The following is a 71,845-nucleotide window of genomic DNA, read 5'->3' as shown; positions in this document are numbered from 1 at the left end:
TAAAAGGCTTGAAGCCCAACTCGCGCACGCGGGCTCTCGCCGCGGCACCCAGCCTAGCATACCACGAGTGAATCTCGGCGGTGGTCCCGGAAATCTCAATAAACTAAAAAGAACGAGATAAGAAAATTTAAATACAGTTCCTAAAGCATGCAATTAATGAGAACGCGTTAAGACTAGGTATTCTTTCATTATCTAACCTAGAGACATCCGGTCAGTTAGGACCAACTTGCTGTAAAAATCTCTCCTTTAGGGTCATTCATGTAAGGTTTAGTCAATTCTCTAATCCACTCTCGTCTGCATTGACAAGAAGCATAGATTAGGTTTTACTATTCACGTGCATTAGTTAAGTTTTTACTATTCGTGTTTTTTTACTACTCACGTGCATTAGCTAAGTTTTTACTATTCACGTGCATTAGTTAAGTCTTTACTATCCACGTTTTTACTATTCACGTTTTTACTATTCACGTTTTTACTATTCGCGTGCACTATTCACGTTTTTACTATTCATGCGCACTATTCACGTTTTACTATTCACGTGCATTAGTTAAGTTTTACTATTCACGCGCATTAGTTAAGTTTTTACTATTCACGTTTTTACTATTCACGTGCACTATTCACATTGTTTTTTACTGTTAGCATGCATAAATTCGTAGTGTCACTATTCACATGCATATAGCGCGCATCCTCGCGCAGAAATAAATAGGTGTTACTTGTAAGTCAAGGAATTCATGTTTTCTAGCTAAAGTCCTCTAAGGCAGTCTAAAGGATAGCATGCAAATCATGTTCGGATAGGAATACTAAAGTCTAGAGTTTGAATCAAATGAAAGTGAGAAATTACTTACCTCGTTGCAGCGTGTCCGGCTCAAATGCGTCGTAGGGTCGTGGAAGGGCTCCACTCTATCTAGGTTTACGTAAACCTCGTCCATGCCTCTAGTGCCATCCCATTCATCTAAATCCATCCCGAAAATAATCTAAATCGAAGTCTAGAGAGAGAAAGAAGAGAGAGAAGGTGTGGGGTTGAAATGAAACCCCACCACTTTATATAAGGAGAGGGAATGGCATTCCCGTAGATAGTGAAAAAAGTACGATTTGACATAAAGGTAAAAGGTAAATAATTAATTACTAGGTGCACAGACCTCCGATTTGCAGTCCGTTTCAGCCTGCATTTCTCCCAGACAGCGACCAATATTGTCAAGACATGAACTCCAGACAACAGTCAATTTTTACAGAACAGTGACACCAGTCAAAGTACAGATGACAGTCAACAGAAAAACAATCATTAGTCTATATCATTTCAGACTAAAACACGTTCCTATTGAACCTCCGAGATGATAGCTCCAGTGAGAAAATACAGACAACAGTGTTGTATGAAAATCCGGAAACAATCCCCGCTTTTGAGCCATATGACTCATGGTCGCAGACCTGAATTGCTTTTGAGCCATATTACCCACGGTCGTGGACCAGGATCGCTTTTGAGCCATATTACCCGCGGTCGTGGACCGGGGTCGCTTTTGAGCCATCTGACTCACGGTCGCAGACCGGAGTTGCTTTTGAGCCATCTGACTCGCAGTCGCAGACCGGAGTTGCTTTTGAGCTATATCACCCGCGGTCGTGGACCAGGGTCGCTTTTGAGCCATATTACCCGCGGTCGTGGACCAGGGTTGCTTTTGAGCCATCTTACTCACGGTCGCAGACCAGAGTTGCTTTTGAGCCATCTGACTCATGATCGCAGACCGGAGTTGCTTTTGAGCCATTTTACCCGCGGTCGTGGACTAGGGTCGCTTTTGAGCCATCTTACTCGCGGTCGCAGACCTGAGTTGCTTTTGAGCCATCCCATTAACGGTCGTAGACCGAAATTGCTTTTAAGCCATTCTTACCGATAACCAACGTACGCTAGATTCCGAGAAAAGAACATTCATCGACGGCCACTCCAAAGGTAACGATGGAAGGAATCAGAGAACGACACTGGAGCGCGCAGCGCGAAGGTCAGGTATGCTCCCTCCTACTCTTTACGTGTCTTTTACTTTATATGTTTTACATTGCACGTGTTATGTTAGCAAAAAACGTTTTCAAAACACACACATCACTGTCAAAATAGAAAAGTAGGGGCAACTGTAGACACCGAGTCAGACGACCTGTGACGAAAACCTGAAAACAAGACGGTTGAAGCGATTGATTCCGAAAGTTTTAAAAATAATAAAATTAATAAGTTACAGTCGGTCGCTGTTGTCGATCGGATAGCTCGCGAATGCTTAACGGCACGGTGCGAGTGCTTAGCGGCGGCCGGCGCGCATTCGACGACAGTCGGACGCACGCTCGACGACGCGAAGCACGCGCTCGACGTCTGTCGGACGGACGCACCCAACCATGAATAGTACGCGCTCGGTGTCCCAGCAAGGCACGAGTTTGGTGGCACGGGACGCGCTCGTCGGCCACGGGACATGTGCAACCGGCAGCGCGGAACACGCGTTCGGTGGTCACGATGCGTGAACGCCCGACGATGTGAAACGCGAGTTCGACGGCCGCGGGGCGTGCACGCCCGACGGCGCGAGGCACGCCCCGGCGGCCGTTGAGCGAGTGCCCAATCGCGTTGGGTGGAAGCACAAAGGTAGGGGGGCGCGAGCGCCCAACCGCATCGAGCGGACGCCCAACGGCAGTTGGGCGACCGCCCAACAATTGTTGGGCGATCGCCCAACAATCGTTGGGCGGCCGCCCAACAATGTTGGGCGGTAGCCTAACGTGATGTTGGGCAGCCGCCCAACAAGCCTTGGGCGGCCGCCTAACGTGATGTTGGGCAGCCGCCCAACAAGCCTTGGGCGCCCGCCCAACGGCTTTGGGCGACGCCCAATTTTGCTCGGGTGTCCCCCAAAGCTTCCGGGACCCGTTTCTCTATATAAGGGGCACGGATCCCAATGCAAAGAGGGGGGATTTCTTGGAGCCTTTCTCACTCTAAACATTTTTAGAGAGAGAAAGTGAATTTTTTTGAGAAAAATATTTTTTTTTCTCAAAAATTCCGAGTTTCCTAAAGTTAAACTTTTTACTAAAAAATATAAAAAAGGAAGATCGCGACTCGTGGAATCGATCGGCTTCGACTGTCAGATACCGAATTTAAGTTATTATCCGAGGACTAGACTCTTTTATTTTATTTTATTTATTCTCTTCTTCTATTTATTTTTATGTTATAGTTTCTTTATTTGATTAGTTATTTATTTTATCACGTTTTATTTAATTAGCGTATTTATTTAATTTTCGTTTCGTGTTGAATAAAATTCGGTTTTGTTTTAAAATAGAAAACCTCGTTTTGATATCCCAATACGAACCGTGAGCCGATAAAAAGGTAGTTCGGGTATCGAAAAACGTTGAAATTATAAGTTTCTAATTTAAAAGAAATTTCCAAATAATGTTTTAAAATAAAAACATCCTTTTAGGAACTTCCGTTATTGACTATGATCCATTTTTGGTAGTTCGGAAATCCAAAACGATTGAATTAGATTTAATTTAAAGCTTTTGAATAAATCTGGAAACAATTAGAGTGCTGCTGTAATTTGCCATTTCTGTCACTAATTGCTGTTTACCGCCGGATATTCCGTCGGTAAATCTGCGAAAACGTAAAAAATACCATTTCAGTCCATTTTTCTCAACTTTTAAGCTTTTAATCCTTAATATATATATGTATAGTTATGTAATTTATGTTTCAAACTATTTTAGATGTTTAGTGTATATAATTATTTAGGATGTTTGTATATCATTCTCTATTTAATTTTTAAAACATAAGTATATGTATATATTTGTTCTTTTATTCATTTGAGTTATATTAGATCCTATTTTGAAGATTATTTACTTGGGCATTTTGGGAAATAATCAATAGATATTAGTATATGTTATTTCTTGATATTTAAAACTATAATAGTTATGTATATATGTAGTTTTGGGATATTTGGGTTATTTTATTGGTTATTGAATGAAATTATTTTGGGTAAATGTTATGTTCTTATTTATGAGATTTATTACTATTTTCACATCTTTAAAGTATAAATGTATTTTATCTAATATTTTCATATATGTATTATATAGTTTCCTTTTATTAACTTTTATTTTCATATTCTCGTTTTGATTTAAATGTATATATATATATGCTAGAATTACTTTCTTTATTCTTTTGGATCATTCATGGGTCCATGTTTCAAATGGGCTTTATTTGATTATGAATCTTGCTTTAAATGGGTTTATTATTGTAATTATAATAGGTAGAGAGAGTCCATTAAATAAGAGGGGAAAATAAATCAAAAGAAAGAGAGTTTTCAATTTGATTATTTAAACTAATGAATTTTTAGAGGTTCCTAATGTAAATAAATGGAGTTGTTTTTTTTGTTAATATTTCAAATCGTTTCCAAAACACCACGTTTTAAAACCTTAATCCGTTCCAAAGGCGGATTAAGTGAACATTGTAATTAAAATCGCTTCTTTGTGAATAATAGAGTTTTTGAATCACTTTCTTAAAGGATTTGTACAAAATAAAATTGACTTGTATGTTTAACCACGTTTTCTTAACTAAAGGTTTTTGTCTCAAACGTTTCCAAAGCACTTGAGTCGTTCCAACGGTGACTCGAGTAAACTTCACTAATCGGGGTTTTAAAACGCACCTAAATCGTTCCAACGGTGATTAAGGTGCGAACCATGTAAATAAACTCGTTTTGGGGAAATAAGTTAGTGTAGAATAAACACACGGCATGACATTTAAATAAAGTTGTAAATAAATCACTTCTTTCTTCCCCCTTCTCTGTGTATGTATAATGTAAATGGGTGATTCTTTACTAATATGGCTTTCCAATAATATATGCTCAAAACGGTTTCTGAAAAAAGAAAGAAAAGGTTTCAAATGAATTTTAAACTTAAAGAAGTATACGATTAGTCCGTTATCGCCTAACATGCTGAGTAGGAGGCTGGTGGTTCATAACCGGGCGATGTCGGGGTGCCTAGTAGCCTTTCTCCGGAAAGGAGCTAGCCTTCTCGGCTCGTACCTAAGTTTCCCGAACCCACACCGGTCTCCCGCAAGGGATCGGTGTTCATTTTCCCATTCGTGGGTGGCGACTCTTCCATATCTCCGAGCTCCGGTCCTGCCGAGCAGCTTGATTCCACGATTGGTTGCTTTCGGCGCCAATCACCACTTACATCGCCATGAGGTTGTCCACCCCCCGGTCCGCCCGGGAGATTAGGCCGCGGCACCTCATCTAACACTAGTTTTCCCCAAACTCAAGTTTAATATTGCATGCCTTCAATTCTTAAGTTATCTACCTAAGTAATGATTTTAGCATTTCTTCAAAAGTAGGGTCTAAATGCAAACTGTAGCTCATGCTTTTACAGATACAAGAGTTGTGTCCTACGCCTAAACTAGTTGTCATGCAATTTTAGATTCGGTTCTCAGCCCTCAAAGACAAATAACGAAGTTTAGATTCGAAGGAGGTTCACGGTTTTAGGTCCTAAACATGCAAAAACATAAACAAAACCTAAAAACGCTAAACTAAACTAGACACGACGCAACAAAAATTTAAAATTTATACAATTTTTGTAAGTTTGTCTACCCCTCCTCCTCACACTAAAACATGCAATAAGTTCCAACATTGCATCACAAATCATGAAGTACGATTGTAAAGAGTTAGGGTGGAGAAGACAACTTACTGATCATCTTGAAGACGGGGGATTTGGACACCCGATGTGTCTTTACCAAGATAAAGTTTGAGTCGATGTCCATTTACTTTCTGGGTGGTTCCATCATTCAACATAATCTCAACCATACCGGAGGGATGTGCATCAAGAACTGAGAATGGTCCATACCATCTACTCTTGAGCTTGCCAGGGAAGAATCTCAATCGGGAGTTGTAAAGCAGCACTTGGTCGCCTTTCTGGAAGGTTTTCCGCTGTACTTTTTTTATTGTGCACCCTCTTGGTTCGTTCTTTATACAATTTGGCATTCTCGTAAGAGTTATATCGGAGCTCATCTAGTTCGTGCAGTTGTGTTAACCGTAGGTCACCTGAAAGTTTAGGGTCAAAGTTTAGAAATTTCAGCGCCCAATAAGCTTTGTGCTCTAATTCAATAGGCAAGTGACAAGATTTCCCGAAAACTAAACGGTAGGGGGACATTCCTATGGGAGTCTTGAATGCTGTCCGGTATGCCCAAAGAGCATCGTCCAGTTTAAGACTCTAATCTTTCCTAGCATTCCCTACCGTTTTCTCAAGAATGCGTTTTAGCTCTCTGTTTGACACTTCTACCTGACCACTTGTCTGAGGATGGTAAGGTGTTGCGACCCTATGGGCTACGCCATACTTTTGGAGCAACGTGTCAAACTGCTTATTGCAGAAATGGGATCCCCCATCACTAATGATAGTCCGGGGGGTGCCAAATCTGGTAAAGATATTCTTTTTCAGGAATTTTATCACTACTCGAGCATCGTTTATGGGAAAGGCTTCGGCCTCTACCCATTTAGAGACATAATCAACCGCGACAAGAATGTATTGGTTGGTGTGTGACATAGGGAAAGGTCCTATAAAGTCTATGCCCCAAACATCAAATAGCTCACAGACGAGTATGCCTTGTTGAAGCATCTCATTCCTCCTAGAAATATTCCCTACTCTCTGACATGCATCACAATATCTAATATAACTATTGACATCACTATGCATTTGTGGTCACCAAAGCCCACTTTGGAGGATTTTTGCTACTGTCCTATCTGGCCCAAAGTGGCCGCTTGGTTCCCTAGAGTGGCACATATTAATCACTGACTCTACCTCCTCCTCAGGTATACATCTCCTAATCATGCCATCGGTGCAGAATCGAAATAAATAAGGTTCTTCCCAAAAATATTGTTTGCTTTCAAATAAAAACTTACGTCTTTTGTTTGCATCTAAATCAAGAGGAAGAATGTTACCGACTTTGTAGTTCGCGATGTCTGCAAACCAGGGGAGAGTTTTTACCGAATATAACGTTTCATCCGGGAATACCTCCTTGATTGCCTCGTGCTCTAAGGATTGTTGATCTGACTCTAACCTGGATAGGTGGTCTGATATCACGTTTTCCACCCCTCTCTTGTCTCTGATCTCGATGTCAAATTCTTGGAGTAGTAGGATCAGCCTAGGTTTTGCATCCTGCTTGCTCATCAGATATCTCAAGGCTGTATGGTCAGTAAAAACAATTACCTTAGACAGCACCAAATAAGATCTAAATTTGTCGAAGACAAACACTACGGCTAGCAATTCCTTTTCAGTTATTGAATAATTCTGCTGTGCATCATTTAAGGTTTTGCTAGCATAGAAGATTGGGCGAAAAAATTTATCTACCCTCTGCCCAAGACAGGCTCCTACAGCCAGATCACTGACATCACACATTAACTCAAAGGGAAGGACCAATCTGGACTCACCATAACGGGTGCTTCAATTAATTTCTTTTTCAGTAATTTAAATGCAAGCATACATTCTTCATTGAAATTAAAATCAGCATCTTTCAATAATAATTGAGTGAGGGGTTTAGTAATTTTTGAAAAGTCTTTTATGAATCGTCTATAAAACCCCGCATGTCCTAAAAAGCTCCTGACCAATTTCACATTGGTAGGAGGTGGCAGTTTTTCAATTACCTCAATTTTTGCCGGATCGACCTCGATCCCTTTTCCCGACACCTTGTGTCCTAAAACTATACAATTTTGGACCATGAACTGGCACTTTTCCCAATTAAGTGCCAAGTTCTTGTCTTCACAACGTTCTAAGACTCGGTCCAAGTTTTCAAGACATTGGTCGAAAGTAGGTCCTACAACATTAAAATCATCCATGAAAATTTCTAGGAACTCCTCGACCATGTCAGAAAACATAGCCATCATACAACGTTGGAACGTGGCAGGAGCATTACACAATCCGAAAGGCATCCGCCTATATGCGAAAGTCCCATAGGGGCAAGTGAATGTGGTTTTCTCTTGATCCAAAGGGTCCACAGGAATTTGCATATAGCCGGATAGCTCATCTAAAGTACAGAAAAATTCGTGCCCTACCAACCGTTCCAACATTTGATCAATAAATGGTAAGGGAAAGTGGTCTTTACGGGTGGCCTCGTTTAATTTCCTATAATCTATACATACACGCCAACCCGTAACCTTTCTAGTTGGGATTAATTCTCCTTTTTCATTTTCTATTACCGTTGTTCCCCCTTTTTTGGGCACGCATTGAACCGGGCTTACCCATTGACTATCAGAAATCGGAAAGATGATACCTGCATCGAGGAGTTTTATGACCTCGACTTTTACCACCTCTTTCATGTTAGGGTTGAGCCGTCATTGAGGTTGGGCAGATGGCTTGATCTCTTCCTCAAGGAAAATCCTATGCGTGCAGATTTTGGGGTCGATGCCTTTGATGTCGTGGATTGACCATCCAAAGGCCCCTTTATGTTCCATCAGCACCTCCACCAATTTTTCTTCCTGTTCAACTGTCAACAAAGAAGAAATAATAACGGGTAAATCTGTGGGAGGTTGAAGAAAAACATATTTCAGGTTGTTGGGTAAGGGTTTAAGCTCCAATTTTGGAGGTTCCTCTAACGAGGTTTTAGGCTTAGGTTTGATCTCACGATCAAGGTCCTCTTTTCTACCCTTAACCCAATAACATTTTTCAGGTGGGAGATCTTCAAATGGTTCATTCGAGTTTTCACATTCCTCACCACCTAGACTGAGTTCTAAAGAGGCATTTCTTATGTTAAGGTCAACTTCCTCAATACATTCATCTATTAGTGCATCCACAAAGTTACAACTTTTGGAGCGTTCTTGAGGAAATTTCATAGACTCATAAACGTTAAATGTTACCTCTTCGTCCTGCACCCTTAGGACTAATTTACCTCCATGGACGTCTATCAGTGTCCTACCGGTTGCAAAAAACGGTCTCCCAAGAAGAATGGGGATGGAGTCATCTTCTTCCATGTCGAGGACCACAAAGTCGACCGGGAAGATCAGTTTGTCCACCTTCACCAATACATCTTCAACTATGCCTCTAGGCCATGCGATCGACCTGTCCGCCAGCTGCAGTGTCATGTTTGTCGGTTTAGGCTCTCCGAGTCTCAATTTCCTGAAAATTGATGAAGGCATGAGATTAATACTTGCTCCTAAGTCACATAATGCCCTATCTATGTGCATGTTGCCTATCCTACACCGGTATGGTAAAGCTCCCCTGATCTTTAAGCTTGGGGGGTAATTTATGGGTGATTATGGCCGAGCATTGTTCTGTTAAAGCCACTATCTCATTTTCCCCAAACTTTTTCTTTTTCGACAACATGTCTTTAAGAAATTTTGCATAGTTCGGCATCTCCTCTAGTGCTTCCATTAATGGAATGTTTATTTCTAATCTACTAAGGATTTTCGAGAATCGAGCAAATTTCTTATTTAGGTTGGCCTTTTTCTGCTTCTGAGGGAATGGCAGTTTTGGTGTATAAGGCCTAACTACTTTTTCTACAGCTACTTCAGGAGCTGGAGTTTCAGACGCGGGACCGGGGTTGCTTACCACTTTCGGTTCCCTACTTACCTGAGGTGACGGGTACGTTTGCGATGGAGGTGCCACGAGTGTGTCCACTTCCTTGCCGCTCCTTAGGGCGATGGCGTGAATTGCCTCTCCTTGTAAGAGGAACGCCTCTTGGTATTCCCTTTCTTCTTGTCTGATCGTGGCAAGCTGATTACTCAGGGTCCTGCATGCCTCCTCATTGGCTGCCAATCGGACGGAAGGGTATCCACGGGTGCCATATAGGGCGCCGGTGGATATCGCGTATGCTCCTGATCGTAGTAGTTGTAAGTTGAGGGTTCAAAATTATACCTTTGATGATTACCCAAATAACTTACATTCTCACCTCTAGGTACGTAATAGTTGATGTGGCATACCCTACCGGGGTGATTCTGGCCGCATCTCTCGCAAAATGGTGTCCTTGGTTGGTCATTATGGCTGTATGAAGCCACAAGGAAATCCATTTTTGTGTTAAGATCGTTCATGGACGGATTTGACACTCTGTTATCCATAGTTGCTGGAAGAACGATTTTATAAGTACAAATAATATGATCAACAAGTATTTATGTATACAAGTATAAGTTATAGTCGAATATAAGTAAGTATGATATAAACAAGTATAAATGATATTAACAAAGGATATATTCACAAGGAATGCCTAAACTAACAAGTCGACCTTTGGTTCGATATTGCAGAAGAAATAAATCCCCGGCAACGGTGCCAAAAACTTGATTATTGGCGGTTGTCGGGTATTTATAGAATTAATCTACTATCCCCGGCAACGGCGCCAAAAACTTGATTATTGGCGGTTGTCGGGTATTTATAGAATTAATCTACTATCCTCGGCAACGGCGCCAAAAACTTGATGCGCTCCCACCTAGGTTAGAGATGGGAACTCACTAAGGGATAAGTGTACCCCGTCGTTATCAAGTAATAAATTTCTGGTTTAAGTCCAGGTTATCGTCCACAGGATTTATTTCTGCAAGTATCGAGCTACTCGATCTCGGATGTTATCTAGGCTTAGGGGGTTTTGAGTTTGTTTGATTAAATTAGTCTACTCCTAGGTTGAATTACGCTACTCCTAGCTAAGTTATCCAATTCTAACTAAGTTATTCTACGCCTAATTAAGCTATTCTACCCCTAATTAAGTTAAACTACTCCTAAGTAATCTTTTACCAATGCAATTAACCGAAGGAACATGAAGGGATACGATGATAATGAAAATAGAATGTTTAAACAATTGAATTGAAACCTAAGTCACTTGTGTCCAAGGCGATTAACCCGACCTATCCTCCTAAAGTCCCTAGTTCGTGATTCCCTTGTAAGGCCGAAACTAGCTTTAAGGCTCAATAATTTGGGCTTAATCTTCTATAGGGTCGTCAATCCTATAGGCACTGACTAGGTCAGATTCAGCTCGCAATATGTGCCAACCTAATTTTGGGATTATCGAATGAGTTAAACCAATCAGACAAAGCGTAAGACAAAGATTAAAACATCAAACAATTGAATAAACAAGAACTATAATATATATCAAAGATGGAAACATTGTCACGAAGTTACAATAAACCTAGAATTCATAGCATGTATCAGAGGCTAGACAGAATGTAAAAGAAGAAAAATCCCTTTCAGGGAACCTGTCTACCAATGCAGGCGTCTTTCTAGGATTTAAGGATGAAGCTTGAGCAATCCTCAGTGAATGGAGCTTCGGAGGTGTCTTCAATGGAGGTTTGAAGGATATGGAGGAGGTGGAGAGGATTTCTCAAGGTGAAAAGCTAAAAATTACAAAGGAAAAAGATATCTAATTTACAATGGAAAAATCCTATTTATAGACACGTCTCGGGCCTCGTTTTGACCTATTTTCGTGTCCTTGTTGGTGTAGGAAGACGTGGGGCCGAACATGGCTTTGTGGGGGCGGAATTGGTCTTTTTTGACCAATTCCCGCAGGGCTGTTCGCCGAGCAGGGAAGGCTGCTCGGCGAGCAGGGCTGCTCGCGCCGAGCAGCCCCCTGCTCGCCGAGCAGGCGCCTGGTGGCCTGCTCGCCGAGCAGGCCTCCAGGGGCCTGCTCGGCGAGCAAAAATGGCTCGTAGGGCCCTGCTCGCCGAGCGTTTTCACCCGAAGCGTGCTCGATTCATGCCGAGTGACTTCTATGCCCTTTTTCGTCCGAACTTACACCTGCACACGCATAAAAACTCCAGAAAACATTAGTCCAAAAGCCAAATTGATCCGTCAATCGCCTATTTTGAGCAAACGCTTCGTTTGGTGCGACTTTTGACGGACCAATTAGCTTCAAAAGATAACGGAATTCTACTATGCATGCTATTTCGGCCGTATTTGCCTAAATTGATCATAAAACGAGCCTAAACGACGAAAAGTAAATAGAACGTTTCCAATTCCTAACTAACTCACATAAAAGCATTTAAATGCGAGAATTGCTCGCTTATTAACCAAATAACTCTAAAACCCGTCCTAAAACCGTACCCAAAGATATGGATTTTTGACCCCTATCACTGTCCTTGAGTGGAAGTGTCAGTATGGTCAGCAGCTGGACTTTGATTTTGATTAGTAGCAGGAACTGACTGCTCAATATTCTGCGAAATGTGATGGGAAGGAGGTGGATCTGCAGAGATATTTACCTGCTCAACATGGACTTGAGTTGGTGCAGGAAGAGGCACCTCAGGTGGAGCAGGATTTTCCTTAGCTTGCTTGTCTCCTTGAGCAGCTAGGACTTCGAGCTCTTGCTCGGCTTGGTTTGGATTTTCTGGAGTCTTGGCGTGTTGCTCAGTATGAGTAACAGAGGCTTGTTTTTTCTGTGTAGGGGACTCAGTATGCTTTGAGAAGAACTTAAATTGAGTATCCGTGAGGTCAGTGATTTGATCCCTCAGAGGCGAATCATCCAGGAGGTCAATGACTGGAGATTTGTAGGCCTTCTTCTTAAGCTTTTTCAACTTTTTGGTCTTTGGAGGAGAAGGATCAGCGGCAATTGTCTCAATATCCTCACTTTGCTCAGCCTCTTCAACCTGCTCAGTGTGCCTAACTTGCTCGGCATCACCGATAGGATTAGCATCCCCAACTTGATTAGTGACCTCAACATGATCAGCATCAGCTTTATTAGTTGGCTCAGCATCAACTTCGTTCTCTGCGTCAACATCATCATTAAACTGACCTCCAAGATTTTCAAAGTCATCACCTTGGTCAGTAGATGATTTTTCAACATTATCCTCCTGACTTCTCACAAAGTGTGAGTCTTTAGGTATGACGAAGTCAGTAGGAACGGCTTCGATCAGTTTGGGTTTAGAGGACTTCTTCTTCTTCTTCAGGGGCATCTTAGGAGTATCTTGACTCTCTTCTTCAGGCTCAGCTTGCCTTTTGAGTTTGCCTACTGACTTAGGTGTTTCCCGACCTTCCTCTGCAGCAACTTGCTTTGACCTTTACACAATTCTAAACTTCTTTGGGACAGCAAGTACATCTTTTGAACAGGTTTGCAGAGCTTTCCTTTTTCGGTCAGCATCAGCCTTTTTCACTTGCTTTCCCTTCCTGGTCAGCATACCCTTGTCTTCCTCAGCTTCATCTGCTACCTTCTTTCCCTTTTTCAAATTTGTTGGTTGGTCAAAAGCCAAACCAAACAGGATACCAACAGTGATCTCAGTTCTCCAGACTTCGATCTCTTCAACCAAACTGACTTGATAATCCTTGAGGATTTTGGTGATGAGGGATCCTAACCTAAGCGTACCAGAACTTCGTAGAAATCCACCAATGAGAAAGACTGGCATATTCAGAGTCTGGTAGGTCAGCATGTGCCAGATGAAGCACTGCTCGAAATTCGTTGCTGAGGAGGCGCAGTTGACTTTTGGAAAGATAAAATTGGTTAGGATGTAATGTGCCATCTTTTGGTCTCGACCCATGCAAGTACTAGATACTTCTCCTACGTAACTGGAAGGTCTACAGAATTCAGTTGGGAATTTAATCTTACCATGGTCGTTTATGGTTCGAAGTTCTGTACCTTTGTTCTTCAGCTTCAGCAACTTAGCCAGATAGGGAGGATTGATGAAAATATCCTTTCCTTGGACCTCAGTGACCAAGTAATCCCTATTATCGTTGGCTACTTTCAGGTTGGTGTAGAACTCCTTCACCAATTCAGGATAAGTAGCCTCATGAATGGAGAATAGTCCTTCCCAGCCGTTCTTAGATATCCATTCGCAAAAGGGTTTCTCTGCTTCCACAAACCCTTTTAAGAACCAACGTGAATGATCAATCTTGTCCCCCTTAACATGGTTGTATACTAGTGAGTAGGTTCTGGGTTTCTTGCCTTTCTCCTTTTGAGTCTTTTTCGATGAGCCAGTTTGGTCAGCTTTGGCGTTTTTGGCGACGGTGCTGACCTGAGTTTGGTCAGGCTGACCACCTTCTTGGGATTCTGTTGATGTTTCTTCATACTCCTCCTGAGTAGAGGATGAAGGATTTTCATCGGAGTGAGTTTGATCGTAATCAGCTCCGGAGAGGTTTTGGGAGTTAGACATTTTCTTAAGAGTTTTTGAAGGATCTGGAACTTTTGAGAGATGGAAATAGAATGCCAGAGATTTTTGAGCATAAAGAGTAGGAAATGGGGACTCTTCCACTATTTATATTGTTACCGAGGAGATCTGATTCGTTGAATTGGCCGTTTTTCCTCGAGATGATAAATCGACAATTATTCTGACATTTATGACACATACGGCGTATGTATCTTTCCAATAATTATGCTTACGTCATCCTAGATGGCTATTCAATACGCGTGCTAGCATTAATTACGCAACGAAACTTTACTCAGCATATGGAATATCAAACGTTTTGGAACTTTGAGTAATCAGTTTTGTGTGGATGAATTGTTCAGCGTGCTTAGTAACACAGCATATGAATAATCACTCAGTATGTATGTCTACTCAGCATAGGGTGATTTTGACTCAGCATGCAATGATTACTAATTTAGCATAAATCACTCAGCATGGTAATCACTCAACATTCAATTAAGCACATAGAATTATTGAAGAGGATTAGACATACTGATAGGTTCCCTTAATATGTTAAATTGCTCACGAGCCAAGGGCTTCGAAAAGATATCCGTAAGCTGTTCATTTGTTGATACGTAGGTCAGCTTGATCTCACCCTTGAGTACATGATCTCTGATGAAGTGATGCCTTATGCTGACATGCTTCATCCTGCTGTGTTGGATTTGATTCTTAGATAAGTCAATGGCACTCTTGTTGTCACATTTGACCTCTATTGTTTCTGTTTTGACACCATAATCCTCAAGCTGTTTCTTAATCCATAGGACTTGGGCCACACAGCTTCCAGCAGCAATGTACTCAGCTTCAGTTGTAGACAAGGCCACTGATGACTGCTTCTTACTAAACCACGAAACCAGACAACTTCCTAGGAAATGAATCCTCCTGAAGTGCTTTTTCGTTCTAGCTTATCTCGCCCATAGTCAGCATCAGTATATCCAATCAGTGTGAAGTCACTTGTATTTGGATACCATAAACCTGCATTAACTGAGCTCTGCAAATATCTGCAAATTCTTTTTACAGCTATTAAGTGAGATTCCCTGGGGTCCGCTTGGTATCTTACGCAATAACATACTGAGTACTGAATGTCAGGTCTACTGGCAGTAAGATAAACCTGCTGTCTACTGACTTACCTTTCTCGTCAGCACAAATGACCGTGTCAGTACCCATTGGGGTTGATATGGGCTTGCATTCTTCCATATCGAATTTTTTTAGCATTTTTCTGGCGTACTTAGACTGACTAATGAAGATGCCATTCTTACCTTGCTTGATTTGAAGTCTAAGGAAGAAGTTAAGTTCGCCCATCATAGACATTTCGAACTCAGTTTGCATCTGTTTACTAAACTCTTTGCACATAGAATCATCAGTAGCACCAAAAATTATGTCATCTACGTAAATTTGTGCAAGTATGGTATTTTTACCCTTTTTCTTAATGAACAAGGTTGTGTCAGCTTTGCCTCTGACATAATTCCTGGTCAGCAGGAAGTTGGTCAACCTCTCATACCAAGCTCTTGGAGCTTGCTTTAGGCCATATAGGGCCTTTTTGAGTTTATAAACGTGGTTTGGAAATTTTGGATCTTCAAACCCTGGAGGCTGACTAACATATACCTCTTCGTTTATAAAGCCATTAAGAAATGCACTCTTAACATCCATTTGATATAATTTAAAGTTCATAAAACTAGCATAGGCGCACAGTATACGTATATCTTCTAACCTAGCAATGGGTGCAAAGGTTTCACCGTAGTCAATGCCCTCTTGCTGACTATAGCCTTGGGCCACTAGTCTAGCTTTGTTTCTGACCATATTTCCTTGCTCATCTAGTTTGTTCCTAAAGACCCACTTAGTTCCTATGGTCTTTTGATTCCTAGGTTTAGGTACTAAATCCCATACCTCATTTCTTGTGAATTGATCAAGCTCTTCTTGCATAGCGTTGATCCAATATTCATCGTGCTCAGCATCAGCGAAATTCTTTGGCTCATGCATTGAGATGAAGGCAACATTGCTGAGATACTTCCTAAGCTGATCTCTTGTCATCGGCTTGTTGTCAGCAGCATCAAGAATGGACTTCTCCGAATGTCCTCTTGGAATTTTTATTTCTTTGGGCAATGTTGAGTTGTTTGGAACAGGTGTTTCTACAATCTCTGCAGGAATAGATTGGTCAGCAAAGGTTATTTCAATTTCTTGCTTACCTTTGGTCAGCCCTTGTATTGATGACTCAGAGGCTCCATTTTGATTAGCGGAAGCTGAGTTTGGTTCATCTTCATCGAGCTGAGTTGACTTTCCTGCAGGGTCAGCTTCATCGAACTCAATATGGACAGACTCTTCTACAACCTGAGTTCGTTTATTATACACCCTATATGCTTTGCTGTTAGTTGAGTACCCTAAAAAGATCGCTTCGTCAGCTTTAGCATCAAATTTTGCAAGATTATCTTTTGTGTTGAGTCTAAGACATTTACACCCAAAAGCACGAAAGTAGCCAATGTTGGGCTTTCGTCCTTTCCAAAGTTCATATGGGGTTTTCTTAAGAATATGTCTAACTAAAGCCCTATTGAGAATGTAGCATGCTGTGTGGACAGCTTCACCCCAGAAATACTTTGGAAGCCTATTTTCACTCAGCATTGTCCTAGCAATTTTGACAATTGTTCTGTTCTTCCTTTCAACAACCCTATTTTGTTATGGTGTTCTAGGAGCAGAGAAATTATGGTCAATACCACTGGCTTCACAGAATTCATCTAACTGTTGGTTTTTGAATTCTCCACCATTGTCACTTCTAATATGAGCTACTTTTAGGTCTTTGTCATTTTCAAGTTTCTTAATCAATGTTGTGAACATCTCAAATGTTTCATCCTTGCTACTCAGCAAGATGATCCAAGTGTACCGAGAGAAATCGTCTACAATGACTAAGGAAAATTTATTACCTCCCAAGCTGAGTGGCTGGACAGGTCCGAAAAGATCCAAGTGTAGTAATTCCAATGGTCTCTTGGTTGAGACAATATTTTTACTTTGAAATGACTTCTTAGTTTGTTTACCTTGATGACAAGCATTACACAATTGATCTTTTTCAAATTTAAGTTTGGGCAATCCCTCAACTAGTTGCTTTCTAGCTAATTTGGCAAGAAGGTCCATGCTTACATGACCAAGTCTTCTATGCCATAGCCAGGAGTTATCCTCTTTAGACACTAAGCATATATTTTTAGAAAACTGTTTTTCTAAACTCAGCATGTATACATCGTCTACATGAGGGGCAGTTAAAATCAATTCGTTTGTTTTTCCCTCGAGTATTTGACACTGAGTATCATCAAATACAACCTTTTTACCGCTCTTGCAAAGCTGAGCTACACTCAGCAGATTGTATTTGAGACCTTTAACTAAGGAGACTGACTCAATAGTAGGGTTACCTCCGATAGTACCTGAGCCGACTATCTTACCCTTCTTATTGTCTCCAAAGCTTACACTTCCACCTCGTTTAAGCTCTAGTGTGATGAATTGAGTTTCATCACCAGTCATGTGCCTCGAGCATGCGCTGTCTATATACCACAATTTTGATTTCTCCACGCATCTCAGGCTCACCTGCATTTTAGACTATTCATCTTTAGGTACCCAATTCTTTTTGGGTCCTCGTTTGTTAGCATAAACAGGTGCAAAGTCATATTTTAATTTGTGACGATATACTTTTATAGTGTGGCCACTTTTACCACAGAAGTCACAGTGAATTACCCTTTGAGGGTGATGTTGAGTGTGGTCAGCATTATTGTGTTGAGCATGCAAACATACCTTAGTGGTATGTCCTTTCTTTTCGCAGAAGTCACATTGGACAATCCGCTTATTGTACCAACACACTTCTCTTGTGTGCCCCTTTTTTCCCACAACAGTCACACTGCGTGAGCTGTTTATGCTGACTAGTACTTGAGTACTCAGCATGGGATTTATTTTTATTTGAGCCTCTTATTTGGCTCTATAGGGTAGTGACATCCTTTTTCAGTTTCTTTGAATCTGATTGGACCTCCGAGACAAACTTATGCATAAGTTCTATGTTACTGTGCAAAGCTGAATTGTCTTGGAGAAAATATCGGAGGTCACTGAGCTTGACCTCTTCAATCTCATCACACCGCCTGCTGAGTGCCTTTACTTTCTTATTGCACTTTTTAGTTAGCGCATATAAGTCACTCAGGGCGTTTATCATCTCATTTCTAAGCAAAAGTAAGGATGTTACCTCATTATTGTGTTCCTCCTAGTCAGTTTCATCAGAGAGGTCAGCTTGCTCAGAATAAGTGCGGTCAGCATCATCGGCCATGAAGCATATATTTGCTGTTTCATTTGCACCAGCTTCTGATGAGGTTGACTCATCACTATCACTCCATGTGGCTACCATAGCCTTTCTGCTGCCCTTCTTGTCTTTCTTCAGCATGGGACAACTTGACTTGATGTGCCCAGTTTGGTGGCACTCGAAACATGTGACAAGCTTTGAGCTGTCCTTCTTATGTTTGTTGTCGCCGGGCTCATCTTTGTATTTGTCATTTCTTATGAATGGCCTTTTGCTGTTCCTATCGTTCTTCCTGAACAGCTTCTTCATCTTCCTGGTGAACATTGCCATTTCCTCATCATCAGATGAGTCAGCTTCGGTGGAGTCAGCTTTCATGACAAGTGATTTTTGTTTCTTGTCTTCTGACTTCTCTTTTTCTTCAAAGTTTTTCATTGATATCTCATGAGTCAGCAACGATCCGATCAGCTCATCGTACTTATACGTAGTCAGGTCCTGAGCTTCCTCCACTACAGTCTTTTTGGCCTGCCAGCTTTTGGGAAGACTTCTCAAGATCTTCTTCACCTGTTCTTCCTCGGTGAAGTTCTTTCCAAGTCTTTTCAGCTCATTTATAATGTTGGTAAATCTAGCGTTCATTCCCGAGATGTCCTCATTATCATTCATCTCGAACAACTCGTATAATCTCATATGCTGATTTACTTTTGATTCCTTGACCTTGCTTGTGCCTTCGTAGGTTACTTCAAGCTTTTTCCAAATCTCCTGTGCTGACTCGCAACCTGAAATCTTATTGTATTCTGCAGCATCTAAAGCACAGTGAAGCATATTGATAGCCGAAGCATTGTTTTGAAGTTTTCTAAGGTCATCTTCTGACCACTCAGTTTCACTCTTAACAACTTTCTCATTGTTAACAGTTTTATATGGCACGTATGGGCCTTGAACTATTGCAAGCCATGCACTCATGTTTGTGGCTTGAATAAAGTTCTTCATCCTATTCTTCCAGAATGTATAATTAGATCCAAAGAATAGGGGAGGCCGACTAATTGATAATCCCTCAAGGAGTATCTGTGTTGTTTGGTTCCTGGGAAGGAAACGAGTGCTATTCTCAGCCATTTATCGGGATCAACTCAAGATAGTTATATCTTTGAGTAGTGAGCTTAGGCTCTGATACCACTTGTTGGTCCCGTGTGATTAGTTCTAAGGGGGGGGGGTTAGGAACTAATGTAACTTTTTCGCTAATTAATCTTGCTGACTTGATACTTTTGGTGAGTTTATTAACTCGGCTTTGGTCAGCTTGGCCGATCTTAGTGTAAGACAGCTTTAGTCAGATGTTGACTAAGACTGTTTCACTTGTGAGTTGGGAATTGGCACTTTTGTGGTCAGCTTCCAACTCAGCACTCTAATTTACTCAGTGTCAGCTTTAAACAGTTTATATGCTGAGTAAATATAACAAGCAACACATGCACATATATATATTTTAAGAGAGTTAGAAATTACTCAGTATCACTTATCCTGGTTCGGCCTCTCCGCCTACATCCAGTCCCCAGACTCCTCCAGGCTTTTAGAATCCAATACTGAGCTCTTTAAAGGTAGAGCACAAACCGGTTACAAGGCAGTTGAATATGCAAGAGTACCTTCCTCTATTCTTCTACTCAACTCCTACTAAGTGCTACAACCCAGCACCTAGATTTCTCTACCACTGAGTATTTACAACCAAATACTCAGCACAACACTCTCAATTCACAATTGAAACAATTTGCTCTTTTTTAGCTAAAGAACACTTTAGATGATTACAAAACAATCAATCTAGCATTTACACAAGGAATAGAAAGTTGGTATAAGATCTCTTTCTTGTTTTTTAGTGTTCTGAATTTGTATCTTTCTTACTTGTATTTTCTGTATTGTTTTGCAATAATCCAAGAGGATTGCTTGTCCTTTTATAGTTGTACTTTGAGGATCAAATGATTTGAATTTGATTTGTCCGTTGAATCCAAAACGGCTCTTTTGGGGGACAAACTTCTGGTCAGCTTCAGATGTGCAGGCCAACCATGTTTTCTGATTTCTTCAGATGTCAGGCTTGTCTTCTTCCTACAGGCTTTGTCTTCTTACGACAATTTGTCTTATAGCAACGAACAGTTGACCCATGCATCTCGAAATTTGGCTTTTGCGTAATTCCAAGGCTTCAATTATTGGTGCAGACAGTTGTCAGATTTGTCTTTTAGCTAACGGATCATTCATGAAGTCCTGAAGATCACTCAGCTTCACTTTGATAGTCATTGTCTTTGATTGTCACCAAATCTCATACTGAGTTCTTTTTCACTCAACTTTCATGGTCAACTTCGTTTTGCAAGATCTAGTTCTGAAGCAGACTTCTTTTATGCTGAGCTTCGTTCCACTCAGCTTCTTTGATCAGCTTCATTCTTAAGCTGTTGTTTTGAAGATGACTTATCTTCTCTTGTGCTGAGTTACTCTTCACTCAGCTTGTATTGTGTTCTCATGCTGACTTTGTCCTGTCTTAATTTTATTTCCTTTTGCATTTATATTTATACTCAATATTGAACAAACGGATTAGTACAATTAAATCAAAGCACTTAAATTTAATTGTCTCTTAATCATGGATTAAACTTAAATGATTTTGTCAAATCAAAATCTTGTGGAAAGGTGTTTCAACAAAGGACTGTATGAAAAGGGTTCTCTATGTGAATGTTGTAGGCAATCTAATATACACAATGATGTGTACAAGACCTGATATATGTCACGTCATTGGAATGGTGAGTATATATCAATGCAATCCAGGACAAGCACATTTTTCAGCTGTTAAGAGAATACTGAGATATCTCAAAGCAACTATAAACTATTCTCTATGTTATCAAGGCAAAAGTCTTCAACTAAAAGGATACACTAACGCTGATTGGGTGGGAGACCTAGACGAGAGGAAGTCCATTTCATGCTAAATGTTCTTATTGGGAAATGGGGCAATATCTTGGAGCAGCAAGAAACAAATGTGTGATGTATTCTCCATCAAGGAAGCGGAGTATGTGTCATACTCATCTGCAGCACAAGATGTAGTATGGCTAAATATATTCATGAACCATCTAAACCTTACTACCTCTAATACTCCACTAGTAATAAATAGTGATAGTCAATCTGATATTGCATTTGCCAAAAGATCAAAGGTTCCATGGCAAGACGAAGCATATACAGATCAAATACCATTTTGTTAGAGAATTAATTACACTTAGTGTGAAATATATTTCTACTTGTCACATGGTAGATGACCCCCTCACTAAACCTGTCAAAAGAGATGTTTATGTGAAACATATTAGATCCTAGGGTTTGCGTAGGATTTAAATATATTTCTTTTTTCATGTACTTGTAAAAACATGATTGTCCAATAAAGTTTGTTGGAAACTTTTTTAAATACACGAGTGCAAATGTTATATGTGTTGATATTTACTAGTCCCTCCATTCCTTTATATAAGTCATTCTAGCAAATTATTTTTTTCCCCAAATATAAGTCATTATAGGATTGCAATAACTTTTAATTTAGTTTTTTGGTCCAAATATTAATTTTTTTATTGGTACATGTGTTTTTAATATTCCAATGCTTATTCCCAGATAATTTTTTTAGTTAACCAATATAATTCTTAATTTGTGTGAAATACCCTATAATGACTTATATAAGGGAATATAATGAGTATTATATATTATTATGTATGTCAAATAAAGAAGCAGATCATCCACACGAGCGTTTACCCTTATTTTGTCATAACAGTGATAAAAGGAGTAAAAATGAGGTTTTTTTTAGTGAAACGAGAGCAAGCTCAATAAACGTAAGCCGCCTTGCATAAGGAATGAAATAATTTTCATTTAAACCGCAAGACATAAATATATATGTATAGTATAATGTATAGACCTATAAGGAATAATATGGTAATGAAGATCACAACTTAATAATAATTTGAGATACTCTGTTTTCAAAGCTGGAAGTAGTTTCTGTGTGTTGTAGACTAAAATTAGATGTTTTGAAATATCTGAATTGAAATTTTCGTATGATGTTTCTTGAGAAAACATGCTATCCGTTCAAAATAAAATAATAGACTACTATAACACATGATTTCATACCATATGCAGGGGAGTAGGAGAAGGGTGTACAAGGAGCTTTTCCGCACAGAGCCCCAAATTTAAGAGAGCCCAATATTTTTTTATTATACAAATCTAAATAAACTATTGTTATTAATTATTATGTAAAAAATTAAGTGAATGTTAAAATTAACGATGTAAGAGTATTAAGGGCCCCGATTTTTTTTATTATACAATATCTAATTTAATTATTTTTATTATGTTAAAACAATAACAACAACAACAACAAAGCCTTAGTCCCGAAATGATTCGGGGTCGGCTAATATGAACCATCATATAAAACCGTGAAATCAAGTCGTGTCAGCGACACAAATTCGCTCCCTCCACTCCGTCCTATCCACTACCATATTTTCCTCAATTCCCAGTAAACTCTATTTTTATTAGGTTAAAAATCAAGTTAAAAATATTTTGGTGTTTCATTTTGTAGAAACGTTATTATTATATGAAAGTATTAATTTTTTAACAAATAGGGTCCAATTTTTTTTTTTCCATTTAGCACATGGCCCTAAAATTGTTTAAGACGGCCCTGACCATATGTGCTTAGCGACCACAAGATGGAAAAACATTAAGCATTATGGATTTCAACTTTTGCTAGTGTGAGACTCAAATAATAAAGTCATGGCTTATTGATTATTTTATCATTAGGACCCTTAACTTGTTCTGGAAATATGATCTAATTTTACTTATCTTGGAAGGAAGTTCTGAAGGCCGTGAGATGGTACATGCTGTAAAAGAACTCGTCCATTTAAGCGCATTGGATCATGATGGAAAGAACAAAGTAATATGGAAAAAATTCCATTTGATCACATCTAAATGTTTCTCTTTATCATTATCCCGACACTTATGCACATGCACATATTTGTGAAAATTGAAATTATAATGATCAAAATTTTACATATGATTGTGAGATGGTGTGCCATTTGTCATTATACATGTTCAAATCAAAAGACTATATATTTCCAACGAGTATATAACATTTTCTTTGTGTCTAATAATTAATCAACTAATAACAAACGGCTAACAGTAACAACAACAATTATTAACTAATAGCTGAACTAAACAGACGCTAAATATTTTAGAAATAACTTTTATATTTTAATAATATCGAAAAGATAATCCACATATTTGAAAAAGAACAATGAAATTTTACCGATATTTTACTAGAATTTTCCACAAAAAATTTAAGGACAAGTTAAAAAACCTATATAGTTTTTGGTGTTGACACTTTAAAAATTATCGTATTCTTTTATTACCAAATGATAGTTTTTTATTCAATGTTAGCAATTTTTTTAACACTGTTAAAATCGAAGGAAAATTTTGTCCGATCATTTTTATTTGCTTAGGTATTTTATTTCACTAGTCTTACAGATATACTAAATAATTTCAAATCGTCATTTTTACTAGAAATTTTCATCTATTGAGAACATACAATAAATTTTGTATTATAAATTCCCAGAGTGAAGTTTAAAAGAGCTCGAACTATTATTTTAAAAAATAATATTTATTTTCCGTATGGTAATTTTTTTTCTCTCCAAATAAATTTCATGATAATTTTTTTTTTATTAGATACAAATTCTTTTCTCTATGTTTTTAGCTTCAATAAATATATCAAAAGTTTCCTCCAAGTTTATGTGTTACTAATTATTTTTTCTAACATTTAAAAGCACAATTATCATTTATCTAAGTATCATTTTTTCTTTTAAACTTATCTCAAAAATTTATAATGAAAGAAATAAGTTGGCCAAAGATATTATATGGGCTTTTAAAAAAAAGGGATATTATATGGGCCAATCTAACTGTATTAGCCCAATTCCGAGTACATTATTCACCGTTGATCTTTTCGTATGTAACCCTGATTCTTTAGATTTCGTTTGACGGCTCAAGTGATAACCAAACCCTAATACTTGTATTCCTTCTGCCTATATAAAGCTTGAGTTAGGCCTTCCAGTAGCATCATCGGCGGCTTTTCAAAACCCTACCTTTGGTGAGTATGCTTTCTGTTCTTTCATAGGTTTTCAGATCTCTTATGGCGTGTAACACCATACATAGCTAATAAGTTGTGTCTTTTTTCATTTTTCTATAGGAGGTAAGTAAAAATGGCGGTGCCATTGTTGACTAAGAAGATCGTGAAGAAGCGGTCGAAGAAGTTCAAGAGGCCACAGAGCGACCGCAAGATCTGTGTCAAGGTATATGGAAAAGATAATTTTTCCTTTGATTTGTTCTTTTTTTCTTTTGGTTGGTTTCTTTAATACTGTTTTTCAAAGGAAATGATGATATTGATTGTCGCCCCAGTCTTACTTGCATACAATGGTGCAAGATGGTGATTGACTTCTTATCTGATTCCTTATGGTTACTGTTATTCTCCACATTCATTGTTTTTGTTTGCTTTTTCTTTTTCGTATTTGTAAATGAGCTGGTTTAGAAACCCTAATTAGAAATGAATTTCATTTGAATGTCAAGGATATGATGATACAATTCTAATCCCAGCTCTCTTACTTCCGTCAATAGATGGAATGTGGTGAGAAAATGTAACACTTTTATCTGATCCTTTCGATTTATTGGAAAGACTATTTTTAAATATGCTTAATATCGAACATTTTTATATTAATTGTAAAGTTTGCATTTATTTTTCAATTTTGTTTGTATATTGTGGGATATGAAGAAGCAATGTTTGACACCCAGTCTTATTTCCCTTTGGGAAGCTGGTGAGAAACACATTTTGTCTGATCCCCTTTACAAAAAAGCATTTCGATTTTTTTTTGCATCTCTCTTCTAATTGTATTTGAAATGGAAAAAAATTCAAATGTGCAACGAGGCGTGATGATATGTATCCACCTTTTCTGCTATTGGATGATGAACATTATACATGCACTACCATCTGATCTCTGTTGCACATATTTATTTAGTTTTCTTTCTTGAATATTTTCACTAAATGTTGTTTTGTTGATTTTTCAATTACATTGCAATCATTGATGCAATTACTTTTGTTTTTACTGATTTACCATGATGATTACAACTCAAATCACGTCTTTTAATTCTTTTGTATCTGAAATAAAAAACTCAATGTGCAACGAGGTGTGATGATATGTATCCACCTTTTCTGCTATTGGATGATGAACTTCATACATGCACTACCATCTGATCTATGTTGCATATATCGTTTTTTTTGGTTTTATTTCTTAATAATTCAATAAATGTTGTTAATTTTTCAATTACATTGCAATCAATGATGCAACTAATGTTATTTTTACTGATTTCCAGTGATGATCATAACTTAATCACCATCTTTCGGCTGAGATTGCAAATTTTAAATGTTTTTACTAGAGTTGACAATAGTTAACTCTTTCATATTTGAGATTTTTAAACAACTTTGCCCGTGGTATCTAATGTCAAGTCTTAGATACAATAGCTTGACATCTCGTTAGAAGGGCATAAATAAATTCTAAACAGGCCTTTGCGACACAGTTAGCTTCTCTCTTTATAAGCTTCCTGTTACTTTTTACCTGCTTACATTTTTTTCAATTGACTGATACAATTTACCACCAAATATGCGTATCAACTCTTTTGCCCTGATTTAGCAATCAGTGAACTTATTTATTACTAACTTATCAATCCATGACAGGATAGCTGGCGCAGACCTAAAGGTATTGATTCCAGAGTGCGCAGAAAGTTCAAAGGATGTACTTTGATGCCTAATATTGGATACGGTTCAGACAAAAAGACACGTCATTATCTTCCTAATGGTTTCAAGAAATTTGTTGTCCACAATGTCCAAGAACTTGAAGTGTTGATGATGCATAACAGGACTTACTGTGCTGAAATTGCACATGATGTGTCAACAAGGAAAAGAAAGGATATTGTGGAGCGAGCTGCCCAGCTTGATGTTGTTGTTACGAACAAGCTTGCTAGGTTGCGGAGCCAAGAAGATGAATAAGCTCTTGAAAATTTTGAGTTGTAAGGTTAAAGTGCACATTAGGTTGATTCGCCAATTTAGGATTTGGTTGATAACGATCAATGTAAACTAGCAAAATTTATACCATATGTTGGATAATCTTGTTATATCTGGATGACATTTTCAATCCTAACTAAATTCAGATTTCCTGTTGAGGACAGATCTAGAGTGTTTGAAACAACGTTCGGATTATGTGTTGTGCGTTGGGTCATTTCATAGCACCAAACGAGGCATTAACTATAATAGTGTACATCTCTTGTGTAACCATAAGTTATAATATTGATGCTTGGCACAGCCGTGATTGGTAATTGGTATCTCTCAAGTATCTCTCAAGTATTTTTATTGGTTAATTTTCTCTCTATGGAAAAATTGAATCATTAAACCAGCCAAATATTTATAATTTTAGTTTAATTGATTAGTTGTTTTTGACTAATAGATTGATCATCTTTTTCCACCAAGATATCTTCCAAGGCATCTTTTATTTTTATTGAAACAATATGTACAATTTATGCATAATATTAGAATCCAGATTTGTAATTGTTAATTTGTTGATAATTTTATGATAAGTAATCGTGAAATGTTCGGAAAATACTTCAGTGTAAGAAAAAAAAGGAAATATAATTGCAGCTACAGATAAACTATCTAACTGAAAAGTAATAAAAGACCACAGCACAACCCAAGTGACATTCAGCAGAACTTTCACACATACACTTGACATTTTACATGAATGAAAGGATCCTAACGAAGTGATGAGCGATAACCAGACCACACTAGTAAGCGATAACCAGACCACACTAGTAGAAAAAGGCAGCCAAAAAACGCTCAGGGGCCTAATCTGAAAAAAAAAATCAGGAGAGATTCTGCACCAAATGCCATTGATGATACAGCCTAGCTTCTGCTTCTGCTTCATATTAAACAAATTAAGCCACACTATGAAACACATTGGAGGCATACAAGGAGCTACCTCTCCAAATAATATCCTTTCACACAACTTCAACATTCTTCTGCTGCCTCGATCCCAAACAGGTTGTCTTCGTTCAAGCCTCCAACCATTATCACTAAAGCATATAAACTCACATCATTATCGGGGACATGCAAACCCGGAAACAGATAAGCATTTTTATACTGTATCCTTTGAACCCAAAAAAGAAAAAAGATTAGTATATAAATCTCTGACATTTTTTCACTTCTAAAATGCGTATCCAGAGCAAATTACTTGGCTTCTAGCTGATGTTTATTTCAGTCCGTATTTCAAAGAAAAATGTTAGTCCATTCCTTCTCCAGTTTCTTGATTTGGCAGATTAATCTTCGCCATTCCTTCATTTCTAACTTCACTCCCATTAATGTCTTCTAGTTGGTACATCACACAGCTATGAGAATTATTGACCAAATGATCATCACATTTCACAATTCCATAATGGCTCAAGATCGTTGGCGCCATAAGCAGCTGTAACTTATGCATAAGAGCAATGGCTGATTCTGGATTTACTGATAGGAGTGTCGTGTTCAATTGAATTTTTTTTTAACTTTATCCTAAAAAACTAAAAAAAATTCAATTGAAAACTCATATGATGTCAGTGGCGGAAATGCATGTGTTGCGATGGATGTGTGGTGAGTTAGAAGGATTGAAGAGTGTCAAAGGGATGCAATGGTGAGTGGTAGGGGAAGGCCTAAGCAAACTTGGAAGAGGGTGATTGAGAGTGACACTGTTAGATTTGCAGAGATATACGATTGATTTTTGATATGGAAGGGAAGAGCATATTAATTTATTGAAATATGATGTGCAGTTTTATACTGCTAAAACACAGTTACAGGAGAGTAAAAAAGGCCTAAAAAGTAGCATAAAAATCTTCCTAAAAATCAGCAAGAAAATCAGAACTAATAAACAAGAGAATCAAAACTGATATATGACTATTTCAAATTAAAAATAATCTGCAGCAATAAGTCACAAAAATCAACACTCCTCCTTGACTTGATAGCTGCATATTCCAAGCTTCTGCCTGAGATATTCAAATCTTGCTTTAGGAAGTGGTTTTGTTAGAAAATCAGCAAGCTGATTCTCTGTCTTGCAATGAATCAACTTTACCTCTCCTTGTTCTTGCATCTCTCTTAGAAAGTACAACTTTATCATGAAATGCTTTGTCTTCCCATGAAACACTGGATTTTTAGCAATCGAAATTGCAGCTTGATTATCAACAAGTATCAGTGTGCTATCTTTCTGCTCCATATTCAAGTCAATCATGAGTTTTCTGAGCCAAAGAGCTTGATTTGCTGCTGAAACAGCTGCCACATATTCTGCTTCCGCTGTTGACTGTGCTATGACTTCTTGCTTCTTTGAACGCCATGAAAAAATTCCAGAACCAAAACTGAAACAGTATCCTGAAGTGCTTCTCATGTCATCAACACTTCCAGCCCAATCACTATCAGAATAGCCATAGAGACTAAAGTTTCCATGAAGACTGAAATTGTTTACATGTAGAAACTTAACACCATAGCCAACTGTGCCATTGACATATCTGAGGATCCTTTTGGCAGCTTTAAAATGAATTTCACTAGCACAATGCATATATCTTGACAACAAACTTACTGCATATGTAATGTCGGGCCTGGTTGCCGTCAAATACATCAGACATCCAATTAAGCTTCTGTACAATTTTTCATCAACTTTGTCAGCTCCATCTTCTCTGCTGAATTTTTCATTGTGATTCATTGGAGTTGCAGTTGGCTTGCAATTCTCCATCTTGAATTTCCTCAGAATTTCCTTTGCATACTTTTCTTGGCATACAAAGGTTTCACCATTATTTTGATGCACCTGCATACCTAGGAAAAATGTCATTTTTCCTAGATCAGTCATTTCAAAAGCATCTTTCATTCTTTCTTTAAATTCCTCAATCAGCTCCTTTGATCCTCTTAGACTCTTTTCAAAGCCTAAGCTGATCAAGTGTGCATCAATTCTACTGTACCAAGACCTTGGGGCTTGTTTTAAGCCATACAAGGCTTTCTTCAAGTGATAAACTTTCTCCTCTTGTCCTTGAACAACGAATCCCTCTGGTTGCTCCACAAATATTTCTTCTTCCAAGTATCCATTTAAAAAAGCCGATTTTACATCCATTTGATGTACAACCCAGCCCTTTTGTGCAGCAAGAGCTAATAACATCCTTATAGTATCCAGCCTAGCGACTGGAGCAAAAGTTTCAGAGAAGTCTACCCCGAACATCTGAGCGTAACCCTTCACAACGAGCCTCGCTTTATATTTGTTGATAGAACCATCAGCATTAAGCTTGGTTCTATACACCCACTTGACCCACTTGACTCCTATTGCTTTCTTATCTTTTGGTTTCTCCACTAACTCCCAGGTCTGGTTTTTTTCAATCATATTCAGCTCCTCCTTCATTGCAATCAACCATTTCGAGTCAGTAGCAGCTTCTTTGTAATTTGCAGGTTCCATAACAGCAACACTACATCTTTCATAAATATCTGAGAGTGATCTGGTTCCTCTTACTGGCTGGTCATCAATATCATCTTCACTCTCCTCCTCAAACTCAATTGGCTTCTGTTCTTTGCTCCAATTTTCTGTCTCAAAGAAATGCACATCTCTGCTGATAATAACTTTATTGCTTTGTGGCAAAAAAACTCTATAGGCTTTTGATGTTAAACTGTAGCCTACAAAGATTCCTGGTTCCGCCTTTTTATCAAGTTTGTCTCTCTTAACCTGAGGAATGTAACAGAAACACAAACAACCAAAAACTTTCAAGTGCAACATCTTTGGCTTGAAACCATACCAAGCCTCAAATGGAGTTTTTTCTGAAATGGCTTTAGATGGCAATCTGTTCAGCAAAAAAACTGCAGTGCTTGCTGCCTCTGCCCAGAATTTCTTTGGAAGATCTTTGTCATGAAGCAAGCATCTCGTCATCTCCAAGATTGTTCTATTTTTGCGCTCCACAATCCCGTTTTGCTGTGGGGTGTAAGGAGCTGTAAATTGATGTTCTACACCTGCATCTTCACAAAATTTGCTGAACTTTTTTGATGTATATTCCGTTCCATTATCAGAACGTAATATCTGCAATTTTATGCCACTTTGAGTTTCCACCCAAGTTTTGAACTTGAAAAAGATGTCAGCAACCTCAGCTTTAACTTTCATAAAATAAATCCAGCACATCCTTGTATAATCATCAATGAAAGCAATATAATACTTACTGCCATTCAAAGATGGTGTTGGTAGAGGTCCTCCAACATCCGTATGCACCAATTGCAGCTTACTCGATGCTCTCCAAGACTTGCCTACTGGGAAAGGCAACCTTATTTGTTTGCCGTATTGACAAGCAGCACATTCAGATAATTCTTCTTCTAATTTAGGTAGCCCTTGTACAAGATTATGTCTTTTCAAATAAAGCAGAGCATTATGGTGGAAATGCCCCAACCTTTTATGCCAAAGCATTGTATTGTCTTCAACCTTGTGCACAGCAATTTGTTCTTCTCCAATCAAATTCAAAGCAAAACTTTTGCCTTTCATTTGAATTCTGAACAGCTCTACTCCATTTGAATCTTTAATCAAGCAACTTTTGTCTTCAAAGAGAACTTTACAGCCTCTTTCCAATAACTGACCAACACTCAATAAGTTTTGATCAATTTCAGGAACATAAAGAACATCTGAAATTAGTTTCAAACCTGTGCAGCCTTTGATTGCTACGGTTCCCTTTCCTGCTACAGATATTTTCTCTCCATTTCCGATTCTGACTTTGGTAGTGTAGTTTGTATCAAGTTCTCTGAACAAATCTCGATCATAAGTCATGTGGTTCGTACAACCACTATCAATCAGCCAACTTTCTGCTAAGCTTGAAGTAGTAAGACACGATACTACGAAAAGCTCTTCTTCATCAATTTGTTCAATAGCAGCTTTTGCTTTCCCTTGTTGTTGTGAAGACTTACAGATTTTCTCCACATGTCCTAATTGTCCACACTTGTTGCATGTTACATCTGGCCTCCACCAACAGTACTTCTGCAGATGATTTGTTTTCTTACAATTAGGACATGGTGGAAAATTCTGAAAGTTTTTGTTACCACTGCTGGTATTGTTGCTGCTCGAGTTTCCTGCCTTGAAGTTCCTGTTCTTCTTGTTCTTGCCACCATAATTGTTTTGAGTTTTGGCCAGCAAAGCTCCTTCTACAGAACCTTCTTTCCTTATAAGCCTTCTCAGTTCTTGTGCCTGGAGTGCACTCAATAATTCCGTCAATGTGATGTTTGTTAGATCTCTTAAGTTTTCAAGAGAACTGATAGTTGCTTCAAATTTCTCTGGAATGGTAACAAGAATTTTTTGAATAATTCTTGAATCAGAGAAATCAGTACCGAGGAGTTTCACTTTATTGGCAATGCCAAGAAGCTTATCTGCATACTCCTGGATGGTCTCCGTCTCCTTCATCCTTTGTAATTCGAATTCCCGAATCAGGTTGATAGCTTGCATCCCTTTGATCTTCTCACTTCCTTCATATTCTTTCTTCAAAAAATCCCAAATCTCCTTCGCAGTTTTTAACGTCATTATCCTGTTAAAAATAACAGATGAGACAGCAGTGAACAAAATCGATCTGGACTTCGATTTTCTGAGCTTCTTCTCTTTATGAGCTTTTATTTGAGCCATTGTTGGATTTTCAGATAAATCAGGAACTTCATAAACATTCTCCACAGCTTCCCATAAATCATGGGCATCGAGGTAGGCTTCCATCTTCACAGCCCACATTTGATAATTGGTTCCGTCAAATAACGGAGGTGACATCGAAGAAGAGAAAGAAAAATCTGAATCCATCTTTTGTGTTTGTGTTTGTGGTTGTGGTTGTGTTTTTGGTTGTATTTTGTTTTCTAGGGTTTTTGAATTTTCACAGATCCCTTTAAATCAATAAAGCTCTGATACCAATTTGTTAGAATTGCAGAGATATACGATTGATTTTTGATATGGAAGGGAAGAGCATATTAATTTATTGAAATATGATGTGCAGTTTTATACTGCTAAAACACAGTTACAGGAGAGTAAAAAAGGCCTAAAAAGTAGCATAAAAATCTTCCTAAAAATCAGCAAGAAAATCAGAACTAATAAACAAGAGAATCAAAACTGATATATGACTATTTCAAATTAAAATAATCTGCAGCAATAAGTCACAAAAATCAACAGATACGACGGAGTGGAGAGAGCGAATTTATGTCGCTGATAAGACTTGATTTTACGGTTTCGTATGATGGTTCATGTTAGCCGATCCCGAATCATTTCGGGACCAAGGCTTTGTTTTTGTTGTTGTTGTATCCTAAAAAATTAAAACTCCATACACGGGTTCAATAGAGTTTCCTCATGACCAGCGGGTACTCAAACCTCCCCCCGACTCCCCATCCCTACATAAGAGCCAACTTCGATTGATATCTGAACTTCCACACGAGGAACTCCGCAACAAGCCATTATAGATCCCAACTCCAATTCAAACAGCAACTAATGTGCTTATATTGCCTCAAAGTTCATCCTGAAGTTGCAGGAAATTGATATGAACAAACCCAAAATATGCTACCAATAATCCCCACAAGAACAAATACCACTCCGGAAGTGGTGAAAGCGAGCAGAATCTCTGACAACAATCTCACGGCCTACAATAGTTGAAATAAGCTTAATCACAGAGTGACAATCTCCACAGACTCTAAGATTCTTCATCACTGTTATTGTACTTCCCTCCACACTGCTAATCAATGCAAATGCAACTGCCAGCCTTTCACTATGATAGGACAGTATCTCTTCCTTCTGCTCATCCTCAACATCATGTAGAGCATATCTGTGATCAGGAACATAACCCAATTCTTTTAATTTTCCTCCCAACCAGTCTAACTTTTCGTATATTTTCTCCCTGAGCGAGTGGGATCTATCCCCAGACAGAAATTCATGTCTTCTACCCTTTAAAACTACCCAACTGGACCCTTGTTGTTTCACAACTCCTCCTTGCTTCATCTTCACTCTCATTCTGGAAACATCAGACCATCTACTAGCTGAAGCATATAAATTAGACAACAAAACATAGGCAGCACTACACTGCGGTTCTAGTTCAAAAATTCTCTCTGCAGCTCTTTCAGCAACCTCTAAATTACAATGCATCTTACAAGCGCTTAATAGGGATAGCCACATGGTACAATTTGCTTTCATAGGCATGTTTTTTATTAAATTCTCTGCTTCTTCCAACTTCCCAGATCTGCCTAGGATATCCACCATACAAGCATAGTGCTGAAGCTTCAGTTGTATGGGTTTATGTTGACTAATGTACTTAAAAAAGCACCTTCCTTTTTGTAACATCCCAGAATGGCTACAAGCAGAAAGCAATCCGGTGAACGTGATTTCATCCGGATCTACAGATGCACGTATCATTTGATTAAAGAAAACCAGTGCCCACATTCCTCGTCCATGTTGCGAGCTTCCTACAATAACTGAGTTCCATGATACAACATTTTTTGCATTAATTACTTTGAATGCAGCTACAGCATCCTTTATATTCCCGCATTCGTTATACATGACTACGACAGAATTACCAACGAAAGTGTCAGTTTCGAAACCCAGTTTAACGACAATCGCGTGAATCTCTTTGCCTTTATCAAGAGCCTCTAATCCGCGGCATGAATTGAAGGCACTGCTGAATGTAGATTGGTTAGGAAGAACACCAATCTTTCTCATGTCACAGAAAACCCTCAATGCAACTTCATGCTGACAATTCATATCATATCCTGTTAAAAGAGCTGTCCATATAACCACATTTTTCGACATTAATGTCTCATTAAACACTCGATGAGCATTATTGATTTCCTTGCAGTTTGAATAAAACGAAATCAATGAAGCTGAAATAAATTCATCACAGGAGTATCCTAATTTAACAACATAACCATGAATCTGAACACCTAAATTGAAGTCTCTTGTATTTGCACATGCTGTCAACAAACAAGTGAATGTGCTTGAAGTAGGCTTTACACCTGATTCCATCATCTTCTCAAAAAGAAACAAAGCTTCTTCAACCTTCCCATTCTGCTCAAGTCCACCTATCACCGAAGTCCATGAAATCACGTTCCTACAAGGCATTTTCTCAAACAACTTCAAACCCTCCTCAATTTTCCCGTTCTCAAAATAGCCATGAATCATCGCATTCCATGCCGCAACATCCTTGTCTGGCATATCCCAAAACAACCCTTCAGCCACATCAACGTTCCCAATCTTCAAGTAGCCATTTACCATCGTTGTCCAAGACACAACATTCTTTTCAGGCATTTCATCGAACAATTTCCTAGCCAGAGTAATGTCTCCACAATCTAAACAACCTTTCATCATTGAATTCCAAGAAACAACGTCTCTAACAGGCATTCTATCAAACAGGGCTAATGCATCATTTAGCCTATAATTTCTGGCATAAGCAGCAATCATCATGGTATATAATTGCACATCAGGAGATTGAATGTTGTCAAAAACAATGCGAGCTTCATCTATCCTCTGGCTCTTGATGTGATAAGAGAGTAAATTTCTGTAAGACGGAGCAATCATTTTGGTGCAGTAATGAACAGCTAAGAGGCATGATGAGAGCTGTGTGAGAAAAGCTGGAAGCTTTAGGTGCCAAGCTGAAGATGGGGGAGTTTTTGGTGGAGATATGAACCTTCGAAATATGGCGCGAATTTTCAACATCGTCTCTTTTCATTTGCGTGATTGTCTCAAAGTAAAAGAGGGATCGAAGCTAGAGCCGAGTATATGCAGAACGGAGCGTTTTGTTATCCGGGTAATTTTGATGATTTTATACTGTGTCCAAGTCCGAAGACTAAAACGCACCGTTTTAAGCAGTTCTACTTTCTATTTGCAGCACAAAGGTATAATTATTGGGTTAGTGTACGTGTAACTGTTGACTTACTTCGTAGGAATGGCGAGTTGGATGCTAGCAGATAATGTCATACTCATATCTTTATTTTTTATATTTAAACTATTCATCTCGTTATTCCATTACACTAATAAGTACATAATTCTAATATCATTTTTGTTCCATCGTAAATATATAAATTAAATCGCATGGGTGTTAAAAAGCTCTCGGTGGAATCTGATAATCTGGAGGCTATTAACAGGATTTCAGATAGCCAGGCTGTTTGTCTGAAGAGCCAGAATCTCATCAAAGCTATTTTGAGGCTTCGTCCTGCCTTTGAGTATCTTAATTTCTCCCATATTTTTAGGGAGCAAAACCGCGTGGCGGATCGCTTAGCAGCTGCTGGGCATGAGAGAATGTTAGGTGTTTCTACCCTATCTGTTCCTCCTTCTTTTCTTTTGCCTTCTCTCCTAGAGGATAGGATTGGAGTCAGCCTTCCTAGACTGATCCCGGTGTAGGTTTTTTGTTGGTTTTGTTTTTTTTCCTTTCCTTTCTTACCAAAAAAAAAAAAAATATATAAATTAAATAATAAAAAACCATAAATTAATAAAATATAGGAAAAAGTACAAAAATATTAACGGTGTTCAATTATTTAACAACACTTAACGAGCTAATATCATATTGAATTCGTATAATATTTTAACAAGTCACCTGTTATTTTATTATCTTTATCAAGAATAACATGGATAAATATGAGAGATTTTAATTTGTTCATACGAAATAATTGTAATTTAATTATCTTTATTAATTAAGTTTACAATAAAAACATGAAAAATATAATAATACTTTTATATATTTGATTAAACTCAAAATTTAGGCCTAGTACATCTCTAGCCACTGTACTTATTCAAAAAAGTCAAATGTTCCCTTATACTTTAAAACGTTCTATTTATCACTTTGAACTTGCTGAAAGTGACATATTAGCCCTCTAAAATCCACGTGACAGAATAAGAGAAGATTTTGGACAAATTCATATGTTTACACTTTGAGAAGTTCAGAGAACCAATAGATTATTATAAACAAGTTTAAAAGATAAATAAGTTATCTAAGAAAATTGGAAAGTTTAATAGGTCAATTTAAGCATTTCAAAGCGTTTTCAAATTATAAAGGAGCTGATGACTTTTTTTGGACAAGTAAGCTAAAGATATATTAAATTCAAAATTTACCTAAACACTAACTTACTAGATTCGTGTTGAGTTTGTATCGTGTACAGAATTGCAGCCTCCAAACATTCCATTCCTTGCCAACGTAACACATCAGAGTTTTCCAGGCAGGACAAGGGTCCACATAAATGGGGAAGTCGGCAGCACCTATTAGGCTGGCGCCAAAGAATAACTAAGAAATGAAACTAGCTAAAGAATGTTCGAATCTGAGCTCCTATGGCTTTGCCTTGAGAATGAAGTATTAACCTTTACAACCCTACGAAACCCTTTTGGAACAGAAGCAGCCTTAACAAGCAAAGAACCTGCATTTCCATTTATAAAAAAACCCCTCTTCCTCTTTCTCTACCACAATTAACACCTTTTGCATTCTTTCTTCTTCCTACAGCTTTTTCATTACATAAAAATGGCCAATACTCGGATGAAACCTGTTGCAACTCTGCTTTTGGCATTGAATTTCTGTATGTATGTCATTGTTTTGGGAATCGGTGGTTGGGCTGTCAATAGAGCTATTGATCATGGCTTCATTATAGGTACATCTTTTCCCCTCCTTTCTATATATCTGCGACGGTTATTCCCGTCCCAGGTGCCCTAAATCCGTTCCTGAGTCCATGTTTTGATGTTATAATATATGATGAAAATGCAGGACCTGGGTTTGACCTTCCAGCACATTTCTCGCCCATATACTTCCCAATGGGAAATGCTGCTACTGGTTTCTTTGTCACATTTGCTATGATTGCTGGAGTTGTCGGTGCTGCTTCTGCAATTGCTGGTCTAAACCACATCCGCTCCTGGAATTCTGATAGCTTGCCTTCAGCAGCATCTGTAGCTGTCATTGCTTGGTCTCTCACTCTTCTCGCCATGGGGTAAGCCATTGCTACACGCCGATTATCGATTCGAGATAATCTTTGATTACACTAACGATCATTATTGTCTTTACAGCTTTGGCTGCAAAGAGATTGAGCTGCACATCAGGAACGCTCGTCTGGTACGAATTAAGTAGATTTTTGTTTTGATTCCTATGTTATTGCAGACTATGCTCTTTATGCATTGAAAGAGGACTTAAAATTTCTGTTATCTTTCTGCAGAGAACCATGGAAGCTTTTCTGATCATTCTTTCAGCTACACAGCTTTTATACATAGCAGCCATTCATGGTGCCTCAACAATCAGGAGATGAACTTGAAAGTTCAGTTGCTTGATAAAAATGTCTTGTGTCTCAGAATTTTTCATTTTTTTGTTGCCTTGTGTATGCTAAAGTGATTGTTTATGATTTGATTGGATTTGTATTTAATCATCTAATAAAAAGAAGAAATTGGTGTGCAACTGCATGATTTCTGGGTAGCTAATTACCCAATGCCCCAATTTTTATAACTCACTCAAAACGACCATGAGACAAGTATGAAATTGCATCTAATGTTCATCCATCAATCACAAATTCAATCAATGAAACCAAAACCAGGCAATAACAGTAGCAATACTAGAACATGTATCATACTAAAACTATAAGTATTAAGGTCATGCATCCGTCTGAACTCCGAACTAATGAAGAATAAAAAAGATATCAAGCACTGTCTATAAACACACACACAGCCAAAACAATCTAAACGAGAATGTGGAGATAGCACGGTAAACTCAGACCAATGTGATACTATCACTATTTGCAAAGTGTATATAATCTTTCATCTATCAGGATTTCTTGCCCATTATTCTCATGGAAAACTTTCTGACAAAATTATAATACGAGCTATCACAAACTTCTATGAAGCAAAACCTTCTGTAGTTTTGTACTCTTCTGGGTCCATGTAATGTAAACACCATCTTGCTCTATGTTCTGCAATCTGCATCAACAAGAAATTGATAAAGGGTGTTAAGACTTTATTCAATTTAGGTTCCGTTTCAGCAATAGGATTAATGATGAAAGGCTCAGCAATAGGATTAATGATGAAAGGTTCATAACACGTTAAGATAGCTAGTAATTGCACAGGAAAACAACATATCAGAAGATAACACCAAAATCCGAAGGCTCCTATCATATTTCACCAAAGCTTTCTGCAAATAATGAAAAACTAAACCATATTGATAAGCTTTAGGTTTGTTCCGAAAGTACAGTCTCTCCAACGCTCTACTCTAGCCCTTTCAAGGGTAAAATATTACTTAAATGTTAAATATGAAATGGTTAAAGGATTTCGAAAGCTAACTGTATCTGTATCCTTAGATAACAAAATATTAGGCTGATAAGAAAACTAAGGAAAAAAAGATACTCCACATCAGCTAAAAGTAAAAAAAAAAAAGTTTCTTTTGAAATTAGAAAATACAAATGGACATGTTAAAAAAAGTGAACTTTTGCTATAAAGAAAGAGAGTCCATGTCTTCATTACAAGTTCGGAAACTAAACAGGCAGCCTATCAGATGGTCGTGAAGGAAGTGACAATAAGGATTAACAGGGAAGGTAGGCAGAAGGCAAAACCACCTATATAAAACTAGAGTAATTTGCATTATGGTGTTTCCATTTGTACTTGAAAGAGAAAAAACTAGCAAGTGAGGAATATCAAGATAAAATTATGAATATTTAATAGAATATGCATTAAAAGGAACAAATAAAAAACATCTGCAAATCCACAACAAAGTACACAAACTTTGTGCTGCAGAACAAGATCCAAAGTCCTGAACAACCACATCCTTATATATGATCTTAATACTAGAACAAATTCAAGTACAGATAAAAGGGTAATATCTAAAAATTACCATACAACTTGGAGGAATATATTAACCTGAAATTATCTGTTGGATCCAGTAAAGGCATCGAGTAATCCACAGCAACTGAAAAATGAGGTTCTCTGTGCTATTCGTGGTGCTGGAGGAACAAGAGGCTTAAAAAGAAAAGGCACTTATCAATGAAACAAACAAGATACAGAAAAATGTTCATTAACACATTATAAAAAAACGTCAGGGGCAATACCTGGGTTTCAATATTCTCAGAGGCCTCAAAATCTTTGGCCTTGTTTATGTCTTTATTAACATCAGAAGTATGAGCCACAGATGATGGCAATGTCTCAACTTCATTTTTAATTGCAGTACCACCTGAAGCCTCAGAATCTTTAATATTTTCTTCATAACTAGTCTGAGAAATTGATGATTTCGGCAAACTATCCTCATTTCCATTTACATCGGAAGCACTAACAATGGTTGATGCCTCGGCATTCTGATACAATATGGGGATAACTTTTTCTTCATTTTCCTCTGGAACTAGGGGAGCTACAACATCAGATTTAGATAACAAATTATCCTCACTTACCTTAAATCCTGATTCAACCACATCCAAAACCTCTGCATTCTCAGAGTTAGCACCTTGTGTAACATGTTTGGCCACCTCAGACATGGGCACCACATGAGTTACCCAATCCATAGCAGGGCTAGCTTCCGTAACTGAATTGCCATTAGCTTCAAGTGGTTTTTCAATTGTAGGATCCTCCTTCACCTCTTCTACATTCTCATCAAAAGCTTGAGATTCGTCATCTGAACTACTACTGCTAGAGCTCTTATCATCTCCATTATGTGATGCCTCTGAAAACTCAACATGCTCCACACCAACATCTATGCTCTCAGTGTTGTTCTCCAATTTAACCTCTCTCTGAATTTCAACAGTGCTTTCAACTCTAGTGTTTTCGCTTTCTTCCACATCCCCTTCAACTCGAACAATAGGATTGTCCTCAGCGACAAAAGATGATTGCACTGACTTCTCGGATTCCTCATTCTCCTCGTTGAATGAGCGGTGTTGGTTCTGATGGTCTTGTGATGCCGGTGAACCTAACTCACCACCATCACTATCCCTCTCATCCTGGCTTTTTGGATCATCATTTCCTAATTCCATTTGATTAGAACAGAAAAACCAAAGTCAAATTTTGTGAAAGAAAAGACTCAATACAATCTGCAGAAACGAATTAAGAGATGAGTTTTATAATGAAAGTGCAGAGAACTAGAGAAGGGAAACAAACAAATACCCATTACTCATTCATACCCTACCCAACGGAAAAAGGAAAACAAAATAAGTAACTAGACCCCAGCAAGATTGGAAGGTTTGAGAACACAGATATGAGAACGGTGGTTGCTTGTTAAAGTTCAGTAGTCACAATCAAAGCCAACAAAAAATGGAGGGGTGATTCACTAGCGAATACCTAATATAGTTATATTGTAATTAAGCAAAAGATGGGGCAAAGAAATTGCAATTAACTCAGAAATCCCAAAACACAAAAAGAACCCAAAAAAACCCCAATCAAACCACCAAGGAAAATCGAAGTACAAAATACAAAATCAAGAGTAAAACCAAACAGACCATTAATCCTGACTGCTAAAAGCAGCAATACAGCCAAAAATTACTTTATGAAATCAACCAAAGCAAGGATAATCGGAAAATACCCATAGAAGTGAATTAACTAAAATTATCAATTCAATCGAATCAAAAGAGTCTCAATTAAAGACAATCAGAAAGAACAGGACCCGCCAACAAACACATATCACCTCAGATTCACAAAACACTCAAGAACAGACATGTGAAGGGGAGGTTAGGAGAGAGAGAAATTAGCGAGTTAGTGCTTGGCATGATGGGGTCTCATGTCTAAAAAAGATAAGCTATTAAAAAACTACCTTGAGAATGAGTATCACTGATTGAAGAGGAATTGTTGCCATTAGTGTGAGCTAGTTGTTCCTTCTTTTTCTTAGCTTGCTTTCTCTTCTTTGCACCTGATGGCATGATTGATCGCTTCAAAACCCCCAAAAAGAAAGATTCCCAGATCGTGGAGTGTTCCCCTCCACACACATACACTCTCTCTAAGACCTCAGTTGAAAACCTAAAGAAAAAAACAAGCAAATACAGGTAGAGAGCAAAGGCAGACTATTTTATTTTATGGCGTCTAGATTCGTTTCTCTTCGCTGTCTGAGTTCCTGGATTCTAATTACCTCTGTTCCTGAATTTGTTTTTAGTGGGATATTGGGAGATAATATGGAAAGTAGGAGCCTTTTTTTTCATGGGTAAAGTGTCATTTTGTGAATGATTCTGTCTGCAACTGCATTTATTCAAATTCAAATCTATATTTCATAAGGGAAAAAAAAAAAATTAAACCTTTGGGTTTTTTTTTTTTTTTTTTGGGAAAAATTAAGCCTTTGGGATTATCATCAGAGGGATAGGGTGGGGCATAAATAAATACATGTATCCATCAAAATTTCTATCAATTTGATAGGGGAAGTTTGGTGGGTGGTCTAGAATTTCCCAAATAAAAAATTTAATTTTGGTTTTTTGGGGATTAATGTTTTTAATTAGTAAAAAGGAAACAAATAATTAATTTTGGGCAGGGTGTCACAAAGTCACATGTTTGGTACTTTTGTTCTCACTTTTATTTTTACGTTGTAAAATAATTAATTATGTAATAAAAGTTGAGAACTTTAAGAACTGAAAGTGGGTTTCGGATGGGATCTAAGTTATGAGTTTATTTTTTTCAGTGAAATAAATAAAATGTAACAGTGTTTTAAAAGGGGATAATAATGGTTTATTTATGAGGTTATAGATTAAAACATAAATAGGGTATGTGGGCAGGTGAGAGAAAACGTGTTGACTGTTGAGTGATGAATCATAATTTTTTTTTTTTTTTTTTTGATAGAGTGATGAATCATAAATTGAAATTAATAGTACTATACTAGTAATAATTAAATAAAATAACGACTCCTTGTTTTCTTATAAATAGAAACTTTTCTACTTTTAAATTTAGTTGCAATTGTACAATTGATTGAACTTAAATAAGAAAAGTTCTAGTTATGATCAATGAAGCCTCTAGGGGTGTGCAAACATCCGGTCAAACCAGTCACTAAATTGGAAACTAGAAAGATGAGCCAAAAAAAGCTAATTAACCGAATCGATGGTTTCAATTTCGATTTATAAAAATTGATTTTTCTTGATATTGGTTTTCGATTTCAATTTCAATTTCGTTTTTTAATGTAAATAATAGGCTGTTTTGGTTAATCAATCCGTTTATATATAATATATTATTGATGATCATTAAGTTCTTTGTCATTCTTTATTGGGGTAAATTACATACGTGATGTACAATTTTTAGCTGCTTCCACATCTTGGTGTACAATCAAAAAAATTTCACACTAAAGCATACAACCTTTTGGTGACCTCCTATTAAAGTGTACAGTCGATAAAAATGACCGGTCAACGCAAGTCAACGTTGCCACATCATCATTTTGACCACTTTAAAAGTAAAAAAATCTCACCCCTAATATGAAATTACTAAAATACCCTCGTCTCTTCCAAATTGAAAAAAAAAATAGAACACCCTCTCTTTCTTCCTTCATTTTCTGTATCTCATCTCTCTCTCTAAAAGCTTTCAATCCCTCTATCTTTTCCTTTCTCTCTCTCTAAGTTGAAGGGGCTATTATAAGAAATTGAATTTGATTCTGGAGGAGTGTAATGGCATTGGAAGGAGATGATGTTAGTAGAAATTGTAAGGCTACAAATGATGGTGTGCAGGGCCGTCCCTGGGTATGGGCAGGAGGGGCGCCTGCCCAGGGCTCAAGGGATGGAAGGGCCCCAAAAATAATATTTTTTCTACAAAAAAATATTAAAATGAAATCTTAAAAGATGTAACTGTTGCAGAAATACTTGTAGGCCTAAACAATTAGCAGTGCACATTTAAGTACAAGAGAGGAAATGGTCCAAAGATAATTTTTTTTATAAAAAAATATAGATATTAAAATCTCAAAAATGCAATGGGAAAAAATATAATTCATAGGCTTAAACAATCACAAGATACAAATTAATGATTAATTTTTCTTATAACATTTTTCCGCATGTTGATACACATGATGGTTATTCAAAAATGAAAATGTTCAAATTTTTTGGTCAAAATTATTGATGTTAGCATTTGAAAAATTTTAATTTGTCAAAGCAAAATATTATTATCTAAATATTTCAATTGCGTTTCGAATCCTCTTATGTCAATGACTGTTGTATCGGCTGAAACAATATTTTCGGAGATAAAATTATTGAAAATTTATTTAAGATCATCAACATCTTAAGAAAGATAAAATGTTGAGAGAATATTGATGAAACACTATTTTTTGTGATTTTGCATCTAGAATGCTCGTAGATTATATTTTGTATGAGCAACTGATATTTAATTTGAAATAAAATAACTTATTTAGTTTAGTTGAAATTTGATGTTTTTTATTAGATCCATTGTTACGTGTAATAAAAATATGTTATTTTTAAGTAATTTTTGTTTTACATTATTGATTTTTTTACATTATTTTTTACTTGCACTTATTTATTAGGGCCCTCATTCGGTACTTCGCCCCTAAGCCTCTAGAATCTCAAGATCGACCCTGATGGTGTGTAGGCTATGAAGGATTCGGTATTGGGAGATGGAGGGATGGTTTCAAGCGAAGCAAGTATTGGTAACAAGTGTGTTGTTGCTATTAATTATTTAACAAATAATGATGTAACAATTGGAAGTAAAAGTGGGGTAATTGCTGATGCGAGTTTACATGTTCAACACTTCAATTCAAAAAATCATTGGGTACAAATGATAGTGTTCGGCAGATGCGAGTTTACATGAAAGAGATGAGTTAGAAGAAGAGGGGTAGAGATCCTCTAGAGTTGGTGGAGTTATATGCATCTCAACCATTAATTACAAAATGAATAGATGAGATTTGATTGATCAATAAATGATTAATTAAATATTAAAATTTATCAATCAAATCTCATCCATTAATGTTGCAGTTAATGGTTAAGATTACAACTCCACCAACTCTAGAGGCTTTTCAACTCTAGAAGATCCCTACCCGAGGAAGAGAGGATTTAAAGAGAGAAAAGAAAAGAGTTAGAGAGAGGAGTTTAAGGAATGGGATGGGGTATTTTAATAATTTTATAATAAAGGGTCAATTTTTTTGACTTTTTAAAGTGGTCAACTTGTTGACATGGCAACAGTGACTTGCGTTGACCGGTCACAAAAGCCGTACACTTTAGTAGGAGGTCACATGAAAGGTTGTACTATTTAGTGTGAAAATAGGTAAAGGTTGTACATCGCATACGTAATTTACCCTTGTTTATTGTATTAAATTGTTATTTTAACATTTATAGTTATAATTTTAAGGTTTGTAGCAGGAATATTACAAACGCTTATGAACGTTGATTCACACATGAATATCCGTTAATCAGCCTTCAAATTTTAGAGAATTCTGGTATTGAATATCAAAAGCTACTTAATACATCCGTAAATATTTATTTAATAGTAAAAATGAAATCTTAAACTCTTTCCTAAAGAATATAAAAAGATTTCTGAAATATGAAAAGATATAGAAGGAAAAATTATATAAAAAATCCAAAAAATAGTAAATTGCAATTAATACTAAATTAATTCTAAATTAATTGGAATTATTTGTAAATTTTTGAATTTGACCGAAACATCTAAAACTCTACAAGTTGCTCGAAATTACAAAGCGCAACTGTATCACAAGTGCTTGTCTGTTTGTGTGAGGTGGCTATATTCTTTGCCTTTTGTGTTAATTTGTTGTGTTATAGACTTTGGTTTGTCACGTTTAAGGAATAAGAACGAAAGATTATTGAGTTCAAATTTCTATCATCCTCTTCTTCTTTTCTGATATTCCTTTATGTTATTCCTAGAGATTTGCTCATTATGGTATTTGACATGTCCATGGGTCAGGCTAGACCGGGTTCATGTCTGGCTTAACAAGCTTTTATCTAAGAATACAAAGTCCAAGTCTAGTCCTAATTTAGGCGGGCTCATGCTAAAAAACTAAATCCCAAACTCAGTCCATATAAACTCATTTAAAAAAGATACATAATTTTGAATTATAAAAAATAAAGTTTATATTTTAAAATAAATATTTTGTATATAAATTCACTAATCTATACTATATATAATTACGGAAGCAGAGAGAAATGAAAAGAAGTGTTTTAGAGGTCTTTTTGATGAGTTGTCAACGTAGTAAAAAATCAGATTAAAAATATTTAATTAATTAAAAATAACAAATTTATATTTATAATATATTAAATAATTACTAGCCTATTAATTAAAATAATAAAAAAAAAAGCAAGAGTTACGGGAAGATGAAAAAACACAAAGCAAAGGAAATCCAAAAGTCACAAATAAACTTCTATATAAAGCATGATAGATAATATTCCACCATTATATTCATTGGTCACGATAGATAGTATTATATTTATGAAGGTAAATATTCGATATTTTTTCATATGTTGTAGTTATTTTGTTCTCAATTATGTTGTTGTTTTATTTGTATTATAGTTGTTATAGTTTCATCTTTCAGATTCATTTCTGTTGTTACCCAGGTTTTATACCTCTCGCTATCTTATCCATGTTTTCTTTTTTTATTTGTCTTTTCTTTTTCCAAACTGATAGTTTCAATTGAAGAAATCCGACAGAAATAGAAGATGCATGAACAACTAAAATCGAAAAACACAAAAGTGTCAAAAATTACAAGAAATTCTTATGTTTCTCAAGGTAATTATTCAATTTTTTTTTTCATATGTTGTAGTTAGTCTTGTTCTCAATTGTGTTGTTGTTTTCTTTTTATTAAACAATAGTTGTTATAGTTTCATTTTTCAGAGATGAAATTCCATTTCTGTCGTTACTCAGGTTCCATACCTCTCGCTACCTTATTTATGTTTTCTTTTTTATTTGTTTTTTTTTCAAAATGACTAAAATAAAAATTTTGTAAATTTGTATTCTTTTTTAGTATATGTTGCTAGGTGTTATCGTTTCGATTGCTAACTCTTAACTAAAATTTAGATTTTTGGCTTTATATGAACTCAATTTTTGGCTTTCTCAATTGTGCTGTTGTTTTATTTTTATTAAACAATTGTTGTTATAGTTTCATCTTTCAGAGATGAAATTTCATTTCTGTCGTTATCCAAATTCCATACCTCTCGCTACCTTATCCATGTTTTCTTTTTTATTTATTTATTTATTTTTCAAAATGACTAAAATAAAGATTTTGTATATTTGCATTCTTTTTTAGTATATGTTACTATGTGTTATCGTTTTGATTGTTAACTCTATTTAAAATTTAGATTTTCGGCTTTTTATGAACTCAATTTTTAGTTTTAATTGAAGTTAGATTAATTTTTCTAATTCGGAACATGTTGAAATCCACTCATTTTTTTAGTTTGAGTTTAGCTAATTGATATGGATTGTATTTTTTATTTTTATTCATTTTGGTACAAATAGATATAAAGTTTCACACGATAGTTGTTCATTGAAGTTTGAAACATATTAAATAAAATATTAAAGAGATATTGGAATATTATACTTACAATGAAGTTTATTTCAATATAAATTATGTTATATTATTATTATTATTATTATTATTATCAAGAAGTTATTTTTTCCCAATTTTCTAGACAAGGAGATTGTAAGCGTCTAATACGCTTGATAAGATGTTTATTCTTGAAGAATGTGGATTATGCTAGATACGAATTCAAAATCAAGGTAAATAAAAATAAATTTTGATGCTCAAAATCCTAAAAATGTACATTAATTATGGATATTGAGATAATTGCTTTTGCAACAGTGGCTTATATAATTTTTAACTATTATATTATGGTTCGTACAAAATTGTTAGTATTTCAAGAGTTTTTAACAGATGAAAATGAAATATGATCATAGGACAAATTATTGAAAAATATTAAATAAGAAAATATTATTATTTGAATCTCTTCAAATTCTCAAATGTTGAACATAATGATTCTAATTAATATAATTAATTTCACATATTAATTATAAAACGTTTTTTTTTTGTACTGAGTGGCTACAATTGCGATTTAATTCTATTTAACTAAAATTAATTTATGGACTTAATACTTCATTAAGAAAAAATAAAATGTTTAATTAATAGGTAAAAAATATTTTCACTCCTCTTTATACGCTTATGTCTCGACATTCTCTCCTAATTATCTTTTCGTCCCTGCATTTTTTTTTTCAATTCTTTTGTTTGTTTTTCTTACTTACAAAATTCAATAATATATAATTATTAGAAAATATTAATGAAGTCAAATAAGTGATATCTGCGAGTTTGGCTGATATTCTATATAGTGAAAAAATGAAGAACAAATTGATCGAATGTCTTGATGAGATATTACGAAATGAAAATAGGAGAAATCATCATCTTAAACTGATTCAATTAGATATATTGGGTTATTGTAGCAGAATAAATAATTGAATTCGAATACTTGGTGATCATGAAATTCCATCAACCAAAATAATTATCATCAAGATGAATTTGTGACTAATTCTTACGAATTTTATTTTTTTATATGTAACATATTGAATTGATAAAGTTTCTTCATATGCAACATTAGAAAAGTATTGATTGTAATAGTTTATAGAATAATATATTGATGTTGCTTCCATTTTAACATAGATTGTAATTCTTTCGTATCGTAGATATAATATTTAATTTTAATTGTAGTTTAACTCAATTTTTGTTTAACCTATATTGTAATTCTTTTGTATCGTAAACATAATATTTAATTTTAATTATAGTTTAATTCAATTTTTGGTTTTTTTATTATATTCTAATATATTTCTTAATTAATCTGCTATTTTATTATTATTGTTTCACAGAATATTTGGAATATGAAAATGTATTAAAATTCCTAAAAAGTACAAATCATTGAATTTTGTAAAAATAAATAAATCATTCATCTTTAGTTAAAATTCTATAAAAAAAAGTAGTCAATTATTATATTCTAATATATTTCTTAATTAATCTCCTACTTTATTATTATTGTTTCATAGAATTCCAGTTATAAGAAAATATGAAAATATATTAAAATTACTAAAAAGTATAAATCATTGAATTTTGTAAAAATAAATAAATCATTCACCTTTAGTTAAAATTCTATAAAAAAAACATTAATCCATTATTTTCAAAATTAATTTGATTTTATTTGAATTATCAATAAAAAATATATATTAATATCAAATATACATAATATACAAATTTCTCATAGCATGATATAAAATTACTTAAAAATAAATATGTTAATTTATTTATTTATCAAAATTATATAAAAGTTTTGTATCCCGTGCAACGCATGGGTTTCGACTAGTTAATATTAATGGGACAGATCGATCTGTGATATTTTTATCAACCTCAATTCCATCCAAAAAATAGATGGGCTCTTAACGGGCCTGGACCGGATGGGTACTCGGCATGGACATGTCTAATGGTATCAGAGCTTAGGAAAACACCAAAAAGAAATAAGAGAACTAATTTCTTATTCCTGAGTTTGTTGATTTTCTGTTTAGAATAAAAAAACATCTTTCTTCTATATTTCTTCTACCATCTCTTTCCTTTCTATTTCTCCTTCTCTCCTTCTAAAGTCTCTACAATGGCGAACAACAAGATAACCTACCAAAATATGCCCAGTCCCTTATTCTTACACTCATCAGATGGTGCAAACTCTATCATTGTTTATAAGTTGTGATAAGTCCTTAATTTACGTATTTATGCATGCATATTCGTATTTATATTAATGCATATAGCTTAGTTTAGGATAGGTTTTGGAAAGATTTCACTTGTTTGTTCATGATTCCTCCAGAGATAGGTTTGAAACACTTAAAAGCTCAATATGAAGGAATATCAGCAAAGAACAGATCAAAGACAGAAGAAAAGAGCCAAATTAGGGAAAAAGTACTAGTCCCGATCGTGACGCCCCAGTCCCGTTCGTGATCATGTCCAAAAGTTCACAAAAGACAAAAGACCATCTGTCGCGATCGTGACCTATGTCGCGATCGTGACAGACAGATCCGTCAACTTTGCATGGCAAAGCAAAGTCACGAATGTGACACCCCTGTCTCATTTGTGCCGACGTCTTCACTGTAAAAGGACATGATTCTTCAGTCTAAATACATCTCTTTCATCTTGAATCATCATCTTTCTTCACCACGGGTTATGACTTTCCATGACAACACTTGAGGAGTTATCATCTTGAAGAGACATGATTCTTCATCCACTATAAAAAAAGGACACTCTTATACAGAGATATATAGAGAGAAAGAAAGAAGAAAAATACAGAAAAAAATATAGAAAGAATAACAAGGAAGATTCTACAGTTTCTAAGCTTCTATTTCCTACATTGAAAGAAGCAAGATCGAGAGATACACTTGATACAAGTTACAAGATACAAAAAAAGAAGACGCCCAAAGGCCTGACAAACCTTATAGAGACAGTAAAAGGATTCACAACCCTTATACTCTCATCTGTTACAGTCCTTATTCTATGTATTCTTTACTTTTGACAAATCATTAACTCTGTCAAACACTTGTTTATCAAAATTACAATTCAATCAAAGTGCAAATTATTCTATGTTCATCATCTGATTCTATTACTACTTCTATGAATATTTTAAGCAAGACATAGGAATAGTTATCATTTTATGAAGTTAGAAGAGATTCAGTTCACAAAAGGATAATTGTATTATATGATCCACTTGTTTCGTTTTTAATTCTTAATTCTAATTCACTACGATAGGTCGAGGAATTGGAATTATCTATCTAAAAGCATCCAAGTTATTTAATCATGGATGGAGAGATTGGATTAAATACTTCTATCTGATACAACTGCAGTAAGTTTGGAAAGTTTTTTTGGGTTTAAACTTCCATCTTATATGCAGAAACTTAGAAAATATAATTTAAATATTGTTATCATTCTCTCTAAACAAAACTATTTTAGAAATCAAATTTATTCTCTGTAAACCAAGAGAAAATGAATTTATAAATTAAATCTGTTATAGTAGTTAATCAACGTTCTCTATGGATTGATATATTTTATTGCTACAAACAAAACCGTGCACTTGCGGAATTCGCCTAACAAGTTGCAAGGTTCCTCTAATTATAGAGCTTGTCGTAGAACGACAGAGATAAATCTGTATTCAAAATGCAAACTTATGTTTGTTATTGGCACTGTGAACAAATCAAGTGATGATGATACCAAGGCAGAGATGTGGGAGACCTGCAACAATATGGTAATCGCTTAAGTAACTCATAACTTATCTCCTAATATAAAAAAATCTATGATGTTCATGACATCTACTAAATAAATCTAGTTAAATCTAGAAAAAAGGTTTTCTCTTACAAAAGGATCTAGAAAGTATAAGTTGAATGCAAAGATATTTGAATAAAAATAGAATCAAATGAGTATTAATGAATAATGAGAAGTTGGGAACGAGAGGCCTCTTACTAGGCTTCTTCTTGAACTGGCCCATGGCACATGCACCAAGAGCGGTCCCCTAAGATACACTTTGACGATCAATTTAGTGGCTAGCAAGAGTAAGGTGATTATATGTAGAGAGAGAAATATTTGGTCCTTTACCATAGGATGATATCCCTCTACTTATAAGTTTGGCTTGTGAGACGGCTAAACTCTTTAATACCTTTAGTACGATAGAAAGATGCTTTAAAGCTCTTGTTCGTATGTGGATGCGACATGTATGGAGTGTTGGAGAATGCCCTAGTCTCGAGACATTATATCTGACAGAAATGTTAAGTCAATTTGTTATGCAAATTTATTATGAGAGTACCATGATTAACCATGACTAGTGATATGCTCACATTTGGCGGGTTGAGGACCTGATCAAGTGAAGCCATAAGGCATTAAGATACTAATCTAAATATTTTTGGTCTGTTAATATCATAGGAATAATAAATAACTAAAGACTAGTATGTGCATTGATTGTAATGGTGTTTCACTGGTTACAGACGTTAGGGTCAAATCAAGAGCATTAAGGTTTATGAAACAGTAAACTTTGGATGATCCGCTATAAGAACACCAGATGGTTAAAAGGTTCATAGGTGGTTCTCATGTAATACTCAGTACTATTTTTAGACCAATGTTCACTGTAGGGACTAGATGGCTTGCAGTTAACTTTGATTAATCGCTTAATGGGCCTGTAAAAATGTGCCAAGTATGGTTTTAGTTAGGTGTGTTTTATGTCATGCTTAGAAGCCAAGGGTGAAACAAGGGATTGCTAAATCTCATATCGAGATCAGATATCACTGCCCACTTTATTAGTCTTTTTATCCCGTTTTAGGCTAATTCAATATGTGAGAATTGCTACCCGGATTTAATGTCCGGAAACATAAATTAGATGACATACGGGTTCACACTATGTCATATCTTCATAGTTAGGTTCGTGAATTAAACAATCAAAAGGTCACAAAAGTTTAATTTGTCTTTAAAAAGTCACTTAAGTTTGTTTTTATCTCAATAAAATTACTTTAAGGGAGCGTTTGTTTTGGGGGTTTTAGAAAAGGGCAAGAGAAATGAGAGATTTCATTCCATTGGGCAGTGTTTGTTTTATTAATTCAATTATTTCATTTACTCCCTTTTAGTTCTGAGTTTACCCTAACTCCTCTAATCGCATTCTCCAACAACCACCTCTAAGGTTTTTTATTTCATTTCCCTCTCTTACTAACTTGAACTTCTACCCTCCTTGTAAAATTCTATTTTACTCTCTTTTACTTTCTAATTTTTATTTTGGTCCATATATTTATTTATTTTTACTTTTTTTTTATGATTAGATTAATTTTACTTTTGATTATTGTGTTTATATATTTTTAATTTTTTTCTCAAAAAATATTTTTGATTAAATTTAATTTTTTGATTTTTGTTTTGATTATTTTACTTGTTTATTTATATTTTTTATCTCTAAACTAATTTCACTTTTGATCTCTGTATTTATTTATTTTTACTTTTTTACCCTGAAAAATAATTTTGACCATATTTTTTTCTTTTATCATATTATTCAGTTTTAGTATTTATTTTTAATTATTTTAAAATAATTATTTTCTTTTTAAAACAAAATGTTTATGTATTTTCTTTGATTAATTTTATACATTTCCTTTGTTTCATTATCTTTTTATTTTAATGGTTAAATCAATTGATTTTATTTCTTATATTTTATTAATACAGGTACATGTATATATAGAAATTATTCTTAGAAAAATAACTCTGGTTTATTACCCAATTTGAACCAAACAGTCACATAAAGAATCAGAGGTATATCATTACCTTTGTAGAACGAAAACAAACAGACGAGGGAATTCAGGGTCATTTCATTCCTTTCTCATTGTTTTCTTTTCTTAATTCCATCATGTTACCCATACATCAAATGCCCTCTAAATCTTTTCAGACCATCTTCTCATCAGAGTTGCTTTAGATAATACTTATAATTATGAAGATAATGGCTACTAGGATTTACATTTTATTTTAAAATATTGTTCATATATTAGTTCCTAAAATGAAAGTTGAACATTCAAATATTTCTGTCTAAAGTTTCAACTCCTTGTCATTTTACATCATTCTTTCGAATAGAATTTTTTTTTTATAAATATTGTTTTTTAATGGTAAAATATGGTTCTATTTTCAGAGTAGTTAATGATTAAATTCTACATCAACAACTCTAGTAAGAAGATAATTGAAAGACGTCCAAAATAAATTTATCGAAATAAAAATGAGACTTAAATAATTTAATCGAAATAAATTATTTTTTTAAAGATATTTCCAGCTTCTATGAACCACTGCTAATTACCCATCATAAAACTAATAAAATAATATTATATATGATAGGCAAAACTATGAATAGTTATACAGATAAATCTCTCATTTATAAATTTTTTTGTGGATTAATATAAATTAGATAATATATTTGTAGAATATTTTTGGAAAAAGATCTGAATGTTACTATACTGTTTTTTGGATTCTCTGTTACACAAGAAACGACTTTCTTTGGCACTAATTTTTTTTTTTTGTATATTCGTCTTAATTGGTCCACCAATTATATATTGTTTTTAATTAATTTAATTTTGCAGAAAAATGAGTTGGCATAGCACTATTGGCTGCAGGCAAGTCGGGATTGAATTTTGAGAATAATATCGAACCTTTACCAACACTTAGGCCTTGTTTGATAAGCCACTTAATGACTTAAATTAAAATATTAAGCACTTATTTAATTTAAGTGCGTTTGATAACAATTATTTATCCACCACTTAAATTAATAAATTAAGTTAAAAATCACTTATTTTGGTAAGTCAAAATATTTAACTTAACATTTTAAGTTAAATATTATCAACTAATATTTTTATAATAATTATATCACTCAATATTTTCAGCACTTATAATATTCAACACTTAAAATTCAGTACTTATTTTTTCAGCATTTAATTTTCAGTTTTATCAAACAGCACCTTACTAGTAGTTACTACTGTACTGGATCATTAATTGAATTCATTTATTTTCATTAAGAAAATATATATTTCATTTATAAGGAAAAGGTTACAAGAAGTCGTCCTGCCTTTGAGTATCTTAATTTCTCCCATATTTTTAGGGAGCAAAACCGCGTGGCGGATCGCTTAGCAGCTGCTGGGCATGGGAGAATGTTAGGTGTTTCTACCCTCTCTGTTCCTCCTTCTTTTCTTTTGCCTTCTCTCCTAGAGGATAGGATTGGGGTCAGCCTTCCTAGACTGATCCCGGTGTAGGTTTTTTGTTGGTTTTGTTTTTTTTCCTTTCCTTTCTTACCAAAAAAAAAAAAAGTTACAAGAAGAAAAACCGGGCCCCTATTTTATATATTCATGAATTATTGTCGTCAGCAGTTTATAAAAGAAAATCAAAATAAAAATGTTGTCGGCAACTTGTGTGTGTAAACATAGACACCCTACTACTCAATTTTCTACTAATAATGAAAACCTAAGGTGTTAGATTGGTAAACTTAAGAATTAAGTGTTATAATTAATGAATTTTTGGTGTCCATTATTATAAGTGTTGAATGTATTAAATGATATAAATATTTGATTAACATTAAGAATAAATACTGAATATAAAAAAATAAAGGAAAAATTATAAAATTGGGTCAAATGGGAAACTCATTTACATATTTAGACCCATTTGGAACCAACTTATATGTTTAAACTATACACGAGCCAATTTTCTAAAATGCCCTTCATGTATATATAACAACTTATGCATTTGGAACCCGCCTTACTATCACGTGAACAATCTGTGAAGACGAGACTCTCAATTCCAGCGAACTCGAACCACTAAATCTTTGTATTTCTTCTTCCAGGTTCTTTCAAATCGATTTCAATGGTAAGAACCGGCAAGAAGGTATGTTTTTTTTTTGCGATTTTGGATTAGGTTTTAATGCTTTTCTGTCCATCCTATCGTATATTACTTCTTCTGTGATTTTGGAGTAGGGTTTATACTTTTTCTACATTTTTTCGTTAGTTTATAGCTCCATTTTGCAAGAATGAAACTTAGAAATAGTTAAAAACAGTTATGTAGACTTCATTTTGCAGAAACGACCACTTCACGAAGATGATTTTGTTTCGCATATATCGCAATCTGCGAAGCAAATTCATCTTCAGAAAGAGGAAGAGGTGTGTTTATGTAAGATTGTCTAACTTGATATTCACTTGGTGATGAAAGATACATCTATATGAGAATGATAAGGTAGAAAGTAACGATAATATACATATTAAGGTTACATTTAAGGACCAGTGTATATTCAGATTTGAATAAGAATTATTGCACCACCTTGTTATGTGGAAATTGGTTTCTATTTTCAACAAATTCAAATATGTTTCTTAAGAATAAAAAAATTAAATATTTTTCAAAATTTAATTATGATAAGCACTGATTATTTATTTGTATTTAGTAATCTTTATATGCTTAAGTAACATAATGAAATATTGCAAACAAGTGCACATCTAGAGATAATTAACCAAAGAGAATTTTGAAGCTTATATGAGATGAAATTCTCAAGTTCTTAGATTTTAAAATCTGTGTTAATTTTAATAAGGGAGTACAAACAAATGTAAGAAGAAAAGCTATCAATAGATGTATGATCATTCCTTAAAATATACAATTGACATGAATATTGCAGCTTATATCCTGATTAACATACTAATAAAAGCAACAAATTGGACTCTAGAATAGTTAGTTGTTATTTTGTTGGCTACACTAAAAAGTCAATTGGTTGTTTTATGATCCTATTGCTAAGGTATTTTTTAAGATGGACAATGCGGAGGGAGGGGGGGGGGGGGGATTTGGTTACAAATATTATCTTTGAGGAGGAACAAATAATTATCCCTCTAATTTCTTTTAACAATGATCATGCTATAAATATTGTTCCTAACATTGTTGCAGAAGCGGATCAAAACAATATCATTTATCATCTACAAGAAAAACAACCTCAATAACCTTCAGAACATATACTTTTAAGGAGATCCACTAGAGAAAGGAGAAGTGAAATTCCAGATGATTTTATGGTAAGAATATGAGGAAAACATTGACTTGATGGAAGAAGATCGAATCAATTTCCAACAAACAATGCAAAGTTCTAATTTTCATAGTGTATTGATGCCATGAATGAGGAAATGAAGCTATGCGAGAATGAGGTTTGGATCTTGTACCATTGTTAGATGGTGCGAAATCCATTGGTTGCAAATGGATATTTAATACCAAAAGGGATTCAAAGGGAAATATGGAAAGATATATGACATGATTTGTTGCTAAAAGCTTCACTCAAAAGGAAAGAATTGATATTAAAGAGACTTTATTTCCAGTTTCTTTGAAAGACCCTTTTAGAATCGTAATGGAATTACCAACATATTTTGATCTTGAGCTTCATCAAATGGATGTTAAGACGACATTTCTCAATGGTGAAACCATTTATATGGTGCAACTAATTTTTTTTTTTTTTGTTTTTGGTGATCTAAAGCAAAAATGTCTACAAATTAAAGAAATCTATTTATGGGCTCAAATGGACATTTCGTCAATGGTATCACAAATTTCACTAAGTTATTGTATCATTTTTAAAGATAAACTTGGTTGATAAGTGTGTACATTCTAGATTCAGCGGGAGTAAATATGTTTTCTGGTTGAGAGACTCCAATCTTAGGGTGGCTAAACACACATGGTATGAAGTCTTATGTTGTGGTGTTCCATCCTTTCTTTTTGAAAGAAGCACATGTCTCATTAGCACTATATGGAAGCATCAGTTCAAATGTGTCCAAACACCTAACCTTAGTCCACTATAGTTTAAAGACTACTTTCGCCTATAAAGACAGAAGGCCATACATTACTTTTAACTTTATCATTCAGATTATCCTTAAGACCCTTAATTTATTTGTAGAAGAATGATATAATGTGGCTACCTTGAAAGGATACTTTAAAAGGCCACGAGATAATTTAACATGTAGGATACTAACCAGACAAGCAAGTTAGATTACGACAGAAGGAATATAGTAAGTGAGAAAGATTTTCATGTGTACACATATTCAAGTTTCTATTTTTTTTACCAGGCGAGTAATTATGCACACGTGCGTAATTGTGATAATAGAAAACTGTAAAGATCCGAAGAACTACAATGAATGTGATATAGAATCTAGGATAAAGCATACCATACGTTATGATCTATGTTTCACCAAAATGACTATATACCTCCAACGAGTGTATATTAATGAGTTTGTTACATGTCTATCAAGACAATATATATCTCTAATGAGTGTATAACACTAGAGCTCTCATTTATACATTGGCCACACAAACTATTTGTGAGTATGAATGAGAATGAGAGAAATGCAGAGGAATATGTTCTATCATATGCCAGTGAGAGATGTTGGACATATTGGCTTGGGCCAAATAGTATGTCTATGACGGATACGAACCAGATCAAGGTTATATGAGTAACTAAGGTTAAGATCCAATTATCAGTTATAAATAAATAGCTATAACCATAACCCATTACACTAATCACGTAATGTTAAAGAGAAATATAGCTCTCTCATTCCTCTCCCAAACGATGGACGCCACCTATGAAGCACCGATATGGGTACGCGTACATCAAATGACATTTCTAAAAAAATATGAGATACGAGTATGAAGGGGAGACGACAAATTTTATATATAATTAATAATAGGGATAAGGTGCAAAAATATCCTAACTTTTATAGCCATGAGCAATTTTACCCCTAACGTCTAAAATGGTACAATTTTACTCCTAACGTTGACAGCTAAGAGCAATTTTACTCTTAACGTTGATAAATCGTGTCAATTTGAAAAATAATGTATCAAACTGTCTTCTCGATCATGAATCTTATCATCTACACTTCATATATACGTTATTTTTATCAATAATTAGTAACAGATCACGAACATATGATTAGATGTTGAAAAAAATTCAAAAGAAACTTAAAAAAATATACTGTATTTTTTACAAGTTGGACAAAAAATTTCAAATATTTCACCGAATTTAAAAATATTAATACTTAATTCAATTATTAAATCTGAAAAATTATGATTTTTTTTGAAACAATGGATATGAAATTGGTGTAATATAATGAACGAAATGTGTGTTGTTAGGGCTAAAATTGCCCATGGCTGCCAATGTTAGGGGTAAAATTATATCATTTTAGACGTTAGGGGTAAAATTGCTCCTGGATGTAAACGTTAGAGCTATTTTTGAATCTTTTCCCTTAATAATATATATCATTTATAATGAAAAATTTAAAAGATACATAAATATATAAATCACAAATCACATTCATAAAGTCGTTATAAAACCACAAATAATACTCATAAGTCATTATAAAACCACAAATAACATCTATATTATTAACTAATAAGTCATTAATTCATAAAAAGCAAACATTTAATACTTAAAATTACTTGAACTATCAAATTAAAAAAACCATTCTAATATAGTGTTAGTAGCTAGTTTAGTCAGATAGTCATTTTTCATAAAATATGGCGAAGGAGCGTGTTGAGAGGACTAGGGCGATTTATGGGGGATCCGGCGGCAGGTCGAAGGAGGCGATGGATCGGGATGCGCCGAGTGGCCAGGCCAGGGATCTGGATCCGGGCGGGGGTTTGGCGGAGGAGTTGAGGGGTTCGGTGTCGGGTTCTCCGCGAAGGAGACGGTCGAGTGCAGACAGGGTCCGTGATAGGTCGAGGGAGCGGATCTCGATCCAGGCGGATTGTGGGCAGGAGATGGTGATCTCATCTGTGGCGCCAACTCTAGTCGGTTTCGATGGAGATCCTACGGGAACCAAGGGATCGCCGTCTTGTGCTGAAGGTGGGCAGAAGCAGGGGGTGGGATCTTGCCTTCTCCTGGTTGGCGAGATGCCTTGTCCCGCCCCAGCATATGATGGAGGTAGGCGCGAGCATGGCATGGCGGCTGGGGCTGGCGTCAATATGGCTGGTGAAGAAGGTAGGCCAGCCCCTGCCGCTATGGCTGTTACAGGAAGAGAGGCGGGGATGCCGGTAGGAAAGGAGGGCCGGAGCGTGGGCCCGATATCAGTTTTGGATGCTAGGGCGGTTAGAAATTTTATCTCTTCCCCATTGAGTGGGGTTTTGGCATAGGAGATGGCTTGCCAGAATGACTCTGTTCCTAATTCTAATTATGCTGTTGATGTTAACCCTGGTTCTGGGTTGGGAAATCCATCCTGGAGAGACAAGGTGTTGGGGGTGGTTGAGGAAGAACCTATGGTTGAGGATGATACTATCGAAGAGGATTATGAGGGAGCTTTTTCTGACTCAGACATTGAGGATGGTGAGCAAGAGGACCCGTTGTGTCCTATTATCCGGCTTTCTTCGGAAGATAAGCGGATCCTTAGATCCAAATGGAAACTCTCCTTAATTGTCACTGTCTTGGGAAAAGGATAAGCTTCAATTATTTTGCCCAGAGGATTCAGGCCCAATGGGCAAATAAAGGGAAGGTTACTATTACGGATCTGGAAAATGACTACTATGTCATAAAGTTTACAAGGGCAGAAGATTATAACGCAGTCATCAGTGGTGGTCCTTATATTATTTCCAACCATGTTTTAGCTCTGAGGCCTTGGGTTCCAAACTTTAACCCTCATGATTGCTCTATGAATAGGATCCTTACTTGGGTTAGATTCCCAGGTCTACCCATTGAATACTATAATGAAAGATTTCTAAATAAGATTGGTGGCCTGGTTGGGAAAGTTCACCATGTTGACAAAACTACCATTGGGGAAGTAAGAGGCAAGTTTGCCAGGGTTTGTATTGATATTGATCTTGCTAAGCCTCTTCTGTCTAAATTCTTCGTTCAGAATAAGGTCTTTCACATAGAATACGAGGGTATCCACAATATCTGCTATGAATGTGGTATGTTTGGCCATACCTATGATGGTTGCCCCAAAAGAAGGAATGTAGTTGAGGAGGTGGTGGTGCCAATCATAGGCAGAGATGAAGTAAGCCAAGGTGAAGAGAAGCACTTTGGGCCATGGATGCTGGCCAAAAGGCCGACCCGAAGGAAGCCACGTGCTAATGCTACTCGGATTCTAGCTCCAGATATCAGTAAGAAGATGACCTCCCTCCAAATTGCTCTTGAGATCAAGGCAAGGCCTCCTGAGACTAAGAGTGGTGCTGATGTTGTCTCAGCTTCCGGTTCAGGTTCTAGGTTCGGAGCCCTGTCTATTGAGGATGGTCAGGGTTTGGATTTACCTAATGAACATATGGAGGTAAATATGCCATGCCTTGAGCTTGCTGAGCCAGCTACCATCCTTGGTGACTCTATTAATCCTCTCTTCGATCCCAAAGCTTATGCTAAGGGGAAGTCCCAGATCACTGATGCGTCAGGGAAAGTAAATATCAATGAGGTTAGTGTCCGGCAACCCCTTGTAGAACCCCTAATTGGAAAGTGGTTCTAAAGCAGATGAGGTGGTTAAAAAGTTTAAGAATTGGAAGTGTGTCAGGTCGGAGGCGACTGGTCGAGCAGGGGGGATTTGGCTTTTCTGGAATCTAGGTCTTGTTAATATTGATATTATCACTGTAGATAATCAATTCATTCATAGTAAGGTGCGTTATCCTGGCAACAACCCTTTCTTTATTTCCTTTGTCTATGCCGATCTGATCCTGACTAACAGGAAGAGGCTTTGGGAGATCCTGTTCTCTATTAGTACGAAGATGATGGATCATTGGTTGGTTGCTGGTGACTTTAATGATATTGCCTGGATGAGTGATCAGAAAGGGGGGTAATCATTATATCAACCGGTGCCTTAACCATAAGCAGAATATGGATCTTTGCGGGCTTTCTGACCTTGGTGCGGCTGGCCACAAGTTCATCTGGAAAAGGAATAACGTGTTTGTTCGGTTGGACAAGGTGTATGCGAATGTGGCGGCGATATATATATTTCCTGAGGTAAACGTGCTTAACCTCCCTTTTCGCCACTCTGACCATTGTCCCATCCTCGTTAAGCTGGTTAAAAGTCCTCGGCCCAAAGGAAATAGACCGTTTAGGTACCTTGTTGCTTGGGACACCCATCCTGAGTTCAGGAACTTCGTTAAGGATAATTTGAAACCCTATTCTAATGTTCTCCTTGCTGCTGAGGAGTTTAGAAGGAATGTGGTGGGATGGAATAAAAACATCTTTGGCCATATTATCCGAAGGAAAAATAAACTCTTGAGGAGAATGGAAGGCATTCAGCGCTGTTTGGAAATCCGTTTTGACCACAGCATGAATTGCCATCTTAGATCTCTCCAGAACGAGTTGGAAGCGATCCTTAGACAGGAAGAGCTCCTTTGGTTCCAGAAATCTAGGAAGGCTTGGATTAAGGATGGTGACCGGAACACCAGATTCTTCCACCTTTCTACTATTATTAGAAGGCAAAGGAACCAGATCGATGCTATTAAAGACTCTAATGGTGACTGGATTTATGAGGAAGAAGATATTCATCGCCTTGCTCTTGAGTTCTATAAACACCTCTTTAAAGAGGAGGTTGTGGATCTAGACAAAGCCCTCTCTAGGGTCACTTTTCCTAGGCTGGAGGAGGAGGTTATTGTTGATGCTTTTCATCCTATCGACCGGAAATAAATTGATCTTGCCTTTACCAGTATTGGAGCTACTAAAGCTCCAGGGATCGATGGTATCCCTGCTAGTTTCTACCATAAACACTGGGACTCGGTGAAGGAAGGTGTCTATAATTTTATCTTTGGAGTCTTCCGCAGTTCTAATGAGATTAGCCTGGTGAATAAAACCCTCCTGGTTCTGATCCCTAAGGTTGAAAAGCCCTCCTCCTTTTTACAAATGAGGTCGATCAGCCTTTGTAATGTGTTATACAAAGCTATCACTAAGATTGTGGCTAATAGGATTCGGCGGATCCTTCCTGAGATTATTAGCCAAAATCAAGGTAGCTTTGTTCCTAACAGGCAAATGATGGACAATGTGGTCATTGCCCAGGAAATGGTCCATTCCATGAAAATGAGGAAGGGTAAAAAAGGGATCGTGGCTCTCAAGCTTGATCTGGAGAAAGCTTATGATCGTTTAAACTGGGGTTTTCTTATGGATAGCTTAAGAAAAGCTGGTATCCCTGAGAGCTGGAGGAGTTTGATTGAAGGGTGCGTGTCTTCTCCTGTTTTCCAGGTTCTGATAAATGGAGATATGTCTGATGAGTTTTCTCCTTCTAGGGGTATCCGTCAAGGAGATCCTATGAGCCCTTCCTTTTTGTGATAGCTATGGAAAGGCTGGCTCACCTGATTCAAGAAGCTGTGAATCAGGGGAGTCTCCATCCCGTGTCCATTAACAGATTTTGCCCTCCTATTTCTCACTTGTTCTTCGGTAATGATGTGATGATCTTTGTGGAAGGAAATGAGGAGCAAATAGGTGTGGTCATAAATATCCTAGAGTGCTTTTGCGCTGCTTCTGGCCAGAAGATCAATGTCCACAAGTCCCGAATGCTTTGCTCTAAGAACATGGATAGAAGCCTTTGTAAAAAGCTTAGCGATCTTTCGGGTATTCCTCTTACCCAATCCTTGGGAAAGTATCTTGGGATTCCCCTTCATAGTAACAGAGTTTCTAAAGCCTCCTTTAAGGATACTCTGGATAAATCTAATGGGTTGTGTGCTAGTTAGAAGGCCAATTCTCTTTCCTTGGCTGGCCATCTAACTTTAATTCAGTCTGTCAACTGTGCGGCTCCCAATCATATCATGCAAGCCTGTAAGTTGCCTGAGCCGGTTCTCAATGAGCTTGATAAAATCAACCGGCGTTTCCTTTGGGGTGAGTCTGGAGAGGGTAGGAAGATTCACCCAGTCCCTTGGAAGGAGGTCTGCCAGCCTAAAAGCAGGGGGTCTTAGCATTAGACAAGCTAAAGACAACAAGAAGGTCTTGTTGATGAAGCTCCTCTGGAGGATGTGGCAGAACCCTTTCTACCCTTTTGGTTCGGTTGCTTTGTGGCAAGTATCGAAAGGACAAAATCTTTGGGGGGCCCAAAGAGAGAATTGGCAATTGTTCTTTCCTTTGGAAAGGGCTCAGTGCTGTGTTTGCTGAGTTCTGTACGGGGGTTGGCCTGGAGGTGGGTAATGGTAGGTCCATAAGCTTCTGGTATGACACCTGGATCGGAGATAAACCGCTTATAGAGGTTTGTTGCTCTCCCCCGCCGAGCAATATCCACAACTGGAGGATTGCTGATATGGTAGACTCTGATGGGGACTGGATTTGGCCTATGTTTGATACCTTCTTGAGCCTTGACTCTCTCCTCAGAATCAAGGTAGTTAAGATTAGTAACCTGGAGGAGGACAAGGATAGGCATTGTTGGGCCCTGACAAACAATGGTGCTTACTCTTGCAAGTCTGCCTTTGAAGCCTTTACTCTTGACAGATCCGACCCTCTTCCGGACACTTGGAAATCCATTTGGGCTCTGAAAATCCCTTATCGAATGAGAAGCTTCCTGTGGCTTAGGGTCAAGGACATGTTGCTGACTAATTCAGATAGACATAAACGTCATTTGGCGGCTTCAGGTGCTTGCAGTAGATGCAGAGGCCAAGTTGAATCGTTGTGCCACACACTTAGGGACTGTTCTAAGAGTAAGGAGGTTTGGCAGGAAGTTCTGCCGCACCACATCCTCCCCTCCTTCTTTGCCTCTCTTGAGAATGATTGGTTCTCCAATGGGGTTAAAGGTAGGTTACTGGCTAGCATGGAACAAGGAGACATTTTATTTGCTATTATTTGCCACCACCTTTGGAAGTGGAGGAACGAGGAGATCTTTGGTGAGAAGACTGTTTTTATTCAGAACTTACCCGAGTTCTTCTCTAAAAAGCTCATTACCCTTACGGGGAGCTTCAAAGGGGAACCCCTTGCAAATTTTTCCCAGAATAAAGAGGTTCACCTTGTTGGTTGGTGTAGGCTGAAGGATGGGTTGGTGAAGTTGCACACGGATGGCTCCTGCCTCAACAATGGTAAGATCGCGACTGGAGGCATGCTCAGGGACGCGGACGGTGCCTGGTTATCTGGATTCACCCATAACCTGGGTTTGGGCTCATCATTTTCAGCGGAGCTTTAGGGTATTCTTTCTGGAGTCAAGCTTGCCAGAAATCTGGGTATTAAAAGACTTGTTGTGGAGTCTGATAATAAGGAGGCTATTAGTATGATCTCTAATAATCATGTTATTTGTCTTAGTAGCCAGAACCTTATAAAAGCAATAAGAAGTCTTGGCTCCTCCTTTGAGTCCTTAGAGTTCAGCCACATCTATAGAGAACAAAATCGAATTGCGGATCGCTTGGCGGCGGCTGGGCACGAGGGGATGTTAGGTGTTACCACCCTTTCTGAACCTCCTATCTATCTTTCTTCTCTCCTGTTAGAGGACAGAGTTGGGGTTAGCTTTTCTAGGCTGATCCCAGGTTAGCTTTTGTTTCATTGTTTGTTTGTTTTTTTCTTGTTTCTACCAAACAAAAACATTCTAATATATCTTCATGTTCTTCATTTATTTCTCCTTTATCTTCAAACACTAATGCCTCAAATTCTGACTCATCAAAAGATAAACTGGCAATCTCAAGGATCCATGCACCATATGGCGACTCAAACTCATCTCCACCAACATCCCACATTTTTATCTCTCATATCTCATACTGTGGTGTCCTCCTAGAAAGAAGATGCAAGTTGGTATGAAGAAACACTAGATCCTCTGCACGTTTAGGAGTGATCTTGTTCCTCCTCATTGAATTGATAAAAGAGTATGTGCTCCAATTTCTTTCACAGCAATAGGAGGAGGTTGGTTGGCCAAGGAGTTTGATTGCTATAGTTTAAGCATTGGAGTAACCCCTTCATAGACAAGCCACCAATAAGATGGTTCCATTTCACTCCTATCATTAATTGAATCAAAATCACCAAACTCCTCACGCAAATATGAAAACTTAACATATTCAATTAAAACTTTTCTACGATCATCCGCATTTGGGAAAATAGCGTCTAAAATACTTGTTCCTTTCACTAGAAATCTCCAAATCATTGTGTGGAGCTAGACGTCCAACACCATTCTTAAGCCAAAAACTAGTGTAGTACCTATAAAACTAAATTAAACTATTAACTACAACAAGTCTACAACTAAAATTATTTGTGTTGATTATATAATAAATAAGAAAGAAAGTTACATAGGATTTAAGGAGTGTGCCAAGTAATAAAGTGGAGTGTTGCTTTTATTCCAATGATACACCAAGATTTCATGAACCACAATGTAGAACCGTCGGTATCTTCTTTGTTCTCATGCTTATAAATAATAGCCTTCACCCATTCGATCAGTGTGCCCCACATATCATAAATCAAATGAAGACATGGCTTGTCGGTATCGGCAAACCTTAACATCTCAAAATAGATGCTGTAAACTCAACAATATATTTAACTTTTCCACACTAAGCATCTTCTAATATGTTTTTCTTGATAATTGTAGCTTTTTCCATATCTTCATCATTAAAACTATCCCATTTCTCACTAATAACTATCAGTGTAAGCCCACGCTTGACATCTAGTATTCTTCGAAGCCTCACTATTACTGAAGCAAAACGTGTAGGTGCAATTGTTAACATCTTTAAAGACACAAATTCATTGTAAATGGTATTACTCATGCTATGATTAGTAATAAAAAAATTCATTGCAAATGCATCATTAGCAACTTCAGTAATCCACTTACATTCAACATTTTCTTGGTTGCACAAATTGCTTTTAATGCCAAGTTCAGGGTGTGAACTACACAAGGTGTCCAATAAATGGTTGGAAAATCATTTTCCACCAACAACCCCGCAGCTCTACAAACGGGTGCATTGTCTATGATAATTTGAACAACATTTTGTTCTTCTACCACCCTAATTTGTTCCTTAATCAAATTAGCAATAAAAAACTTATCTTTGAACTTGCCTTCACAGTTGAAGGCTTTCAAAAACATTGGTCCGCTCTCTGATGTAGCCATGAAGTTGATAATCAGACTCCTTTGAGGGTTTGTCCACCCATCACTATCGAAACTCAATCCATGATCCTTTCATTTCATTTTAGTTGGCTACAATAATCTTTCAATATTTGCTCTTTCTTTTTGAAATATAGTAGTCCGTAACATATTGTATTCGGAAGGCAAATAACCAATTAAATTTTGATTGGCTGCATTTGTGTAAGAACTCAAATAGTATGGGTTCCTAATTAGATGAAATGGCAGCCTACGAAGTAGAACATTCGTTCAATTTCACTGTGTAATTTTTGCACTCGTTCATCATTCGCCAACTTCTCCAAAGGACCTGAACCAGATGCTTTTCTTTTTCTTGAATCAAATACTTTAACCCCCCCTACACTCTAAAATGACCAGTTCCTGCTATCCCACCTAAAAGGTCAGAAAAAGAAGCACTACTTCTTGTTTGAGAGGTAGAAGATGCAAAAGGAACTTGTTTAGGCTGATTTGCGTTAGCCTTTTCTTCAGATTCATTTGCCTCCCTTTGCAATTGAGAAAGAGTTTCCATGCTCACTTTGGAACATACCTGAATCCCACATCTTGGAATTTTCAACAAATGTGCTTTAATTCTATAAAGAGAACCACTGGATGTTGGTCCCTTATAACATTGAAAGTATAGTTCCAAGGGGGGGGGGTTAGGAACTATTTAAACTTTTTGTAAACTTTGGGCAAACTTCTTTTCTTAAGAGAAAAGGTTTTAACAGCGGCGCTGAGTAATCAGTAAGATACTGGCTTAGTCAACTAGTGACTAGGTCAGTTTCTTGACTTGAGTCAGGAGATAGCACTTTAAGTCTATTCCTGAGCTCAGAAGTTCGATGCGCACCACTCAGCTTGACCTCTTTACTTGGTCAGTTTTTGGTTATTTAAGCAAGCAATATATATAAGGAGTTTAAGGTAAGAAATACGTTACTCAGCAGATTTATCCAGGTTCGGCTTCTTCTAAGCCTACGTCCTGTCCCCGGAACACGTTCCGAGATTTCGAATCCTCTACTGAGCTCTTTAAAGGTAGAGCCTCAAACCTTTTACAATCTTAGCAACTGAGTATAACAAGAGTACCTTCCTCTATACCTCTACTCAATTCTAATCTCTCGCTGAGTACTATAACCGAGTACTCAGCCTCTCCTTTCTATCTCTAGAAATGATAAGTGTTTGTCCTAAACAATGATTTGCTAAGACACCTTAGATGATTGAATAATCACTCCAGACTTTTACACAAAAGATATTGAATGTAGTGTAAGGTTGCTTTGCTTTTTGCTTGCAGAACTTTGCGTAGAGATTTGGTCAGCGTGATGGCTTGATCAAGTTCTGTAAGTGTTGAAGCTTCTGATGACACTCTATTTATAGAGACGTCTGGGCATCGGTCATTTCGAATTTCAAAATAACCGTTGGAGGGAAACGGTTTCCTATCGTTGTCATCCTGACTTGCTCAGAGCTCTCGGCCAATCAGATTTGAGTATCTTCTGTCCTTGGTCAGCTTTTAGTCATCTCAGCAGAATGTCTCTCCTTTTATGGTAAAGTCAACTGGACAGCATACTGTATCGTCTGAACTTTACTCGAAGTGGAAATACTTTGTCTGGAATTTTTTCCTTGTCAGCTGCTGTCTTGTACACATTGTCGAATCTACTCAGCAGCTTAATTTTAAAGTTGTTCCCGAAGGTCTTCTAGATCCTTCGATTGCTGAGTTGCGTTTTGTACACAGTGACATCGTTTTGACAAACGCGGGCCGAGTTGTATAGAACTGTTTGACTTGGGCTTTGACTGTTGTATTAGGCTTGGGCCTTTTAATTCTTGTGTCTTATAAACAATTTAACTCAACATTGAACAAACACATTAGTAGAATAATCAAAGCATTTAAACTTAGTGTGTTTAGAATATGTATTTCAATTATACTTAAATAATTTTGTCAAATCAAAATTATGTGGAAAGGTGTTTCAACAAACTCCCCCATTTTGATGTTGGCAAAACTATTCAGCGAGGAACTCAGTATTGAGCTCCCCCATGATAGTTGACCTATTATAACTTAGCAAACTCCCCCGTCAGGGTTGAGCTAATGTCTTAGTTTTACTCTAAACATTTAAAGGTTTAATCGAGTAAGTCTAAGGTCAGTTTTCAGATATAGGTCAGCTCATGGAACATATTCTATTTACTCAGTATTAAGCGGAAGGTTTAACCATTTAGAGTGCGCTGAGTAATTTGTTGTTAAATGAGTTTTATAAGACAATGTTTTATAAACACATTGGTCAATGTCAAACATGTTATTAGCATTTGATTCAATCAATAAGTTTCATAAGTATTAAATATAGTTGATTCAATTGAAGATACATAATAACTCAGTACACAGCAACATATATCATAACTTAGGAATAGAATGAAAGATGCAAGTATGATATATTGATATCGGTAGTTAGTGTTTACAAACAAAAGTATAAGACAGGCATATAGACTACATCATATTTAGCCTATACTGAGCTAGCCTATATCTATTTCTTTTTCTTTTGTTGTGACTGACTAGACCCATGTTGTGTTCTTGCTTGTTCTTTCTCCCCCGTTTTGTCAGCATCGGGAGGAGGAATCCTAAAACTGTCAGTTAAGACAGCTCTGGTCAGTTCGTTGGATAGCGCTTTAAGGCGATCAGCACTTTTATTGACACCGTCGAAGGTGGCAACTCCTTGATCGAAGACTTCAGCGGGTATATTGAGTTCGGCAGTGCTGATTATGCTGACGATGAAAGCTTGAGATTTACCAACCCATGTAAGCGAATCAGTAAGACCATCAATGACTTGGTGAAAAGTCTTTAAGAGTGATGTGTCGTAGTACTGACGTTGAATATTACTATGACGAATATGGTTGAAGTTTTGCCTTGTGATAGACAACATCTCATTATGTTTCATTGCGTCAGTGTCCATCTCTTGCTTGTTCAGATTCAGCAGACGAACGACCTCACCAATTTGCTCAATGGAGTACTGAGAATAAGAGACCATTTGCTCATTGGTCTTGAGTTGCTCGGTGTGAAGCTGAGCAAAGAGCATCTTTACTTCATCAGAAGTGGCATAGCCAGGGTTCACAGCTGACAAGTTCTGTACTTGTTGCTGTAGAGCGTTTAAGTGCTGCACAGTTGTCAGCTGGATCTCAGCCAGCTTGGCGATGGAATCCTGCTTAGCTTGCTGTGCTTGATAGGAGATGATGATACTCAACAAGTCCTTAAATCCATTAACTTCGTTCAGAAGTTGAGTTACTTGGGAAAGCTGAGTAGTCTCTACATTAGAAGACCCAGCAGCAGGAGTGGATGATTGTTGAAGGTCTTTGATCAAGGTTTGTACTGAGTCGATGATGCGTTTGCCAGACTCAGTGACATTCATGTACCTAAAAGAACCTTCATTCAGTTGTCCAGTTACATCAGTATGACCGGTGGGAGGAGGAGTCAAAGGAATGACATGGTCAGTGACTGGAATGGTTGTTTCAATCTGCACTTGGTTGATTTGAGGATGAGTTTGATCGGCAGATAAGTTGATTGGAGAAGTGGAAACTAGAATACTGTCTGTGCTGACGGGGGCAGATGTGTTTGGAGTCAGCACAATGCTTGGATGGACAACATTGACAGCAATCGTCTCAACCTGACTTGTTGAGGTGGCAGAAGCATTTTGGCCGGCATGTTCCTGTTGGGAAGAAACATAGGCTTGTTTTTCGATGGATGCCGCAGGTTTTCTACCAACAAATCTGAGTTTTAGGGCAAAAGGGTCTTTGGTTGGTTGTTGAATGGCAAAGTTAGGAAGAATTGAGGGTTCAACAGGAGGTTCCCTAACTGCTTTCTGACTTGCCTTGATCAGTTTTCTTCTTCGAGGAGGAGGAGGAGTGTCAGCTTGAATAGAATCGCCGGAGTGAGAAGGAGAAGTTTCTTCCTGATCATGATGAGGGAGGCCAGCTTGCTCTTGGACTTGATCAACATTGTGTTGGTCAAGTTCTTGCTCTTCTCCAGCAGCCAACACAGTATTGGCATGCTCAGTTTCATTTTCACTAGTTGTTGCCTCATTGTCCTCAGCGGCATCCTGACCGCTGGCCTCTTCTTCTTCTTCTTCCTCTGAACTATCACCATCTAGTTCTTCCTCAACCTGTGCAATAAACTAGTTGTCCAGGTGCACCTCTTCTTCTTGTTCTTTAGATACAGTTCCTAGACACTGTGTGTAGTGAGAGTCACCAGGCACAACAATGTCAGTAGGGATGGCATCGAGGGGAGTCAGTGTAGAAGACTTCTACTTCTTTTGAGGTTGCTCATCAGTTTCCTCAGTTTCGGGCTCAACGTGCCTACCCCTTTTCTCGGCTGACTTAGGACTCTCTTGACCCTTAGTACTAGCTGACTTTTGCCTCTTAGCTGGAGACTCAGTATCATGTGAAGGAGTCTCAACATCTTTCCTCTTACGAGAAGTTGGGGCCTTAGTTCTTTTCCCTTTCTGTGGAACAACTATTTCCTCAGCTTGTCAAGCAGCAGTAGTAGCAGCAGCAGTAGCAGATTTTCCTTTCTTCAGAGGCTGACCGAACTTCAACGCTCTCAGCGAAGCTGCTGTGATCTCAGATCCTCTAGCTTTTACTTCATCAGTCAGGTCTATCTGATGATCAATGAGGATCCTAGTGATGAGCGATCCTAGCCTTAGAGTTCCGGTACTCCTTAGGAAGCCAGTAATGAGGAATACTGGCATGTTGATCGGCTTGTACGTCAGCATATGCCAGATGAAGCATTGCTCAAAGTTTGTTGCTGAGGTGGTGCAGTTAATCTTGGGATAGATAAAATAACTCAGCAGATAATGAGCCATCTTCTGGTGTTGACCCATAGAGGAACTGGATACTTCTCCTGAGTGGCGTTCAGGTTTACAGAAGTTGACTTCGTACCCAGTTTTGTCCTGATCTCCAGATCTTCTCAGCTTTGCTCCTTCATTTTTCATCTTCAGCAGGTTTGCCAGATAGGTAGGATTGATGAAAATAGTTTTCCCCCTTACTACTGTTGCCAGACAATCCTGGTTATCATCAGCGACTTGGAGGTTCTTGTAGAATTCCCTTACAAGGTCAGGATAGGTGTGATCCCTAATGGAGAACAGCTCGGTCCATCCATTTTGCGATATCCATTCGCAGAAGGGTTGCTCAGAGGTCACGAAGGACTCGGAGACCCATCGTGAGAAGTCCACCTTCCATTCGGTGATGTTGTCAAAAACCTTTGTGTAGGTTCTGATTTTGGTCGGTTTTCCCTTGGAAGAGGTAGCTTGCCCAGTTTTTCCTTTACTAGGCGTAATGGGGAGCCTAGAGGGTTCATTGGAGCTGGGCTTTTGGTGACCGGTGTTGAAACACCTTTCCACAAGATTTTGATTTGACAAAATCATCCATGATTAAGAGGAAATTAAATTTAAATGCTTTGATTTAATTGTACTAATATGTTTGTTGAATCTTGAGTGCAAAAAATATATAAGGTAAAAGACAGGACAAAAGTCAGCACAAACAAAGCTAAGTAGCAAAGAACTCAGCATGACAGAATAGAAGCTGAGTGGAGTTAAAGGTCAGAAACAAAACAAAGCTGACTAAAGCTGAAGACCTCGTCAGGAGTGTTTAAACAAAACGGAGCTGACCTTGGTAGAACTCAGCATGAACCATGAACAAACGGAGCTGAGTATTCATCAGGACAGCATGAAGGATCCGTTCTACTAAAAGACAAAGTCTGCCATTCATCTGCACCAATAATTGGAACCTCGAAGATACCTAAGAAGACTGATTCCGAGAGTCATGGGACATTGGATTATTGGAAACAGACAATTGTCACAAACAAACAAAACAGACGCTAAAAGACAACCTGACGCCTGAAGTAAAACAGAAGCAAGGAATGGTGTGCAGTCTGAAGATTTCCAGAAAATGTTCCCTAAAAGAGCCGTTTTGGTTGCAACGGTCAAGACATTTCAAACAATCAAGTCCACAGTTTTCCGTCTATAAAAGGACAAACGAAGAACCAAAATATACACAACACAGAAGCATAAAAAGAAAAATACAAG

General features: G+C 36.8%; 4 protein-coding genes and 5 non-coding genes across 9 annotated transcripts; 7 read left to right on the top strand and 2 right to left on the bottom strand.

Moving 5' to 3' along the window:
* Positions 1-24,319: 24,319 nt before the first annotated feature.
* On the top strand, positions 24,320-26,573 carry LOC136233046 (large ribosomal subunit protein eL32z-like). The gene is made up of 3 exons (XM_066022587.1): positions 24,320-24,445; positions 24,545-24,647; positions 26,084-26,573. The coding sequence occupies exons 2-3, from the start codon at positions 24,558-24,560 to the stop codon at positions 26,393-26,395; spliced, it is 402 nt and encodes a 133-aa protein (XP_065878659.1). The 5' UTR covers positions 24,320-24,445; positions 24,545-24,557; the 3' UTR covers positions 26,396-26,573.
* On the top strand, positions 24,725-24,804 carry LOC136234523 (small nucleolar RNA U31b). Its single transcript, XR_010691397.1, has one exon. It is a non-coding gene; the product is annotated as a small nucleolar RNA U31b (small nucleolar RNA).
* Positions 25,114-25,191, top strand: LOC136234524 (small nucleolar RNA U31b). The gene has a single exon (XR_010691399.1). It is a non-coding gene; the product is annotated as a small nucleolar RNA U31b (small nucleolar RNA).
* On the top strand, positions 25,272-25,349 carry LOC136234478 (small nucleolar RNA Z195/SNORD33/SNORD32 family). Its single transcript, XR_010691359.1, has one exon. It is a non-coding gene; the product is annotated as a small nucleolar RNA Z195/SNORD33/SNORD32 family (small nucleolar RNA).
* Positions 25,532-25,609, top strand: LOC136234479 (small nucleolar RNA Z195/SNORD33/SNORD32 family). The gene has a single exon (XR_010691360.1). It is a non-coding gene; the product is annotated as a small nucleolar RNA Z195/SNORD33/SNORD32 family (small nucleolar RNA).
* Positions 25,680-25,764, top strand: LOC136234480 (small nucleolar RNA Z196/R39/R59 family). Its single transcript, XR_010691361.1, has one exon. It is a non-coding gene; the product is annotated as a small nucleolar RNA Z196/R39/R59 family (small nucleolar RNA).
* Positions 26,574-32,351: 5,778 nt separating the features above from the next.
* Positions 32,352-35,153, bottom strand: LOC136233126 (pentatricopeptide repeat-containing protein At5g46460, mitochondrial). Its single transcript, XM_066022706.1, has one exon. The coding sequence runs from the start codon at positions 35,097-35,099 to the stop codon at positions 32,958-32,960; it is 2,142 nt and encodes a 713-aa protein (XP_065878778.1). The 5' UTR covers positions 35,100-35,153; the 3' UTR covers positions 32,352-32,957.
* A 1,697-nt stretch (positions 35,154-36,850) lies between these two features.
* On the top strand, positions 36,851-37,809 carry LOC136232519 (membrane protein PM19L-like). Its single transcript, XM_066021723.1, has 4 exons — positions 36,851-37,018; positions 37,132-37,351; positions 37,428-37,473; positions 37,574-37,809. Exons 1-4 carry the CDS (start codon positions 36,892-36,894, stop codon positions 37,661-37,663), a joined length of 483 nt encoding a protein of 160 aa, XP_065877795.1. The 5' UTR covers positions 36,851-36,891; the 3' UTR covers positions 37,664-37,809.
* Positions 37,810-38,014: 205 nt separating this feature from the next.
* On the bottom strand, positions 38,015-41,569 carry LOC136232518 (nucleolar protein NET1-like). Its single transcript, XM_066021722.1, has 4 exons — positions 41,131-41,569; positions 39,446-40,347; positions 39,258-39,356; positions 38,015-38,324 (listed from the first exon to the last, which is right to left on the bottom strand). Exons 1-3 carry the CDS (start codon positions 41,234-41,236, stop codon positions 39,264-39,266), a joined length of 1,101 nt encoding a protein of 366 aa, XP_065877794.1. The 5' UTR covers positions 41,237-41,569; the 3' UTR covers positions 38,015-38,324; positions 39,258-39,263.
* Between the last annotated feature and the right edge of the window lie 30,276 nt (positions 41,570-71,845).

This window comes from Euphorbia lathyris, chromosome 6 (assembly GCF_963576675.1).
Source record: "Euphorbia lathyris chromosome 6, ddEupLath1.1, whole genome shotgun sequence".
NCBI classification, from domain to species: Eukaryota; Viridiplantae; Streptophyta; class Magnoliopsida; order Malpighiales; family Euphorbiaceae; genus Euphorbia; species Euphorbia lathyris.
This window is presented reverse-complemented; position numbering and strand designations above follow the sequence as displayed.

Bases quoted from the DNA above. Each gene is read 5' to 3' on its own strand.
- LOC136233046 (XM_066022587.1), top strand. From the start codon at position 24,558: ATGGCGGTGCCATTGTTGACTAAGAAGATCGTGAAGAAGCGGTCGAAG. The intron at 24,648-26,083 runs GTATATGGAAAA...AATCCATGACAG, and splicing joins ACCGCAAGATCTGTGTCAAG to GATAGCTGGCGCAGACCTAA.
- LOC136233126 (XM_066022706.1), bottom strand. From the start codon at position 35,099: ATGTTGAAAATTCGCGCCATATTTCGAAGGTTCATATCTCCACCAAAA.
- LOC136232519 (XM_066021723.1), top strand. From the start codon at position 36,892: ATGGCCAATACTCGGATGAAACCTGTTGCAACTCTGCTTTTGGCATTG. The intron at 37,019-37,131 runs GTACATCTTTTC...ATGAAAATGCAG, and splicing joins TGATCATGGCTTCATTATAG to GACCTGGGTTTGACCTTCCA. The intron at 37,474-37,573 runs GTACGAATTAAG...ATCTTTCTGCAG, and splicing joins ACATCAGGAACGCTCGTCTG to AGAACCATGGAAGCTTTTCT.
- LOC136232518 (XM_066021722.1), bottom strand. From the start codon at position 41,236: ATGCCATCAGGTGCAAAGAAGAGAAAGCAAGCTAAGAAAAAGAAGGAA. The intron at 40,348-41,130 runs GTAGTTTTTTAA...AAATGGAATTAG, and splicing joins CAGTGATACTCATTCTCAAG to GAAATGATGATCCAAAAAGC. The intron at 39,357-39,445 runs GTATTGCCCCTG...TTTCTTTTTAAG, and splicing joins CTGAGAATATTGAAACCCAG to CCTCTTGTTCCTCCAGCACC.